The 72,089-nt window shown below is 40.9% G+C and overlaps 1 pseudogene; it reads left to right on the top strand.

The window, feature by feature from the left end:
• The first annotated feature begins 22,421 nt into the window (after positions 1-22,421).
• Positions 22,422-22,493, top strand: LOC114816828 (annotated as a pseudogene).
• Positions 22,494-72,089: the final 49,596 nt, after the last annotated feature.

The raw sequence follows: 72,089 nt of genomic DNA, 5'->3' as shown, positions 1-72,089 counted from the left end.
TACCTCTCTTTATTCCATAAGCCAAAATTAATTTAGATACCTAATCTCTGGGGTTAATGGGGGAGCACTCAATGTAAAACTATTAGAAACCCTAAACAGGATAAGATGGCCAGGGAGGGTAAAATATCCCATTCTCCAGTATAGACTTCATGCAAAGAATTGGAAAATATTTTGAATTTCACATTCAGGGAAGATTAAGAAAATGCCAAGGTTTATGGATTTCCTCTCAGATTAAAGGTTTCACTGAAAAATCTTTATTACAAGTACAATTTTCAAGATCATATTTAAGGAACCTGTGTATTTTTATTTCTAAATCAATATACCTCAATACTTCAGTTACTGCTCTTAAGTCCGTGAAAATAGAATGTTAAGTAAAAGAGCAGTAAATGAAGCCTCAATTCCCATGGGAAAAAGGTAAAGGACATTAATTCTTTCCCCACATCCACAAATTACCAATATAATATCAATATATTCAAGAATTTATTCAAGAGATAAAAAAGAACACAATCAGTATTCATTGCAATTGCTTCAGCTACCAACTCTATGTGGATGACTTCAAAATCAACCTCTGTAGACTGGACTTCTGCCGAGTATTCAGTCTTACATTTCCTCTTACCTTAGGGGTATCTCCAGTTGGATGGCCTGTCAGCACCTCAAACTCAACTTGTCAATATCTGAACTTCTCATCGTCCATCTTCAATTCTCCTCCCCTCTCATCGATCTCATCTTCATCAATAATGCCACCATCCTCCTTATTCCTGAAGACTATTATGGTCCATGTTTACCTTCACTCCAGCTTTCACATCCAATCACCTGCTAAGTCCTATTGATTTATCCTTCAAAATATTTCCTGAATCTGCTCCTTTCCCTTCACCCAAACAGCCACTGATCAGGATAAAGCACTGAAAGTCAATTGTATCAGCTTCCTCACAGAACTCTTTGCCTCAGTCTCTTTCCCCATCAATTCACACACCAGGAAGCTGCCCTGGCCATCTTTTCTGAAAAGTTGCTCAGCACATACTTCTCTCCTCCCCAAAAACCTTCGATGACTGCCTTTCTCACTTTGCATTAAACAAAAATTCATTGCCAATGGCTACAAGGCTCTCCTCTCGTTCTACACCTTTGACCAGTTACACCTCAGTATGCACATTACCCTCCTCCCAAGCTAACTTCACTCTATCTTGCTTGACTCTCTTTTTGCTCTCCCCTTCCCCACATCCCCATCTGGCACCAATCTACCAAACCCCTTTCCATCTTCAAGTCCTCCTGAAAATCACTCCCTCCAGAAGACATTCCCCAATTAATTTTCACCACCTCTGGTCATGTCAACTCAAATCTATGTCTAGCAGTGATGGAGTCACCAACAAGAACAATTATGGATGGGCTTCAGACCTGGGACTCTAAGACTGAGAACCCTACCTGAAAGAATCATTTATAAGGCTAGTGGTTTGCACAACTCTGCTGACATACTCTCTTCCCTGAAAGTGACATTCCTAACTGGGTATAGGATGCATTGCCCCAAGTAAGAAGACAGTATTGAATGTATCACTTTAATATATCTCTGCTCCATCATGGGGTAGCTTTCCTTCATCCTTGACCTGTTCCTGAGTCAATCACTCTTCCTCTTTACCATCACTACATCCTAGCTCTCTCCATATGACACAGTCTCTCCTGCTGCTCTCTCCAGAGGGGGCCTCATCTTCTCCCACTCCCCCAGACTAACTGAGAAAAGAGGTGTTGGCTTCCTTCTCATGCTCCAGGGCCACTTTAGTACCATTCTACCTCCTCCATCCCTTTCTTTCCCTTCTTTTGAAACCCATATCATCTGCCTCTATCATTCACTCCAGATTCTAGTAACTGTCATCTACCATCCCCCAGGTCCCACTTCCAACTTCTTGAACCATTTTGATCCCTTTCTCACATCCCTTTTCTCTTCCTCCATGCACACATTGATCCTTGGTGACTTCAATATTTACAGAGATGGTCCTGATGACCCTCCTGGTGACCACCTTCTATCACTCCTCAACTCTGCTAACCCCACCTCATCCACTCACCAACTTGGACACACACTCTATCTCATCATCTCTAACTACTGCCCAGTTTCTGCCCTCACCAACTCTGAAATCCCTCTATCTGATCACAGCCTCCTCACTTGCCTCCTCTCCCACACATCTCCTTCCCATGAATCTATACTATTCCCCCACAGAGACCTCCAATCTACTGACCCCATCCAGTTTTCTCAACTCATCATGCCCCACTTACCTCCATTCTCAAACTGCTCTCCCTTGATTACTAAATAGATGCTCTCCTCATGACTCTTTCTACTGAACTCAACTCACTTGCTCCACTATCCCTTCATTGACCTCGAACCACTAACCCACAGCCCTGGATCACCTGTAAAGTCTGCCTCCTTCACTCTTGGGCTGGAGTGACAGAGCATTGCTGACAAAAATCTAAATATGGGCTTGGGAGTCAGAGGTCATGAGTTCTAATCCAAGCTCCTCCACTTGCCAGCTGTGACTTTGGGTAAGTCACTTCACTTCTCTGTGCCTCAGTTCCCTCATCTGTAAAATGGGGATTAAAACTGTTAGCCCCACGTGGGACAACCTGATCACCTTGCACCCCCCCAGTGCTTAGAACAGTGCTTTGCACATAGTAAGCACTTAACAAATGCCACCGTTATTATGTATCAGGCTGACCTGGTCCACTTCAAGTTTATCCTTGCATGTTTTAGCTCTGCCCTCTCTTCTGCCTGGCAAAATTACTGCTCCACTCTTATTGACACCCATGCTCATCATCCTCACCAGTTATTCCAGACATTTGACTCCTTCCTCAGACTTCCTGTCCCTCCACCACCCCTATATCTTACCCCCAGGGAGCTGGCCACTTACTTTATTAAGAAAATTGACACTATCAGGCATGAGGTCCCTAAAATCTCCCCTGCCCCTCTTCAGTCCCTCCCAGTTCCAGCTCTGCTTGTGTTGGTCAGGGAATGTGTCTGTTTATTGTTGTATTGTACTCTCCCAAGCACTAATACATACAGTGAGTGCTCAATAAATATGATTGAATGAATGAATTAAGTAATGAAATACTATATTTATTCACTTTTCCATACTGCCGTTACTAGTTATATCTGTATGTCCCTCCTCTCCTCAGCCTCTTCCTCCTTCCCCCTCCCACTATATGTATATAATTTATTTCTTTATAATTCAGGGATTTGAAAAGTTCTTGGACCAATATACTAGCATTTTGGACGGAGAGGAAGGAGTGGATTCTGGAGATGCTGTGAAGATAGAATTGGCAAGATTTGGTGACAGAAAATTTGGGGTTAATAAGAGCGATGAGTCTAGATTACTGCTGGGGTGGCAAATTTATGAGACAAGGAAGACGGATGATGAGAAAGTCAGGAGTGAGAGAAGACTGGGGAAGGAAAATGAGGAATTCAGTCTTGGACATTTGTAGTCACACCACTTTTGCTTTCAGGGAAATATCAAGGAGATTTCCACTTGAGTCTTGCAGGGTTTGGCCATCCTTAGAAGGAACCTCATTGCTGACTATAATCTAGCTGTTGTGTTCATGGACTGAGAGGGAAATTTTGAAAAAAAAAATAGAATCTGGATTCTTGTTCAGAGAGAAATTCAGAAGAAGGGAAAGATTTTTCATGTGGCCTTTTGTGCTCCCCATGTGGAGCAGGATCTGATTCTGATCTGGGTGTTTCGTTATCAACTCCCCTTTCCCTCTGCTCCCCCTCTCCTCCCCATCCTCTGCTCCTCCCCCTTCCCACTTCCCCTCCTCTCAGCACTGTGCTCATTTGTATAGATTATTTGTATATATTATTTATTACCTTATTTATTTTGTTAATGAGGTGTACATCCCCTTGATTCTATTTATCTTGATGATGTTGTCTTGTTTTTGTTTTGTTCTATTTTGCTTTGTTGTCTGTCTCCCCCATTTAGACTGTGAGCCCGTCATTGGGCAGGGATTGTCTCTATAACTATTGCTGAATTGTACATTCCAACCACTTAGTACAGTGCTCTGCACATAGTAAGTGCTCAATAAATACTAATGAATAAATGAACTCCCATGTTTTGAAAAATGCTTAGCACAGAGTAAGCACTTAACAAATACCACAGTAGCTATTTTTAATATTTTTATTGTAACTGTGTTTTATGGTAGCAACTAATTAATTTCTCATTGTTGCTTATGATTCTATCTAATATTGCACCTATCATTAGCCTAAGTAAAACTCTTTATCTCTGATCTTAGGTATAAAGGAAAGTCTGACAGTCTTGTGTTTCTGGTAAGCTGCAATATTGAAGGAGGGAACAGAAAATCTCCTTAGAAAACCATTACTACCCATCAATACTGTCCAAATAATGCCTGAAACATAATGTCTGAAATATACTCAGAGCTATATTGAAGATCCACATATGTCCCAGTGCAGGATTCACTTGCCTCTGTGACCCTGAAAGGTTGTGCCCTTTTCGTTCCACACAATTGTTATATATTTTTTTTAAAGTTGTCCAATTGCCAGACCTTTCCACCAACAAATTGACGGCACAGCCCACCACCTAAAAGGAAACACAAGTCTCAGGGTTTTTGAAAATCAAGTATTCCCTAAATATTCAATTACAAAACAAACATCTCATTAAAAAAAGTAATGTCAATTTGCTGTGAGAGTATGATGATCAATTACCCTCTAAATTTCAAATTCCTTTCCTGTAGTGAGATTTTCTAGTGCTCACCCATTGAGCTGTGCACTAAGCATACAGTGAAGGACGGTGATTGAATGCCTGCTGGAGAATCATTTAATGATGTCTGCTAGGTATACAATTCATCTTTTTTTCATTTATCTATTTGTATTTCTTATGTTCTTTAATCTTTAAGAAAAAAAAGGAAGGTATGGCAGAGAAAATTATTGTGTGAAGTATTCACTCTCCCCTTTCATCTTAGTTTCCAATGACCACAATGTATAAACTCTGAAGCTACATCATAGATTGATTGCTGACTCATGCTCAGGATCCATGATACATCCTATATTACATCCAATTACCGCAGAGGAATAATTTCTTTCCCCAGCTCCTTCTCCCTTCTTCCCACCATCACCACTCTGCTATACCATCAGTGACTTGCAGGCTGGGTTTATCACTTATGGCCAGGCTTGGGAGGCAAACAACATAGATGGGGCAGGATTGGAGTGGCAGATGATTATAGGATGTGTTAAGAAACCCCTTTTCTCTCCCCCTGCCCGCACTGATATGGTGATGCCTTTTGTGTGGCTGGAAGAGGGGCATAAGAAGTTTGGGTGGGAATCACTTGGACCTTCTTCTCATACCTCTCTTTGGTTCCAACCATAAATGGATATGCTTCCAAGATGAAGTGACTCCATGGTTTCTATAGTGAAAATCTCTGACAGGCATCTCAGTAGAGACAGAGGTTCATGAAAGAAAGAAGCCAAAGGGATGGCAAGAGAACATAAGAATGAATCATTTGGTGTATGGGTCCAAGAGGAATGTGGTAATGGGCATCTTGAATGGGAGTATATAATTTTTTTTTCTGACTGGTAGTGCCAGCAAATAATGATAGTATTTATGCACTTACTATATAGCAAGTTTCCTCAAATCTTGGGGTAGATACAATAGCATCAGGCCATACACAGTCCCTGTCCTGAATGGGGCTCACCATCTTGATTAGTGGGGAGTGGAGTGCCAATATTTAATCCCTGTTTTGCAGATGAGGAAATTGAGGCATGGAGAAGATAAGTGACTTGACCAAAAGTCACACAACAAGACATACCAGGGCACATTTCTTCAATTGAAACCAGAAATTTGCCAGGCTGCTCCAATTGTATATCTATCTATCTATCCATCTATCTATCTATCTATCTATCTATCTATCTATCTATCTATCTATCTATCATCTATCTATCTATCTATCTATCTATCTATCTATCTATAATAATAATAATGTTGGTATTTGTTAAGCGCTTACTATGTGCCGAGCACTGTTCTAAGCGCTGGGGTAAACATAGGGGAATCAGGTTGTCCCATGTGGGGCTCACAGTCTTAATCCCCATTTTACAGATGAGGAATGAGGCACAGAGAAGTTAAGTGACTTGCCCACAGTCACACAGCCGACAAGTGGCAGAGCTGGGATTCGAACTCATGAGCCCTGACTCCAAAGCCCGTGCTCTTTCCACTGAGCCACGCTGCTTCGTGGATCTATCTATCCCTGTTCATAATACACCCACATTTTCTAGGACCATATGATGGACATATGGACATATATGTACAATCCAGAAATGGTCACTAGTCATACGTAATCTCTAGGAAGTAGCATGGCTTAATGGATAAAGCATGGGCCTGGGAGTCAAAAGATCTGGGTTTTAATCCAGCTCTGCCATATATCTGCTGTGTGACCTGAGGCAGGTCATTTAACTTCTCTTTGTCTCCATTACCTAATCAGTAAAATAGGGGTTAAGAATGTGAGGCCCATTTGGGACATGGCCCCAGCCTGATTGATTTATATCTACCCCACTGCTTAAAAAAGTGCTTGGCACATAGTAAGCACTTAACAAGTACCATAATTATTATTATTATTAAAAGAATTAACTGAGTCAGTGAAATCATCCAAGAGTACAGAACAAAGTTATAGAATAGAATAAACAGAAGAATGCATTCTAAATGATACAGTCTACTATTTTCCTTCTCTTGCTATATTAACCAAACGTTTCTTTGACACTGAAGAATACTGCACAATCTTTCTGCAAAAATAGATTCCACAAATTGAATGTTAATGTCTGCTTCCTTACTCTCCTGAACTTTAAGAAAAGTACTAATAGCTCAGTGTCAGTCAGCTAACTCATGGAATTCGTGTTTGTTTTTCAGTTTATTATTCACTTAACCCCTTGAAAATACAAACATTATGCTTTATCTGTTGGCTTTTAAGGAATTAGTGAGGAAGAAAGAAACAATGTATGACCTTATGGAAAGTGAACAAATTAGTCCTTGAGAATGTGTTTTCTGGGTGATAAAATTGTATGGGATGAGAAGATGGCATAGTGGGAATTTAGTCCAATTTTAAGATTGGATTAATAGAAGATGATTCCCAGAAATCCCTCTTTGGAGATTTCTCAGTAGGGACTATGTTGTGTTTCTTTTCTAGTTGTAAGGGTTTCTAGCCTTTTGGAAACACATTTAAAACTCGAATAATCTTTACCTGAACTGAATTTTCCTTCAATTTTTCAATTTGGTTTATTTTATCTTCACAGATTCAAAGATTTTTTTGGAACAAGAGAAAGAACTTACTCACCTTTCTTTTTCCATCTAGCTCTCACAGCTCTAATTAGGATTAACATCTCTCCTTCATGGAAATGGCAAAGAAAATTGGGACATGCAACTCCTTATAAAAGAAGTATTGTTCAAATGTCAGCTTCAAGATAAAACATTTCAAAAGCATTCAAGTTTCCTTGTCTCAGTTTTGAATCATGTTATTCTTATTCCCCATCCCTAAAGAAACATTTCTAACACTTAGTTTTTATTCATGTTTTAAGTTAAGTAGATGTGAACATAAACTTTGCCATATATTTGAATTTAAATTATTAATATGTACAATATCTGTAAAAGAGAAAATGAGAGAAACATTATTATTATTAGTAGTAGTAGCATATTTGTTAAGAATATATTATGTGGGTTCTATTTTACAGTTAAGAAAACTGAGGCACAAGGAAGTGAAGTGACTTGTCCAAGGTTATAAATATAACAGAGACGTATTTATGCACTAAAAATTAATGTGTAGGATAACTTGAATGTATATATCACATTATCTGTACTATAATAAATCAATAGTGTTGAGTGTCTAAATATGTGCTCGAAAGAGTACAAAACAGTTAGTAGATCCCTGTCCTCAAGTAGTTTGCCATATAGTGGAAGGGACAGACATCTGAATAATTTACAAGCTATATATTTATAGCTTGTATTTTTGTATATTTGTATTTTGTATTTTGTATATTTATATATATTTATAATCTATAGCAGTTTTGGAGTAATAATAATAATAATAATGTTGGTATCTGTTAAGTGCTTAGTATGTGCAGAGCACTGTTCTAAGCACTGGGGTAGATACAAGGTAATCAGATTGTCCCACATGAGGCTCACAGTCAATCCCCATTTTACAGATGAGGTAACTGAGGCACAGAGAAGTTAAGTGACTTGCCCACAGTCACACAGCTGACAAGTGGCAGAGCTGGGATTCGAACCCATGACCTCTGACTCCCAAGCCCAGGCTCTTTCCACTGAGCCATGCTGCTTCTCATATTCAAGTATTCGAGTCCTTAAGTATTTAAGTACTCTCCCTGTAGACTGTAAACTTTTTGTGGGCAGGGATTGAGTCTACAGCTCTGTTACATAGCACTCTCACAAGTCCTTGTATCTGCCAGATTAACTTGTGCCTACCCAGAGTTTAAAACAGTGCTTGACATATACTAAGCCCTTAACAAATACCATAAAAATGTACAGTGCTCTGAACACAGTAAGTGCTCAAAAACACCTTTGACTGATGGAGTAAGCATGTAGGTAGGAAGCATGCAAATTGATAAGAGAAAGCCTCCTGGAGGAAATATGATTTTTATAAGGGCTTTGAAGATGGACTGAAACTGGTCTGAATTAAATGCTTGGAGTTATATACTTAGGAGACAAGAAATATATTTTGTATTTGTCATTTCAGTAAGAGTATACTCTACTTGTAGGTAGGGAATGCAGTCCTTCAGTAGTCTGTATTTACCAAATGCTTAGTACAGTGCACCTAACCAAGAGGGTGCTCAATAAATACTAAATAGTACTTTTACTGCTACTAATTCCACAACTCTACTACTACTACTAGTCCAGCTGCTACTGTTATTACTACAAATTCTGCCCTCAAGGAGCTGCTGATCTAGTGGGAGATTGGCAAAAATAAGAAGACGGTGAACAGATATAGATTCTCATAGGATAATTTTGGGGATAAGCATCTATTTACTTTATAGTATTCTCTCTTTCTCTAGGGGCATCCTACTTTGAGTATTCTTTTTCTGGATGATGATTACAGTCATGTCTCCATGACAGCAGAGAGCCTCTGGGGCACTGGATCTTAGGGGAAATGTTCTTACCCTCTGAACAGCTCTCATCTTTCCTATATATGAAAAGTATGATTCTCTTGACTCTACCTAAGATCTTAGTTCAGTGTTTGGCACATAGTAAGGCCTTACCAAATAACTTACCTGCTGAGAGCTCACCTCCTCCAGGAGACCTTCCCAGACTGAGGCCCCTTTCCCTCTGCTCCCCCTCCTCTCCCTTCCCCCCACCCTCTACTCCTCCCCCTTCCCCTCCCCTCAGCACTGTGCTCATCTGTATATATAATTTATTACCCTATTTATTTTGTTAATAAGGTGTCATCTCCTTGATTCTATTTATCTGATGATGTCTTGTTTTTGTTTTGTTTTGTTTTGCTTTGCTGTCTGTCTCCCCCATTTAGACTGTGAGCCCATCATTGGTCAGGGATTGTCTCTATCTGCTGATGAATTGTACATTCCAAGCACTTAGTACAGTGCTCTGCACATAGTAAGCACTCAATAAATACTATTGAATGAACTTCATCATCATTATTTCTATTTTCATTATTATCATCATATCATTAGTAGTAGTAGTAGTAGGTGGTGTAGTAGTAGTAGTAGTAGTAGTAGTAGTAGTACTAGTAAGAGGATGAGCTGGGAAAGGTTGGGAGAAGAGTGCTGACATTTAAGTTGGAGAATGTTTGGAAGGAGCTTTTTTAAATGTATAGTGTAGATAGATGGGCAGCCTTTGGAGGTCTTAAAGGTGTTTAGAAAATTGGGTCAACTATGAGTGAAAGTAATTGAATCAATCAGTCAATATATTTTCAGTTCTTTTAAGAGATTACTGTGCACAGAACACTCTACTAAGCAGTTGAGATAGTATCATATTGGTTTATTGAGATCTTAGTCTATGCAGAGCACTTTATGAAGCACTTGAGAGAGAACAATATAATAGAGTTGGTAGATACTATCCCTGCCCACAAGAAGCTTACCATCTTATTTTGGAGATGCCTTTTCCATAGGAATACTGACATCTTTCAGAAAAATAATTCCAAATTAACAAATAAAGCAAGTTCTAAAGGAACAGTGAAGCTTTGCTCATTTGAAACAAAAAACAAACAAAAAAAACCTCCAGCAAAAATGAATTCAAAAACCAAAAAACAAATCTCTTTTGGACTTACCTAGCCTTTAACCTTCACGGTAATTCAGTGTGTAATGGGAAGATTGCTGATTAGAAGAAAGATTTCAGTTGGATGAGTGGAAATTTAGCTTTATGGCTTCCATTAATGTTCGGGATGCACATTAATATTAATCATGAAGAAAGCTCCCAATAGATTGGTGAATATGTACCTCATTAGCAAAATGACTGTGGATGAGATGAATGTTAAACTTAAATGGTACATACAATATCTGGTTCAGGAGTACTACTATCTAGGTATTTTTAAAAGGAAAATCAAGCAGTTAAACATATTCAAGAAAGATACATGTTAATGGAAAAAAAAAGACAGTCAGTAGAACCATGAAGAAAAATAGGTTCCAGTGATACGGTCCCCTGAGATAAATTTTCTTGTTATTCAAACTATGGTAAGAAATTATGTGTGATACCTTAATTCCAAGAAATGCAATTTTAGCAGGAACTCAATGAACCTTTTATTTCATTCCAAATTGAAAAATGGATTTCATTTATAGCAGTCCTAAATGAACATTTAGTTCATCTAGGAACTACATTCATAGTGTTCAATATTATTATTGCCAGAAACAATGAGGTAAATTAATATCTTTGGAGTGAGGTAGACATTTTGGAGGTGCATTAAAACTTTCTCTATCAAAGGAATTGCATGCAGGAAATGGGCAAATGGGATGCATTCCAGTTAAGTAGGTGTTGCTCCACTGCTTTCATACTAACTTACAATTGAAAAACAGTAATTCTATAAAATGGGATTCAACATTCAATTTTTTTAAAATAAATCAGGATCATTGTCATCTGTTTTAGACATTAGACATCTGATAGTAAATTCTCTATTCTCATAAATGAAGAGTACCCTTTTAACCATAAACTCTAAAGTGTTCATATTATTATGTGAATTTTTTCTCTATTTTTTGAATGAGGTGGCATCATAACCCTTAGAAATACAGGTCAGGTTGAAAAGGGAAGTATGATTTAGGGGTGTCATATTTACTAAGTAGTCTAAGTAGAAAACATGATCTATTCTCTCAAAGAACTTACAATTTAATTGGAGAGAAGGACTGACATAAACAAGAGTAGACACGTACACAATTTATATATAAGCCAAAAATAAATGTTAATGAATAAAGAAATAGAATAAACAAACCCATGTGTACATAAGAGCTGTTTGATGGTTTGAGGTGACCTGAAGTGTAATGTACATGTGGTCCCTGGCACTTAGTACAGACGCTATACTAAAATCAGTAGGGATTTTATTCCCAAATTCTGTGATAATTTTACTTGGTGTGATGTCCATCACCACAGTAGTAGTAGTAAAGCTATGTTATTGGAGGCCCATAGATCCTGCTGCAAAAAATACATCTTTCTTATAACTAACATATTTACTTTAGATTATTCTCCCTTTCTCTAGGGGCATCCTATTTTGAGTATTCTGTTTATGCATGATGATTACAGTCACGTCTCCACAACACCAGAGAGCCTCTGGAGCATTGGACTTTATGGGAAATGTTCTTACCCTCTGAACAACTCTCAACTTTCCTTTACCACTGGTGCATTCAGTAGATGTGTCTAGGTTTCCTCCTAAAAACTCTGGTTGGTTCAAAATGCACAGATTGCCCCAAGAGCCCTCTCTAAGGCCATTTACTTAAACAATATTTAGTTCAAAGAATAGCATTTTGGTGAATATTGGCTATCTCTTTGTGAAGAGCCTAGACTCTGGCTTTCTTTCTCCTGGCTCTGAACTTTAACCAGTGGCAATGGATTAAACATTAATTATAATAATTAGATTTATTAATCAGCTACTAATATGGCACAAAATTGTATTTTGCAAATGGAGGTCTATACTTCCCATTCTCTGTAAGAAGAAGCATTGAATGAGTAACTGTAGAGTAGAACCTATACTAGTTTTCATGTAGATCTCATTTCATTTTTCAAAATACCAATAAGAGGAGAATCATACTTTATTTTCTTTACTCAAATATATAATGTCACCTTCTGCAGTCTGGTAATAAAACTGTAGATACTCAGAAGTCTGAGCAAGCAATAAAGGTTTCTAAACAGAAGATATACAATTTTAAAACACTATCATTAGGATTACAAAATAAGTTCTTTTCAAAGAGAAATGTCAATCTGAAAAACCATTTGAATAGCACAATGTTCATATTATTTGACTAAAAATGTGTGTCACAGATGAACTGTAATATAACCTGTGTGAGAGACAAGGCTAAATGGAAGATTTTTGAAGTTTCCTTTCTTTTCAAAATAAACTCTTTATTTTGCCTTAAAATGAGAGAGAGGTGGAGAGTAAAACTTCTGTTACTTGCTGCTGTCAATAGTTAATAAAATAACTCTAATCTTTCCTCAAAGCTATAATTTCCTTTGGTTGCCCTGATTTTTCTTCCTTTCGAGAGGGGTCAGTGGATGAATACAATCTCAATCTAAGTTCACCTTGCTGGCCCTGCTGTATCATTAAAGCTCTATTTTGAGACCAAGTTTGGGTCATCCCAAAGACACAGTTTCTGAGTAATCACATCTACAACTTCAATCGCTAATTACAGCCCATCCACTGGGGGGAAAAGCCAAACCATAATTGAAGGAAGAGCTTTGGATTTATTTAGAGTTCATTGGAAACCCAATGATACTTTGGAAACGGTTTGGAAATAGAATATTCTGTCTAAAACTCAACCCTTATTCAGGTACTGTAAATTTTCTTTTCCACCTAGTTTCCTTATTTCTTCTGTCCCCTTCAATCCACAAAAACTGCCCTCTCAAAACTCACCAATGATTTCCTTCTTGCCAAATCCAATGACCCCTTCCTCCATCCTATTCCTCCTCAACCTCTCATTTTCTGCCTTTGACATTGTGGATCAACTCTTTCTCCTGGAAACATTATCCAACCTTAGCTTCACAGACTTTGTCCTCTCCTGGTTCTCCTCATCTCTCTGGCCATTCATTCTCAGTCTCCTTCACCATCTCTTTCTCTGTCTCCCACCCCTAAGTGAGGGGGTCCTTCAAGGTTCAGTTCTGGTCCCCTTCTATTCTCCATCTACACCCACTTCCTTGGAGAACTCATTGACCCCCAAAGCTTCAACCATCACCTCTATGTGGATGAAATGCAAATCTACATCTCCAGCTCTGATCTCTCTCCCTTATTGCAGTCTCGCATTTCCCCCTGTCTTGAAGACATCTCTACTTGGATGTCCTCTCATCACCTTAAGCTTAACATGAGCAAAACAGCACTCCTTATCTTCTCACCCAAACACTGTCCTCTCCACAACTTTCTCATTACTGTAGATTGCATCACCATCCTTCCTGTCACACAATCCCGAAACCTTGGTGTTAACCTTGATTCTTCTCTCTCATTCAATCCACATATTGAATCCACCACTAAATCCTGTTAGTCACATCTTCACAACATTGCTAAAATCCTCCCTTACCTCTCCATCCAAACTGCTACCACACTGATACAATCATTCATCCTATCCAATCTGGACTACTGCATCAGCCTCCTTGCTGACTTCTCTGTCTTCTGTCTCTCCCCACTCCAGTCCATAATTTACTCTCCTGCTTGCATCATTTTTCTATAAAATGTTCAGGACATGTCACCCTGATCCTCAAAAAACTACAGTCGTTGCCCATCTATCTCTACATCAAAAAGAGACTCCTCACCATTGGCTTTAAAGCACTCCACTACCTTGACCCCTCCCATTTCCCCTTTCTATTCTCCCACTATAACCTAGCCCACACACTTCACTCGTCTAATGCTAACCATCTCATTGTGCCTCGATCTCACCTATCTCGCTGTCCACCCCTCCCCACATCCTGCCTCTGGCCTGGAACACCGTCCCTCCTAAATCCCGGCTCTGCCACTTGTCAGCTGTGTGACTCTTGGGCAAGTCACTTAACTTCTCTGTGCCTCAGATCTGTAAAATGGGGATTAAGACTGTGAACCCCAAGTGGGACAACCTGATTACCCTGTATGTACCACAGCGCTTAGAACAGTGCTCTGCACATAGTAAGCACTTAACAAATACCAACATAAAAGAAAAAAGTCCAACAGACAACTACTCTTCCTGCCTGTGAAGCCTTGTTTTAAGGCACATCTCCTCCAGGAGACCTTCCCTGACAGTGAGCACTCAATAAATATGACTGACTGAATGAATGAATGACTAAGTCCCCCCATTCCTCTTATCTCTCTCCCTTCTGCATTTCCCTGACTTGCCCCATTTGTTCTTCCCCCCTCCCCAGCCCCACAGCACTCACATATATATATGTAATTTATTTATTTATTTTAATGCCTGTCTCCCCTCCTGTATATTGTAAGCTAGTTGTGGGTAGGAAATGTGACTGTTTATTGTGGTATTGTACTCCCCCAAGCACTTAGTACAGTGCTCTGCACACAGTAAGTGCTCAATAAATATGATTGAATGAATGAATGATGGATTCCAGGGATGGATCTGTGTTTTAGTAGTTCCCTACTCCACTTTGTAATCTTCAACTCAAGTATCCTTAGAGTCATTGCCTGCTTGGCCAGGCCTAGGATGAGACTAAGGTGAGCAGATTTGTGATATCCTTAAGAGTGATGGGGTTAGGGACCACCAAGGGTTCAGTCAGACATGTGTCTGAGAGCCCCTGGCTTATCCCTGTTGAGTTCTGGGTCTAAGTAGTGAGAGGAACTTCCAGCCTGCATGAACTTCCCAAAATGTGGTAGAGATAAAGGTAATAGTCTTGCTGCTCCACAGGGGCAATATCCTGGGTCAAAGACTCCACTCACCCTCAGTGGGCTTGGCACTCCATGAATTATGGATTACCTGGAAGCCCAACTACTGGTTCCACACAGTGCAGCTGTATTTTTTTCCTGAAGATGTTAGGGACTTTGGGACACTTTGGGAGTGTTTGTTGAACATTCACTGTGTGCGAAGCACACAGTGTTTGGGACAATTCAATACAATAGAGTTGGTAGACAAAATCCTTGTCTTCAAGAAACTTTCAGTCAGGTTGAGGAGATCAATAAGTATGATAGATACCATAAATTCCTATAAATGCCTACCTCTCTAGCTAGTGTCTCATATCATCTATCTGTTTTTTGGGTGATTTATATACCTGCCCAATTTTTGGATGGTTGCAACTTTAAAAGTTCTGAGAGAGATGTAGCTAGCTATTAGAGAAGTGTGTAGTTATTAGGACAAATGGCCAAGATGATAGATTTCTCAGTTCTATGTGGAAAAATTAAAAGTTCTGAGAGAGTTATAAAAAATGGAAAGTTCTGGGAGACACAAATGACCAAGAGGATAGATTTCTCAGTTCTATGTGGATAATGTATGGGGAAAATAAATTTAAAGAGGGTATTTTATTATGGTATTCATTAATCACTTACTATGTGCCAGGCACTGTACTAAGCAGTGGGGCAAATACAAGATAATTGGGTTGGACACAGTCCCTGTCACACATAGAGGTAGCAGTTTTAATCCCCATTTTACAGATGAGGTAACTGAGGCACAGAGAAGTTAAGTGACTTGCCCAAGGTCACACAGCTGACAAGAAGCAGAGTCAGAATTAGAATTCAGGTCCTTTGACAATCCAGTTCCATGCTTCATCCATTAGGCCATGCTGTTTCTCAGAACATTCACTTATTTTATTTTAATGTATAAACATGGAAATAAAAACTAACCACTTGACTGTTGTCCATTTTCTTTAGATGGATTTAGCAACTATTGTCTCCAGTTTCCATATTTTTCCTTAAAATAGTCTGTGAATTTAATGAAGCCCATACTGATTATTATAAGTGAAGAAACAGCAGGGGGCTGGAAAAAAATTTTCCACAGTGCAGGAAACAAGGGTATTAGTTGCATTATTTTTCCTTTCCAGGACCTCATTCAAGAAGGGCCAATTTGTGCCCCTTTGAATTACATACCGTCCCTCATCCCTGCAGTATCAGTGATGGTGGCAGTGGGCTGCACTGTCATAATTGTCTTCAGTGACCAGTCTTCTTATGTAATTATTCACGTTTTCTTCTGTAAAACCAATATACAGGAATTTCTGGATGACCATCTCGAAGGGTACCATTGCTAAAATCCTCCTTTTCCTCTCCCTCCAAACTAGTACCTGCCTCCACACTGACCTCCCATTCTCCAGTCTCTCCCCACTCCAGTCCATACTTCACTCTGCTGCATGGATAATTTATCAACCATAAAAGTTCAATCCATGTCTCCCCACTCCTCAAGAACCTCCAATGGCTGCCAAACCTCCTCCACTTCAAACAGAAACTCCTTACCATTGAATTCAAAGCACTCTTAAACATTTCACCACATTCTATCTCACTTTACTGATCTTCAGCCCTTTCTTCACACTCTGCTCCTTTAGTACCAGCATACTCACTGTGCCCTGATCTCACCTAACTCACCACTGTCCCCTTTACCATGTCATCCTCTTAGCTTGGAACTCTCTCTCCCTCAATATACACCAGGCCACCACTCTCTCCACTTTAAAGAATTATTAAAGTCACATCTCCTCCAAGAGGCTTTTTTCCGATTAAGCCCAGTTTCCTCTGGCTCGCTCTCCCTTCTAATGGTAATAATTATGGTATTTGTTAAGCATTTACTATGTGCCAAGCACTGTTCTAAGCACTGGGGTAGACACCAGGTAGTCAAGTTGTACCATGTGGGGCTCACAGTCTTAATCCCCATTTTACAGATGAGGTAACTGAGGCACAGAGAAGTTAAGTGACTTGCCCAAAGTTCAATTATTCGGAACAACTACAACTCTGACTCCAGTGACCAAATTACCATGCAGAAACTTTAGACTCTGCTGAACATCTTGCTGCTTTCCACTGATATAAAATGTGTGTCTGACCAAAATCTACAGGCAACTCTCTCCCATTTCTTCTTGAAGATGATGGTAGCATCTTTCTGGGGAACTTTGTTTTATCTCTCTTCCCTCTTTTCCATCCCCTTTATCTTAATTCATGATTTACATACTTCTCTAGGTAGTACATATCTAATACACACACAAAAACACAGTATGAGAAGCCACTAAACCATGTGGAGAGGCAGTTTGGCTTAGGGGAAAGAGCACAGGTTTGGGAGGCAGAAGATGTGGGTTCTCATCCTAACTTCCCCACTTGTCTGCTGTGTGACTTTGGGTAAGCCATTTAACTTCTCTGTGTCTCAGTTACCTCATCTGGAAAATGGAGATTAAGACTGTGAGCTTCACTTGGGACAACCTGATTACCTTGTATCTACCCCAGTGGTAAGAAAAGTGGTGGCACATAGTAAGTGCTTAACAAATCCCATAATAATAATAACACACAAAGAAGAGACTATTATTTGTCCAAGCCCAAGTCCCTAAAAGGGATTGTCAAACTCTTTCAAACTGAAAAGATATCTTTGTGCCTCTAAAAAGTAACTGTAGCTGAAGCTTCTAGAAATTTTCTGTGATTGCTCATGGGTTTTGTTCTTACCCTTGTTTTGTTGAATTAGCGATTGAAAGCTGTCATGGCAAATTTCACAGGTTAATTTTAGATATAACCTAACATGCAACACTTTTTGAGCAGTAATTGGTGCATTACAGTTCATGAATCCCAATTAAATGTAAGCAGCATTTAATTAAAAAAATATACATAAAGTTTAAAAAATTAATTATAAGTGCGTGAATTTGATTAGCTCACTTGTGAGGAAGAGTTCTTGATATCACAAGGTCAGTATTTGCCCTGATACTGAATAACTTGCACTGTTGATTTATGGGTAAAATTGAATGTTTTGTTTCTGAAATATTAGCAGGTTTTTTTGTTTTATTTTGTTTTTTGCTGTGTCCATTGAAAGTCCAGGAAACTGAGCCCTTACTTATCCTACTCTGTGTCACTGGGCTTTTTCTACTCTTTTGTCCCCTAAAGAATGAAAAATAAATCCTATGCTCTTGGCATGGTTAGGGAGTATTTGTCTTACTTCCCTACCCATCCCCAAATGATCGAAAGACAAGCAATTCCTCCAAAATGTGACTGTCTATCACATTATATGATGCAAATAACCAAATCATCACCTGTGTCACCAGGACCCAAGACATTCTAAAGGGTTTATTTACATTAATTAACTTATTATTATTACTAAAATGTATTATATTGTTTGGCTATAACTGTAATTAATTCATTCCTATTCATTTATGCCTCCAATAACTCAATCAGTGAATGATAATAACTGAGCACATACTGGGTATGGAACACTGTAGTAAGTTTTCAGGAAAGTGCAATTCAACAGAATTGGTAGACATTTTCCACGGACACAAGGATCCTCCCCCATAGATTGTAAACTCCCTCTGGGCAGGGAACATGTCTACCAACTCTGTTGTAGTGTACTCTCCCAAGTGATAACTATTGGGTTTTGCACACAGTAAGCACTCAATAAATATCATTGACTGATTGATATGGGCCAGCTGAAATAATAAATGCTGGGGCAAAAATAAATTATAATAAAGTTCCTGGCAAAGGATTTTATTTTCAGTGTGAGAGAACAAGTACCTTGAAGTAAAATTCAGATTAAAATACATAAACAAAAATATTTAGGAGCACATTTTGTAATGAGCATTATATTAAGTACATGGGCAATAGAAGACAATCTCCTTCCTCAAGAAGTTTGAAATGTTTTGGAACAGGCAATTAAACCAGTTAAAATACTAAATAGGGAAAAAATTGCCCCTCAGCTGGTACTTGAAGGTGGGTGTTCTAAGTGTCCTCGCCCCTCCTCGGTTACCAACATTTCTTCCTTCCCCAAATCGCAGTGGTTTCTACAGGCTTCATTGCCCATCCAGGCTCTGGGAGGGTCTTCATAGATCCCAAAGCCTTGCTTGTATGGGATTCCAGGCTGTAGGAGTCCCTACCTCTCTAACAAATGTGAGCTCTCCTCTCTCTCTCCAGGCAGCTGCCATCCTACCTCTCCCTTCATCCCCTACACCTGCATCCCAGGGCTCTGCACCCAACATACCCTGTGCACAGCAGGCCATGAGGATCTAGTGAGTTGTAAGAGCACTCTCTGGGCATCTCTCTCCACAAGATAGACAATCAAATCTACCACCACTGCTGCCTTCCCATTACACTATCTAAGCCCCTCAGCATCCTCCTTTACTGGTCTGTATCCCTGCCTCCCCAGAAACCTGCACTGATTCTCCTACACTTCATCAAAGAAGCTCCATCCTGGCTTGCCTTGTAACACTTGGATATGGAAAAGAGAATCAGCCACACTGTGGCACCTACTCCACGAAACCTTGGGAAGATTAGGCAACTGCTGCTGGAGAGGTCATTATGGGTGCAGCTTTAACTGTAAACCCTGAACATCTTGGAGCTTCAAATTCTGCTTCTCTTAATATTTTGTTCCATCTCTATTTGTCGGTCACCATTTCCCTCTGCCGATAGACCATGTCTAAATAATAATAATAATGATGGCATTTGTTAAGCCCTTACTATGTGCAACGCATTCTTCTAAGTACTGGGCAATGTTCTAAACTCTAAATCCCATCTGTGTTCTCTTTCCCAGCACTTAATACAGTGTTATCAAAGTCACACAGCAGGTAGGTGGCGGGGCCAGAATTAGAACCCACAACTTCTGCCTCCCAAACCCATGCTCTTGTCACTAGGCCATGCTGCTTCTCATGCTTCTCATTCTATTCCACTATTACTGCTTTTTGTGGGCAGCAAATGTATCACTTCTTTATTCTGCCCTTCCCAAACACCTAGTTCATTACACTGCTCCGTGTTGATATGTTGTTGATAATACTAATATTACTAAGTTTTAATGTTACTCTTTCTAGATGAAACAGAGAATTATCTTTCCGAAAAAAGGAATGATAATGGTTTTAACAGTGAGATAATTTGGGAAGTAACTAAATGAAAGAGTTCACATTGCTTTTCCATCAAAGGAAAATTGAGATTACCTTATATAATATTGAGCCATAATGAAATTCCCATTATTTTAGTGTATTTTCAATATACACTCTTTAATTTTGCTGACTATGGAATTAGTCAGATATGCCTTTTTAAATGAGTCTTCTATGAGTGCGATTGTCTTGTATTAAAATTGCTGCCAATTAGCTACTATATCAAAAGTGGCTACAATCAGTGACCTGAGCCCAATACTCTGCAGATTATTTGTATACACAATACAGGAAAAGGTCTCTGATAGGAGGCAAAGTTCTGATGGGCGAATAAAATCTGTATCCAACTACTCCAAAGCATTTCCAACTATTTAGCATGGCATGGATGGATATTTTTTCACTCTCAAAATTAGTGACGCATACTATTTTAATCCACAATATTCCTTTCCCTCCTCTAAGTGCAAAAGTGTCAGCAGTCAATCTGAAGGACATTTCTTTCATTGTTTGATGCATAAAAGAATAAACAATTAATCACAGATATTCATTTCCTCTAACTATAGATGAACAGTTGTATAACTGCAATACCATGAATTGATATTCTCTCCTGAAATAGTGCTGCATAAAATTTAAACTACCCATCAGCCAGTCAGTCACTCATGTTTATTGAGCATTTTCTGGATGCAAAGCACTATATTAAGCACTAGGGAGAGTACAATATAACAATATAATGACCACATTCCCTGCCCACAGTGAACTTACAGTCTAGAGGGGGAGAGAGACATTAATAAGAATAAAGGAATTACTGGTATGTACACAAGTGCTGTGGGGTTGGGAGAGAGGATAAATAAGGGGAGCAAGGCAGGGCGACAGAGAAGGGAGTAGGAGAAGAAAGGAGGCCTTAGGGAACACCTCTTCGAGGAGATGTGCCTTAAATAAGGCCCTGAAGGTGGGGAGAGTGTCTATTGGATATGAGGAGGGAGAGCAGTTCAGGCCAGAGGCAGGACATGGGTGAGAGTCAGTATGAGATAGACGAGATTGCGGTACAGTGAGAAAGGTTAGCATTAGAGGAATGGAGTGTGAGGGCTAGGTTGTAGTAAGACATTAGTAGGAGGGGGCAGGGAGATTGAATGCTTTAAAGTCAATGGTGAGGAGTTTCTGTTTGATGCAGAGGTGGATGGGCAACCACAGGAGGTTCTTGAAGAGAGGGGAAACTTGGCATGAATGTTTTCATAGAAAAATGATAAAGGTGGCAGAGTGAAGTGTAGACTGGAGAGGGAAGTCACAGGAGGTGGGGGGGGGCGGTCAGAAAGGAGGGTAATACAGTAATCAAGGTACAATAGGATAAATTATTGGATTAACGTGGTAGCAGTTTGGATGGCAAGGAAAGGGAGGATTTTAGCGACGTTGTGAAGGTCAAACCGACAGGATTTAGTGATTCATTCTTCCAACCCCACCTCACTGTACCTAGATTACATGTATCTAAATGCTGACCCAGCTCCCACATACTGCATCTGGCCTGGGGAAGTTTCTTTCCCTTCATATCCAAAAAATCACCACTCTCCTCACCTACAAACACCACTAAAATTCCATTTCCTTCAATAGGTCTTCCCAGACTAAACCCTCATTTTACCATCCTTTTTGCCCTCCCTTCTGCATTACCTCTCCCTTAGCATCTGTTTCCCTTCAGCACTTTAATACTCATCCCTATCCCAGCCCCACAGCATTTATGGGCATATCCTTACAACCTCTAGCTTCTGCTGGATCTAATTTATTTTAATGTCTGTCTCGTCGCTCCCTCTTGACTGTGAACTCTTGAGGTCTGGGACTCTTTCTACCAATTTCTTCGTATGTGAAGAAGCATGGCCTAGTGGATAGAGCACAGACCTGATAGTCAGAAGGTTAGGGTTCTAATACTGGGTCAGCCACTTGTCTATTGTGTGAACTTGGACAAGTTACTTCACTTCTCTGTGCCTCAGTTACCTCATCTGTAAAATGGAGATTAGGACTGATGTGGTACAGGGACTGAGTCCAACCCGATTTGCTTGTGTTCTCCCCCAGTGCTTAGTACAGTGTTTGGCACAAATACCACAACTATTATTATTACTGTGTTCTTCCCAGCACTTAGTACAGTGTTCTGTAAATAGTAAACATCCAATAAGTACCATTACTAGATCGATTTACTGATGGATCTATTGATCAAGCAGAAGCTGCTTGCCCCTCAGCCAGTCTTCTCACCAGAGGGCAGAGTCAATCCCCCCCAAAAAACCCTGCAGCACCCCAATCCCTTCTATACAGAGAAGATTAGCTTTCCCCCCATGCAAGGATGACACACAGATTTGTAAAGCATTCAATATTTTTCTGATAGACAATTATTCTCCCCACCTTTAAAGCCTTAATGAAGACACATATCCTCCAAGAGGCTTTTCTAAGCCCTCACTTCCTCTTCTACCACTCCCTTCTGTGTCATCTTGACTTGCTCCTTTTTTCACCAGTCCCACATCAGCCCCACAGTACTCATAAAAATAATGGTATTTGTTAAGCTCTATGTGCCAGGCACTGTACTAAGTGCTGGAAATGGATACAAGCAAATCGTGTTGGACACAGTCCCTGTCCCATGTGGAGCTAACAGTCTCAATCCCCATGTTGTATTCTCCCAATCACTTAGCACAATGCTCTGCACACAGTAATTGCTTGATAAATACAATTGACAATCCCAAACGTGCCCCAGGGGCCCTCTATCCTGACATGTCCGGTGCCATGGCAGCTGTTGAGAAGCATTGGTTTACCATTCTATTCCTAGATGGTGAGATCCTGGAAGACCACTTAGTGCTCAATAAATACGATTGACTAAACTGACCAGGAATGCATCTAATTTTGACCTGTGTACTTTTTCCCTAGAACTTAGCATATTTTTTTGATAAAATAGGCAGCACATAAATACTATTATTACAAATACTCCTATTATAACAACTATCACTACTATTCTTAGTAATACTATTATTACTACTCCTTTACTATTACTGTGAATGCTGCTGTTATTAACACTGCTTGAAGATCTGGTTTCTAGCCCTGGTTCTTAAAATGGAGAATGCATTCTAGGGCCATGCCATCAGTGGTGATGTTTTAGGACAGTGCAAGTGCTTAGTACAGTGCTCTGCACAAGGTAAGCACTAAATAACTATCATTGATTGATTTAGGACAAAGAGCCACCTAGGCATTCTGAGAAGTGGACAGGTCTTAAAGGAATCCTGAAAAATAGCTGGCTAACATGGATGGTGAAGATCATGGACACTACCTAGTCAGCTGCCTAGTGATATCTGAGTCTAAGACACAGTTTTGCCTTGATGCCATAAATGCTTCAGCAATCAATGGGTCCTGAATTCAAAACAGACAAACAAACAAAAAGCCTCCACCTGTGCTTCGGATCCCATTCTCTCTTACCTTATAAAAACTCTCACCCCTTCCCTCCTCCCCTCCTTAACTTCCATCTTCAACAACTCACTCTCCATTGCTTCTCCCCATCTGCCTTCAAACATGCCCACGTCTCCCCCATCCTAATAAAACCCTCTCTTGACCCCACTGCCTCCTCCAGTTATCACCCCATCTCCCTCTTACCCTTCCTAACCACACTCCTAGAGCGAGTCGTCTACGCTCACTGCCTCGAATTTCTCAACTCCAGCTATCTCCTGGAACCCCTCCAATCTGCCTTCCATCCCCTCCACTCCATTGAAACTGCCCTCTCAAAGTCAGTAATGACCTCCTTCTTGCCAATTCCAGTGGCTCCTACTCTAACCTAATCCTCCTTGATCTCTCAGCTGCCTTTGACACTGTCGACCAACCCCTTCTCCTCAACACATTATCCATCCTTGGTGTCACTGACTCCGTCCTCTCCTGGTTCTCCTCTTATCCCTCTGGCTGTTCATTCTCAGTCTCCTTCTCGGGTTCCTCCTCCCCCTCCCATCCCCTAATCATAGGGGTGCCTCAAGGCTCATTTCCTGGTCCTCTTCTGTTCCCCATCTACACTCACTCCCTTGGTGAACTCATTTGTTCCCATGGCTTCATCTATCATCTCTATGCAGATGACACCCAAATCTACATTTCCTCCCCTGTTCTCTCCCCCTGCCTCCAGGCTGATATCTCCTCCTGCCTTCAGAACATCTCCACCTGGATGTCCATCTGCCACCTAAAATTCAACATGTCCAAAACTGATTTCTTTATCTTCCTTCCCAAACCTAGTCCTCTCCCTGACTTTCCCATCACTGTGGATGACACTATCATCCTTCCCGTCTCACAAGCCCATAACCTTGGTGTCATCCTTGACTCCACTCTCTCATTCACCCCACACATCCAATCCGTCACCAAAATCTGCCAGTCTCACCTTCACAACACTGCCAAGAACCGCCTTTTCCTCTCCATCCAAACTGCTACCTTGTTGGCACAATCTCTCGTCATAGTCCGACTGGATTACTGCATCAGCATCCTTTCTGATCTCCCAGCCTCCTGTCTCTCCCTGCTTCAGTCTATATCTCACTCTTCTGCCCGGATTATCTTTCTACAGAAGCGCTCTGGGCATGTCACACCCCTCCTCAAAAATCTCCAGGGGTTGCCTATCAAACTTCACATCAAGCAAAAACTCCTCACTCTTGACTTCAAAGCTCTCCATCACTTTGACCACTCCTACCTCACCTCCCTTCTCTCCTTCTACAACCCAGCCCGCACACTCCGCTCCTCTGTTGCCAACCTCCTCACTGTGCCTCGTTCTCGCCCATCTCCCCGTTGACCCCCAGCCCACCTACCTATCTGGAGGCCTGGAATACCCTCCCTCTCCACATCCGCCAAACTAGCTCTCTTCTCCCCTTCAAAGCCCTACTGAGAGCCCACCTCCTCCTGGAGGCCTTGCCTGATTGAGCCCCCCTTTTCCTCTGCTCCTCCCCTCCCTATCGCCCCTACTCCCTTCCTCTGCTCTACTCCCTTACCTGCCCCACAGAACTTGTGTATGTTTGTACATATTTATTATTCTATTTTATTCATGGAGTGTATATATCTATAATTCTCTTTATTTATTTTGATGCTATTGATGCCTGTCTTCTTGCTTGTTTTGTTTTGTTGTCTGTCTCCCCCTTCTAGACTGTGAGCCCACTGTTGGGTAAGGATTGTCTCTACCTTTTGCCGAATTGTACATTCCAAGCTCTTAGTACAGTGCTCTGCACATAGTAAGCACTCAATAAATACAACTGAATGAATGAAAGAATGAATGAATGAAAAGCCTTGCCTGCATTTTCCAATGTCCTACAACCCTCTGCAAACTCACTTGCATTTTGCGCCCCACTAGGGAACCTGATTGGCAGGACTGAGAGATTATCAGCAGCATTGTAAAAAACTACTATCACTATAATCAGTTCCTTTGGGAAGGTTTTCATTACCAAAGCCTCAGGCACAGGGCTCATCTATCACTGTCCATGGGAGGGCTCTATCACCAGCTTAAAAGGTTTTTCTTTTTCTAAATTCAGCTGGATCTCACATTATTTTTTACTATCATAAGGCAATAGGAAATCCTCATGAACAATTATGGATGACCTTTCTATGTATACCATATGGATAGTTCCTGTTGAATATTTCTCAAATAATGCCTGGGAGACAGTGTATGAATATATGAATAAATAATTAGCTAAAAATTCTAAGACCGGATACAAACAATTTAGGAGCTATAAAACAGAATTGCACTTTTAAGAAGCTAATGGTTTCTTTAGTAGTGCTAGGAAGATCAGATTAACTGGGTAATTTAGTCAAATCTCTACCCACTTTGAGTGCAACAAAAGCAGCCACCGAAGAGTTCGCTATTTAATTAATTTTGTCTTCTCTTCAGGACACTGGGGTCAGGTAGATTAAGATTCTAATCTTAACTCTTCAGATTAAGAGTTGCTTCCTTTACCATTCCAAATCTGCATTGAAATAAATCTAAAACAGATCAAAATTACATATCAAATTCCTGGTGACCTGAAATTACAGTGAAATTAAGGACTGTAGGTTAAATACAAACTAACCTATTATTTAAAGCTTGCTGAGTTCAGAATTAACAATTTAACTCTTCTTTCTATCTGGGAGATATCCTTTATTCCAGGAGACTAGAGAAATCTCCTCTACCTTATTCAAAACAGAAAAAAAGCCAAATTGCTGTTTGGTAATTTTGCTCTGGGACTTGGGGCATTAGATGCTCAGAAGAGTATTACTTGGGAGTTTCTTAAGGTAATTGACTATATCAGCAAATAGGAGATTGTAGGCAAGTACAAAACTCACATGAAATCTCAAGACAAATTGGTTTGAAAGTACTGGAAGGAAAAGTGAATCTCAAATGAAATGCATTCAGAAGAAGAAACTTTGTGTATTACAAAAGTTTGGTTTTGGTGCAAGCAACATTTATCTGTTTTTGGATTGAAATTGATTCTCTCCTCCCCGAACTCTCTGAAAGTTTCAGATGTTTTCCTCCATTGATTATTTAGTGACAGTACTTATTTCTACTACTTCATTCACAAGTCTTCCTTATTGTTATTGATCAACAAATGAACTTTGTGAAATTAGTCATCTAAAGTTTTGGAAAGATATTTATCTACCAAATTACACAGTTGAAGGAATCTTCAAATGACTTGTAAATTGCACTTTATCATATTCAAGTTATTGATTAACCAGAGAACAATAGCAATTATGCTTTTCATCATTTTCTCTTCAAAACATATTGATGTTCAGACTTCAGCATCTAAGCAGTTCACCACTTAAAGTTATAAGAAGTGTTAGAGAAGCCCTGTCACCTGGCTGACAAAAATCTCCGATTGCCCCTTTTCTACATGTTGGGAAAAGAGTATATTAATATCAGCTCCCAAACTGTTCAAGCTTTTAATTTAAAACAAAAGGGTACACTGACAAATATTCTTTGAATATAGGACCATGAATATGTGCTATCCAGATCCTCTCATATAATCTATGATCAATACAGAAATAAATGCTAAATTGCTAAATGTACAATTTGTGAATAAAAGTGTAAAATCTCTAGGGCATTAATTTGGGCCACATATCACCTGATTTGGCTGGGTGACACCTGTCCCAATTCCATATCTAATACATTGCCAGACAACGGATGTAATGACATTTCTCCTACATAATTGATATATGAATCAACTTCAGAGTATATAACAGAATACTGGGAGTTGCTCTGCCAATCGGGTTTCCTTCTGGGGAACAAAATACAAGGGAGTAGACAGAGTTACAACACATTAGACAATGCAGGCAAGTTTTTTGTATGTTTATATGTTTGTTTTGAATGCAAGACCCATTGGTAGCTGAAGTATATACATATTCATACTGGGAAACTCCCTAAGATTCTTCTATATACATATATATGTGCATGTAAACATATTTATATACTCAAATACATATTCATACTGTATATGGTATAGAGAGAGAAAGAGAGAGAGAGAGAGAGGTGTTGGAGGAGAAAGACACAGAGTCAGAAGCAGACTAGTTGCCCTTCACTTCAAAATCATTTGTATTATATTCACATTAGACATTGGGGAAAAAATAAAATGATAGAGTCACATCAAAACAAATATGCATTCCCTTCACTGTTTCTCTTTTGGTCATTTTTTTGTTTCCGTATTTGCATGTCTCAATCAATCAGCATTTATTTAGCACCTACCATTTGCAGGTCACTGAACTAAGGGCTTGGGACAGTACACAGAAGTTTTGATCCCTTTCCAAAAGGAATTTATAATTCAAAGATGGCTATAATTCTTTCCTCTAGTCTGTGATGCTTTTTTCCCCAATAATTTCCCTGGTTCTCTACAGATAATGGTATTTCTTAAGCAGTTACTATATGCTAGGCAATGTACTAAGCAGCGCGGCTCAGTGAAAAGAGCATGGGCTGGGGATTCCAGAGTCATGTTGTCAAATCCCAGCTCCACCTCTTGTCATCTGTGTGACTTTGGGCAAGTAACTTAACTTCTCTGTGCCTCAGTTACCTCATCTGTATAATGGAGATTAAGACTGTGAGCGCCACGTGGGATGACCTGATCACCTTGTATCCTCCTCAGTGCTTAGAAAAGTGCTCTGCACATAGTAAGCGCTTAACAAATGCCATCATTATTATTATTATTACTAAGAGGTGGGACAAATACAAGCAAATCAGGTTGGACATGGTCCCTCTCCCACGTGGAGCTCACAGACTCAATACCCATTTTAGAGATGAGGTAATTGAGGCACAGAGAACTGAAGTGACTTGCCCAGTGAACCCCTGACCTTCTGATTTCCAGTCCCGGGATCTATCCACTATGCCAAGCTGCTTCTCTAAGTCTGGTACTTATTAAGTGCTTACTATGTACCAAACTCTGTTGTAAACACTGGAATGGATACAAGTAAATCAGGTTGGACACATTCCCAGTCCCACATGGGGCTCACACTCTTACACTAGAGAAGCAGGGTGGCTTAGTGGAAAGAGCACAGGCTTGGGAGTCAGAGATCGTGGGTTTTAATCCTTGCTCAGCCACTTGTCTGCTAAGTGACCTTGGGAAAGTGACTTCACTTTTCTATGCCTCAGTTAGCTCATGTGTAAAATGGGGACTAAGACTGTGAGCCCCAAATGGGACAACCTGATTACCTTGTATCTAATCCAGGCTTTAGAACAGTGTTTGGCACAGAATAAGTGCTTAACAATTACCTAATTATTAACATTATCCCAATTTTACAGATGAGGTAACTGAGGCACAGAGAAGTGAAGTGACTTGCCCATGATCACACAGCAGACATGAGGCAGAGCAAGGATTAGAACCCAGGTCCTTCTGACTCCCAGGCCCATATCCCATCAACTAAGCCTTGCTGCTTCACATATGTTCTTCATGTTTGTAGGTGTCACTGTGATGGTGCTGTTTTATCAATGTTTGCAGGAGTGGATGACAATTTTTCTGAATTGTGCTCTAGAAAGATTTTCTCTCGCTGCATTGTTGAATTTACGAACAGTTTTTGGTGCTGCTTTTTTGGTTCTGCTTCTTACTGTCGATCTTCTTGCTGTCAAAACCTGCATCACATTTCTGATTGCCACAAAGCAGCTTGATGTCTTCTCGGCTATGATCCAATTTTCCATTTCTATGCCCCACCATTTGAGGCATAGCTAAACACTTATCTTTAATGCATTTCTTCTTTTCATCTCTTCTGCTATTATCCCTTTTTGGCTCCCACAGAAAAGCTGTTTGGCTATCTTTTCTAATCAAAAGAGGATTACTTCAGTGCTGTTGGTCTGAAAACTTTCTAGACTCTCACTGAATGTGACCCTGCCGTACCTGTTTAATATCAAGAACCATGCACAGGTGGGGTTGTAGAACAGCTCTTACGTGGACTAGTGGAAAAAGCATGGACCTGAGAGGAACTGGGCTCTAATCCAGGCTCTGTCACTTTTCTGCTGTGTAACCTTGGGCAAGTAATGTAGCTTCTCTGTGCCTCAGTTACCTCATCTGTAAAATGGGGATTAAAGCTGTAAGCCCCATGTGGACATAGACTGTGTCCAACTTGATGATCTGGTATCTACCCCAGCCTGTAAACCCATCAAAGGGCAGGGACTGTCTCTATCTGTTACCGATTTGTACATTCCAAGCTCTTAGTACAGTGCTCTGCACATAGTAAGCGCTCAGTAAATACTATTGAATGAATGAATGCCTGACCCATAGTAGATGCTTAACTAATACCATAAAAAACAAAAACAAAAAACAAAAGTATCTGTGGTAAGTCCAGATCTCAAAGGCATAAAGAAGTTGAACCCTATAATTCCCAGATATCTTCAGTTTTGTCTGGAAAGCAAGCAAACTCTTCTTCTCCTGAAGTTAGGAACTCCTACTGAAGTCTCCTATTTGAATAGGAGGTCCAGAGCATTAGTTACTTAGCTGCAGTTTGCAACACAGAAATTCAGGCCAAATCATGACCCTGAGATTCTTTTTTATTTCTTATCCCTCTTTTCCTCAATTCTGCAGAAAGTATCTGATTTTTTTCTTTCATATGGTGAAGAGATAAAGAAAAGTTGATTGTCTGAGAAATAATAGAAGGTGGAGTTTCCTGAGAAGGTAAAATGGTTGTTTGAAAAACTTGGGAGGACTTGCCAAGAATGAATTGAATTATTTGTAGAGAGTGCCGAAGAGGTATAGCAAATCTCAGAGGATAGAGATGTGATTATAAAACATCCCTTACTCTTCAAAATGCATAAAAACATAATCATGCTGCAAACCCATATGTATAGTATAATAACTTTGATCCATTACTTGCTATTAGAAGGATTTTCCACTGTCCGCTAAGTTGATCTTCATTTATCTTTCAAGCTGTTTCTGATCTATTTATTGATAACAGAATCATATTTCCTTGTTCAATCAAGCAATTATATTTATTGAGTGCTTACTATGTACAGAGCACTGTACTGTCTGTTTGTAAGAGTACGATACAACAAAATTAGCAGACATGTTTCCTGATCAAAATGAGCTAACAATCTAGAGGGGAAGATGGACACTATTATGAATAAATAATATAATATGTAATTTAAATATATGCCCATAAGTGCTGTGGAGTTGGGTTTGGGGAGACTACCAAGTGTTCAAATGTCACAGATTGACGTGCATGACCATACATAAATGTTGGTGTTATTGGCAATTTCCAGCTCATTCAACCAATCGATCAGAAATTGGCTTTGGAATAAGAAATGTTCCTATGCAGTACAGAATAGGTAGTTTGGCAGAGGGCAGCATAGAGTGTCATACCGACTGTCTTCATCATCTGAAACAGTACACACAGAAGCTCCTGATATTGAAGGTGTTGCAGTTATCAAATACATGGCAGAGGCAGGCATTGATAGAATTTTGAACAGAAATTAATCTTCATTTGTTTCTTGGAATTCCTTTCTTTCAGCACAAAGCTCTTTGAATCAGTGTTCTGCTTTGTATGATGTTCTGAGAAGTGTAGAACCTCAGCCCATTCATTTTATGAGAAAAAAAATGGAGCAGACTCTCTCCAAAATGTGCTTGTCCAAAAGATGCTCCCGTTAAAGTTTTGCCTGATGAGTCTTTATCACTGCCATTGTCAAAGTCTTCTTTCAGGGGCCCTGCCAATCAATGCACAATGATGTTCTCCTTATGGTCAGGATAGGCTTTTTTATAATCTTCAAGTGTGGTCCACAGTGTCAACTTTTGCTTCCCTTCACTAATGGCTTTGGAGGTGAATTCACAATGAAAACTTGCAATGTTGTTGATAATTTTGCCTTCCCCCAAATCAGTGAGGTATGGTGCATTCTCAACATCAGTTGATTTAATACCCTGATCAGTGGTTCCCTGAAAGTAGGATGCCTTGCAAGAAAATCCTGGTTTGTGAATTGCAGACTGAAGGCAGCATTTGGAGGGAGGAAGGTCATTTTAACATACTGAAAACTGGAAAGAAGGGCTGGATAACCTGGGGAAATATCAAAGAACTTGTTGGTCAAGTTGTATTGGGAACAGTACACTCCATTCTGCTATAATATGGGAAATGCATTCCTTTCAAACCTCACATTTAAGAAAAGTCAAATGATAGTACACATGATTTGAAGGATGCTGCTGCTATTGCATATAGACATATGATCATTTCTCATGACATAACACTGTGTTTTTCCAGATAGGTTTGTACTGTTAGAATGTTTGTTATTTACTATGTCCAAAACACATAGTGAAAACCCATGTTATGGAAAGACAGAATACATTATTTGAAAACTGGATGAAAATTAAAGAATGAAGAAGGCCAGTAGGAATCCAGAAAATAGCTGGCTAAAGTGGGCAATGAAGATCACAGTAGCTGCCAAGATAGTTACTCTGACATTTGCCTGCTGGCCTGTGGCAGTCTGGGCCAGTATCAGCATTATGTTCTAGTAATTTTGGCTGTAAATATATCTCAGAAACGAAATTCTCACAGGACCTTTGCAGGCTCGCATCCATGTGCTCGCTTGCTGCATTAATTGCCCTTCCTAGAACACAAATGGCAGAGAAGAAAGTGAAAGTGATGCTTAGCAAGTCCCTGGTATTATAATCAATTTCTCTACACTCTGGACATAGACTTATTACTCATTTGTAATGACAGCAGTCCATCTCCCATTACTGACCTAAATCAAAATCAATCAGTGGCATTTACTGAGCACTTACCATGTGCAGAGCACTGTATTAAGCACTTGGGAGAGTACGATACAGCAAAATTAGTCAACACATTCCCTATGCAAGGTGAGTTTATAATCTAGAGGGGGAGGCAGACGTTGATATGAATAAGTAATTTATAACATAATTTAAATATATGTATATAAGTGTTGGGTTGGGGTGGGGCAAATATCAAATGTCCAAAGGTCACAGATCCAAGTGCAGAGATGATGCAGAAGGGAGAGTGAGTTGGGAAAAGAGAGTTCAGTGAAGAAATGTTACATTAGTGATGTAGGAAGGACCATGAATGTAATTGAAAAAAATTTCTCTCAATCTGTCTCCCCCTTTGTAAGAAATAGCATGGCTTAGAGGAAAGAGAAAAGGTTTGGAGTCAGAGAACATGAGTTCTAATTCTGCTCCACCACTTGTCTGCTGTGTGGGCTTGGACAAGTCACTTAACTTCTCTGTGCCTCAGTTACCTCATCTGTAAAATGGGGATTAAGACTGTGAGCCCCACGTGGGACAATCTGATGACCTTGTATCTGACCTTGTATCTCCCCCAGCACTTAGAACGGTGCTTGGCACATAGTAAGCGCTTAACAAATACCAACATTATTATTATTATTGTTACCCCAACACTCAGAACAGCTCTCAGCACATAGTAAACACTTAAACATCATTATTATTATTATTATTTAGCTTAGAAGAGATAGCATGACCTGGATTCTAATCCTAGCTCTGCTTCTTGCCTGCTTTGCGATTTTGGATGTCACTTGATATCTCTATGCCTTAGCTTCCTGATCTTTAAAATAGAGATTCAATTCCAGTTCTCCATCTATCAGTGGCATTTTTTGAGCAAATACAGTATACAGAGCACTGTACTCAGTGTTTGGAAGAATACAATACAACAAAGTTGATAGTCACATTCTCTGCCCATAATGAGCTTACAGTCTAGTGGGAGAAACAGACATTAATATAAGTAAAAAACTTACAGATGTATATGTAAGTGCTGTGGAGCAGAGGATGGGGTGAATATCAAGTACCCAGTGGGTACAGATCCAAGTGAATAGATGACACAGAAGGAAGAGGAAGTCAGGGAAAAGCCAATTTAATTGGGGAGATGTGACCTAAATAAGGCTGTGAAGATGGGGTTAATGGTTGTCAGGTGATCTGGAGGAGGAGTGAGTTCCAGGCCAAAGAGAAGATGTGGGCAAGGGGTTGGCAGCTTCTGTTCTCCCTCTCTTTTAGATTGTGAGTCCCATGGGGACAGGGACTGTGCCTGACCTGATTAAGTTGTATCTACCCCAGGGCTTAGATCAGAGCCTATCACATAGTAAATACTTTACAATTTTCACAGTTATTACTGGAAAAACAACCCAAGGGCATGTTCTCCCTGTAATAGGGTAAACCCCCATCCCTATCCCAAACCAAAGTCCTGTTTAAGTAGGTCACTCAATTGCTGGCAAAGCAACAATATTATTTGGCAATTCACTGAATGTCTGAGCAGCATAGCTTAAGAAAGTTCCCCAAAAAGTGATCTAAGAGTTGCCTGCCTCACAAAGCTTAAAAATGACTCACCAGGAGACTGTGCCTAGTGAATCTGTATCTTGTGGGAGGATGACAAATAGAAAGGAAATAATAATCAAGTTATGAAACACTAGGATACTACTGGAAAGTGATAACAACCTTCATCCCTAAGGAAAGCTGGCACTGGGTGTTTATAAAAAGCCCAGACACAAACTCTAATAGTGGCACTAAACAACACTAGCGAACTTGAAGAGAGCCAGCTCCCAGGGGCAGGTGCTAGGTATTGAGGCCAGGGTTTGTGTTTACTTACTCTATTGTATTCTCCTAAAAGCTTAGTACAGTGCTTTGCACACAGTAAATCCTCAGGGGATGGACTGATTGACTGAGAGGTCTCCCCTCTTCAGCACAACACTATTCAGGTGTTAGATGTGAATTCAGACAGTCCTAAGGCCCTGTTAGGTGACCAGTTAACTTCCTGTATCTGACTCTAGATCAAAAGAACTTTACTATGATCACTAGCAAGGCCTAATGGAGTCAGAAGGCCCTGAGTTCTAATCACAGCTCTGCCACTGGTCTGTTGTGTGACCTTGGACAAGTCACTTCACCTCTCTGGTCCTCAGTTCCCTCTTCTGTAAAATGGGGATTAAGACTGTGAGCCCCACGTGGGACAACCTGATTACCTGGTATCTACCCCAGAGTTTAGAACAGTGCTTGGCAACAGTAGATCTTTGAAAATGAAATGTGTCCAACATGATTTTCTTGTATTCACTCCAGCGCTTAGTAGAGTGCTTGAGACTATAACAATACCACAATTATTATTAGTAGTAGTAGTACATGAGCCCTGAAGATGGCAAATGATAGTACAGAAACATTCTATAAAACTCTAGAGAGGCTCAGAATATCCACTCCCAGTTCCACCAAGATTAACATCATGGGAGATTTCAATCTACAGGTAAGCAGTCATGCCGAAACAGAAAAAAATAAATTGACCCCAAAGGTTCTGGAAAGATAAATAGTAATGTCTTATTTTTCTACCCAGCAAATGTCCCAAACATCATATCTCAATCACTAAAACCATCTTCTGCCTCTCTAATAGGACGAACACTATGAATCCAATCAAAACTATGGTACCTCAGAGATTATAGCACTGTGTGTCAGTACTCTTGAAAGACACAGGGATAGCTGCACTCCTGCAAGAGGCTGAGAACTGAATGGGTCATCAGCTCTTATATTCCCTTCTCTATCATCCTCAGGATAAGCAGGGCTAGGATCAAGTTCCCGTCCTGCTCAAACATTTTCTATACTGCCATGATTAAAGGTGCAATCAGAGATCTATCAATCAGTGGTATTTATTGAACACTTACTGTGTGTAGAGCACTGTACTAAACACTTGGGAAACAACAGCTGTATCAGCTGTGTGACCTTGGGCAAGTCACTTAACTTCTCTTTGCCTCAGTTACCTCATCTGTAAAATGGAGATTAAGTCTGTGAGCCCCACGTGCAACAACCTGATTACCTTGTATATACCCCAGAGCTTAGAACAATGCTTGGCAATAGTAAGCACTTAACAAATGCCATTATTATTATTATTATTACAAGAGAATTGGCAGATTGATCCTTGCCCATATAGAGCTTACAGTCTACAGGGGGAGATAGACATTCACCTAGACTGTGGGCAGGGGAAATAGGACATTACCAAAGTGTAGTGGGGCTCGGGTGAGGATCAAAGTGCTTAAGGAGTACATAGCCAAGTATATAGTCGGCACAGAAAGGAGGGTGGTTAGAGGAAATAAGGGCTTAATCTGGAAGGAGATGTGATTTTAGGAGGCAATTTGCATGGTGGAGTCAAAATATGCTTCCAGTCCACTGGGAAACTCTTCCAGATCAACAGACTATGAGCATTATCAAAGTGTTTCAAACAGTGGCTCAGGAATTGGTTTATGTGGAAGACTGTGGCCTGGAGGCACTTACACATGGAAATAATTACGAATTGCTTTCCTGTTGCAGTGCAAAGCTGAGCCTGACAGTAAGTCTGAGGGAGCTATGTGGCCTAGTGAGAATCAGTATGTGCCTAAGAAAGAAGTATTCCCTTGACCAAGCCCACGTCCCCCACTCTATACGCCCACCTTACCACATTATTCATGAATACACCCCACCTCAACAGTGCTTATGAATATATCATTCTACTCGGTTACTTCTCTTACCTGTAATTAATTTTAATTAATCAATCCTTTGATCAGTTGTTTTTGTCAAATGTTTACTGTTTGTTGAGCCCTCTATTAAGCATTTGTATACTATATGTAACAGATTAGGTACACAAGTTCCCTGCCCTCAACAAGTCTACAGTCTAGAGGGAGAGACAGACATTAAAATAAAGAATGGATATACAAAAAATGCAGTGGGGCTGCTTAGTACAGTGCTCAAGCACTTAGTACAGTGCTCTGCTACAGAGTAGGCACTCAATAAATATGATTGCCTGAATGAATAAAGTGCAAAAATCTAAGTTCAAGGACAAAACAGAAGGGAGAGAGAGAGAGTAAGGGAATTGAAGAACTAGCCGAGGAAGGCCTCTTGGAAGGGATGTGGTTTCAGTAAGACATTGAAAGCAGAAAGAGTTATTCCTTATCAAATGAAATGGGAGTGAGTTGCAGGCCAGAGACAAGATATGGACAAGGGGTCAGCAGATAGACGAGATCGAGGTCCAGTGAATATGTTGCTATTAGAGGAGCGAAGTATGGGAGCTAGAATGTTAGGAAATTAGAAACCTCTGCCAGGAGGTCAGTAGGGCTAGAAGCAGTGTGGCCTAATGAAAAGAGCAGAGGTCTGGGAGTCAGAAAACCTGGGTTTTGATCCCCAGATCTGCCACTTATCTGCTGTATGACCCTGGGCAAATCACTTACCTGTGCCTCAGTTACCTAGTTTGTAAAGTGGGGATTAAGACTGTGAGCCCTATGAGCAACGGAGACTTTCCATCCTTATTTACCTTGTATCTACCCCAGCACTTACTATAGTGTGAGATACATAGTAAGTGCTTAACAAATACCATAAAAAATTCAGTGAGGTAAGATATTTGAGGGCAAGGTGAGTGAGTGCTTTAAAGCCAATGATAGGGAGTTTCTGTTGGATACAGAAATGGAAGGGCAACCACCTAAGGCTCTCGAGGAGTGGGGAAATATGGGCTGATTTTTTTTTTTAAAAAAAGATCCAGGCAACAAAATGAAGTATGGACTAGAATGGGGAGAGAAGGGAGGCAGGTAGGTCAGCAAGGACACTATTGCAGTAATCAAGGCAGGATAGGCTAAGTGCTTGGATCAGCATGATAGCAGTTTGGATGGAGAGGAAAAGGTGATTTAAGCAATCCTGTGAACAAGCCAGATTTAGTGATAGATTGAATATGTGAATTGATGACGGAGATGAGTTGAGGATAATGCCAAGGTATGGTCTGTAATCATGGGAAACTCAGGAGAAGGACAGGTTTTGGCTGGGAAGGTGAGAAGTTCTGCTTCACATGTCTTAGGTTTGAGGTATTGGTGGGACATCCAAATAGAGGATGTCCTGAAGGCAAAAGGAAATATGAGATTGCAGAGAAGGAGAGAGATTTGAACTGGAGATGTGGATTTGGGAAGCATCTATATAGAGATGGCAGTTGAAGTCATGGAAGTAAATGAGTTCTTCAACGGAATGAGTATAGATGAAGAAGAGAAGTGAACTCAAAACTGAGCCTTGAGGGACTTCCACATTTAGAGGAGCCTAAGAAAGTGTCTGAAAAGGAAAAGCCAAAGAGATAAGAAAATCAGAGAGGACAGTGTCAGTAAAGCCAGTGTTGTATCATGTTTCCTGAAGAAGGCAGGGGCAATCCACAGTATCGGAGAGAATGGAGTGGTCAAGGAGGAGTATGGTGGAGTAGAGGCTATTGGATTTTGCAAAAGAGATCATTGGTGATCTTTAAGAGGGAAGTTCCTGTGGAGTTAAAGCGTGGAAGGCGGGTTAGAGAGGTTCAAGAAAAAAAATTAGAATAGAGGAAGCAAGGCAGAGCCTTTAGAAAACTAGCTCAAGGAGTCTGGAGATGGTAGAAGGAAGATGGAGTGATAACTGGAGTAAGCTGTGGGGTCAAGGAGGGGTTTTTGTCTACCAATTATTTTATACTGTAGTCTGTGCACAGAGGAAGCACTTAATAGATACAACTGATTGAATGATTGATTGCTATGAGTATATTTGAAAGCAGTGGGAAAGAAGCCATTAGAAAGTGAAGACTTAAAGTTGGTGATCAGGGAGGGAGAAAGAGAGGGGAAAAATATTTTGATAAAGTATTCTCACGTGTTTTGATAAGATCATGTCTTTCTCCCACACTAAACTGTATGCTCTTTGAGAGCCGGAATCATGTCCCTCAATTTATTTTACTCTTTTAAGCATTCAGTACAGTGCTTTGAAAAAAATTGATTGAAAAAGTACCAGTTTTGTGTCAGGAGACCTGCGTTCCAATTCTGCATCTGCCACTTGCCTGCTGTGTGACCTTAAGTCACTTATCGTCTCTGTGCCTCAGTTTTCTCTTCTATAGAAATGGGAATGAAAAAACTCTTCTCCTTTCCTTTCATACTGGAAGCACCAAGTGGGACTGGGACTATCTCTTACCTGATGATCTTGTATCTATCTCACAGTGTAGTAAAGTTCTTGGCACATAGTAAGAGTTTAACAAATGATGATGATATCTTTCTCATAGAAAACCCTACTAACAACCAAGAGTTTTCATTGGCATCCCAGAATTCAAATCTGTCACTAAATTCTTCTAACTAGGTTTATTATTGTTCCATAGGTAAATGAATAGGAAAGAAAATCAAATAGGCCTTCATGGTGCAGGATCCAACTCCATACCAAATCTCCAGTAATAATTATGGTATTTGTATGTGCCAAGCACTGTTCTAAGTGCTGAGTTATATACATGGTAATCAGGTTGTCCCACGTGGGGCTCACAGTCTTAATCCCCTTTTTACAGATGAGGTAACTGAGGCACAGAGAAGTTAAGCGGCTTGCACAAGGTCACACAGTAGGTAATTGGCAGAGCTGGGATTAAAACCCACATCCTCTTACTCCCAAGCCTTTGCTCTTGACACTGAGCCATGCCCCTCCTCCAAGCCTTCTCCAAGGCTGATGTTGTGTCTAACTTTTTCTATGACTGTCAGGCCTAGACTTGAAACTCTATAGAGCAGTTTTGCCGAGACCATGATGAACACTACGTGGTAGGACATGACTATCAACGGAGTGTCTGTCCCTCATTATTCATTTCAACCACACTTCCATTTAAGTTCAAGATGTCACCCTCAGTAGTACCAGATTTCAAATCACAGGTCCATATCATCACTGATGATGGAAGTTGCTCATTAATGTGTGTGAACAGACCAATGTGGGACCCCCAGTCCTGGAAAAATTGTGCACACAAAAAAGCTGTTTTGTGGTTGTGGCTAATGTTTGCAGTGCCAGGCACCATTTTCTCTTCTACTTCCTCATCTCTTGTTATTTACAAAGCTTTTGCTTGAAGAGAGATATACCTTTTTTGATGTTAGTGGGCAATTCGGCTCTATCCTCTGAAACTGCTTCGCAGTTTTCAGCTGGGATGCAGCATTTTATGAGACTTTGCTTTACTGTGTCCTTGAAATGCTGTACATTTTCATATATAAGTACATACGCATATACATGTTGTTGGGGTATTTACAATAATGAATGGTAGCCAACAGCTTTGGCTTTAATGACATCTGTAAATTTAGATTGGGAATCCCCTGAGGTACAAGGGCCATGTCTGGTTCTCACCAGTTTATTCTTCCCCGGTCTTAGTACAGTGCTCTCTGCTTAATAAATACTATCACCACTATCCCATAAAACCTTTAGGATTTCTATTCCTGAAATATTATTGGTACAAATATTTACGGCTAATTATAATTTCATGGAAGAATATTAGCACTTACAATGTAGTAAGCACTTATTAAATACTATTTTACTGTTATTATTATCCCTAATAGAAAATTTAAAGAGGCAGCCTGGCCTAGTGGGAAGAGTGCAAGCCTGAGAGTCAGAGGACCTGGGTTCTAATCCTGACTCAGCCACTTGTCTGCTTTGTTATCTATGATAAGTCACTTAACTTCTCTGTACCTCACTTACCTCATCCTTTAAATGAGGATTAAGACTGTGACCCCTATGTGGAAAAGGGACTGTATTTAATCTGATTCTCTGTATCTAAATTATCTGATTAGCTTGTACTTACCCCAGAGCTCAGTATGTGCCTGGTCCATGCTAACAAATAACAGGAAAACAAAGATAATTGTTGATGGACACATATTAATTGTAGGCAACTAAACAAACTACTTGGTAGTTACAACGTGTTCCCTATGACTACATAGTGTTCTGCCCAGTGTAGCACTCAATAAATGTCATCCCAACCTTAGCACATATATTGCATTCCATGTATGTACACAGCTGTGCATGTTTTTGTTTATTAATCTGTATATTTTATTATTCATCAAAAATTGATATTCCACAATTTCATTTTGTCACATATGCACTGCTTCTTTTCCTACCCTTGTTCTTCCTCCTGCACCCAGTCTCTGTAAATCATTTTTGTCTAGTTGATTCCAGCAGAGGGCAGTGATTATGTATCTTGTTTCTAATCAACTCTCCCACATTCTTAGTACAATGCTTCATACTCAGGAGGTGCTCAACAAATAGGGATAATTCTGATGATGCTAATGGTGATGATGATGAAGATGATGATGATGACAACCATGGAAATTAAAAGCAATGTAGGGACTGCCGGTGTAATGGAGATGAAAATGGAGGCAGATTATGAAAATGTATATCTTTAAATGTTATATTGTATATTTATTCATATTTATGTCTGTCTCCCCCTCTGGACTGTAAGCCAGTTATGGGCAGGGAACATATCTGCTAATTCCACTGTAGTATACTTTTCCAAGCACTTAGTACAGTGCTCTGCCCATAGTAAGTGCTCAATAAATATGATTGCTTCCTGAGGAGGACCAGCAATACGCAGCAGCAGCAGAACAGGTGTTTAGGGAGTCAGGGGTGGCCTCACTGCCCAGCTTTCTGGGCCCATAGGAATCATTTTTGTTATATATTGCTTTGCACCTACTGGTACAGATCCAGGCCAAAATGATACCTCCCTTTCAAAGAGTAGAAAACAGTAGTGTGGCCTAGTAGAAAGATGGTGTGTCAGAGAGACAGAGGACCTGATTACTAATCCACAGATCTCCATGTCTTTGGTGTTAACCCAGGGCAAATCAATTCCCTCCATTGTGTCTCCATTTCTTTATATGTAAAATAGGGTTTCAATACCTGTTCTCCTTCCTGCTTAGACTGTGAGACCCTGTGGAACAGAGGCTCTGTCCAACCTTATTACCTTGTTTCTACTTAACTGCTTAGTACAACACTGGGCACATAGTAAGACCTTAATGGATACCACTATCATTATTAAAAGTAATAATATGAGAAGAAGTAGTTCTCCTCTGTCTGTCTCTATCTTATATGAGGGTGATTGAGTGAGAGGGGGAAGGCTTATGAAAGGAAAGAGGGGGAATTTAAGTGGTGAGAGTGCTGGAAAGATTGCTGATATAAAGTTTCTGAGTAGGGCTGAAGAGTCCGGTTTCAGTACATGGTACATGATTTAGGGATCACAAAATGTAAGAGTAATATTTGAAAAGTTGCAAAATTCAATACTACTTGGTGCAAAAATGGTCCTTAGTAAAGGACATACTTTCCAAATTAGAAAAAAAATCCAATAATTTAGGTCAGTTCCAAAGTAAGCTTGTTTTGATGTTGGCTGACCAATTTAATTAAAAATAGCTACCATATAAACTACGTTTCTTGATTTCAAGGATGCCAACTTAACACCTTGAATGGTAGAGCATTCAGGTGGTAGGGAATCAAAGGGTGTGATGTTTAATAATTGAGATCTCTTTGCAGAGTGGCCTCAAACAGGCATGGACCAGCAAAGATCACCCAGGACAGAGACCATTCCTAGGACACTGAGATCTTTCCCCTGAACAGCCTCAAACCAGCACAGACCATCAAACATCACTCGGACAGAGACCTGCCTGAGAACACAGAGATCTCTCTGCCCAGTGGCCTCAAACTGATGCGGACTAAGTCATCGGACACAGGAAACACTACCAGGCCTGTCAAATTTTGTCCTTGAACTGCTGCAGCCGAGAAGTCACCATTTCTTTACCTTCCCTCTCTCTGCAGTCCGGCCCAAATCCACAATAGAGGACACAGAATGTATATGCCTGCCTGACAACAAGGTGACAGTGATCCATATTTTTATATATCTACCACTGCTTTTCTAAGCAGCGTGGCTCAGTGGAAAGAGCACGGGCTTTAGAGTCAGAGGTCATGAGTTCGAATCCCAGCTCCGCCACTTGTCAGCTGTGTGACTGTGGGCAAGTCCCGGCTCTGCCACTTGTCAGCTGTGTGACTGTGGGCAAGTCACTTAACTTCTCTGTGCCTCTACCTCATCTGTAAAATGGGGATTAAGACTGTGAGCCCCACGTGGGATAACCTGATTCCCTGTGTCTACCCCAGCGCTTAGAACAGTGCTGTGCACATAGTAAGCGCTTAACAAATACCAACATTATTCACACCAAGCCAATCCCCTCCCCTCATCTTTACTTATAAAGACTGGCCTATTCACTCTCAAGGACCCAAGGACCTGCATAAAATATAGTGGATTAAGCAATATTAGTCCCTCCTTCCTACCACCCCCTCTTCAACTCTCCCATTTTTCTCAGCAGTATCTCAAGAGGAGATCTCCTGCCTCCTCTCAAAGGCCAACACTTCCACCTGCAAATCTGACCCCATTCCTTTTCATCTTAACCAAACACTTGTTCTCTATCTTCGTCCTTCCTTAACAGTCATCTTATACTGTTTGTTATCCAAAGGCTTCTTCCTCACTGCTTTCAAACATGCCTATGACTCCGCTACCTTAAAAAAACTCTCCCTTGACCCCACAACTTCCTCCACTTAGTGCCCATCTCCCTCCTACCATTCCTCTGTAAAATCCTGGAGCTAGTTGGCTTTCTCAAATTTCTCTCCTCCAATTCTCTCCTTGACTCCCTCCAATCTGGATTCCAAACCCTTCACTCCACAGAAACTGCCCTCTCAAAGGTCACCAATGATCTCCTTCTTGTCAAACCCAATGGCCTCTACTCCATCCTAATCCTCCTCCATGTCTCAGCTGCCTTTGACACTTTTGATCACTCCCTTCTCCAGGAAATATTAGCCAACCTTGGCTTTAATGACACTGTCCTCTCCTAGTTCTTCCCTTATCTCTCTGGCCATTCATTCTCAGTCTCCTTTGCGGGGTCCTCCTCTGCCTCCCACCCCCCAACTGTGAGGATCCCTCAAAGTTCTCTTCTGGATCTCCTTCTATTCTCCATCTAAGCCCATTGCCTTGGAGAACTCATTCAGTCCCATGACTTCAACTACCTCCTCAATGTAGATGATACCCAAATGTACATCTCCTGCCTTGATCTTTCTCCCTCTCTGCAATCTTGCATTTCTTCCTGCCTTCAAGATATCTCTATTTGGATGTCCTCATGGCACCTCAAGATTAACATGTCCAAAACAGAACTCCTTATCTTCCCAATCAAACCCTGCCTTCCCCCTCACTTTTCCATCATTATCCTTGACCCTGCTCACTCATTCAACACACATATTCAATCCATCACTAAATCCTTTTGGTCCCACCTTCACAACATAGCTAAAATCCATCCTTTCCTCTCCATCCAAACTGCTAGTACATTAACACAATCACTCATCCTTTATCCTCTTATCAGCCTCCTTGCTGACCACCCAGCCTCCTGACTCTATCTACTCTCTCCAATCCATACTTAATTCTACTGCCTGGATGATTTTTCAACAAAAAGCTGAGAACATGTTTCCCCACTCCAAAAACTTGAGTGTTTGCCCATCTACCACTGCATCAAACACAAACTCCTCACCACTGGCTTCAAAGCACTCATTCACCTTGGTCTCTCCTACCTCACCATGCTATCACTCTCCTATTACCACTTTTCCGCACACTTTGCTCCTCTAATGCTAACCATCTCACTGTGATTCAAATTAATTTATTCATTCATTCATTCAATAGTATTTATTGAGCACTTATGTGCAGAGCACTGTACTAAGCACTCGGAATGTACAATTCAGCAACAGATAGAGGCAATCCCTGCCCAGTAATGGGCTCACAATCTAAACGAGGGAGACAGCAAAGAAAAACAGAACAAAACAACCCCTCGCCCACATCCTGCTTCTGGCCTGGAATGCCCTCCTTCCTCAAATCTGACAGACAATTAATAATAATAATGTTGGTATTTGTTAAGCACTTACTATGTGCAGAGCACTGTTCTAAGCACTGGGGTAGATACAGGGTAATCAGGTTGTCCCATGTGAGGCTCACAGTCTTAATCCCCATTTTACAGATGAGGTCACTGAGGCACAGAGAAGTTAAGTGTCTTGCCCACAGTCACACAGCTGACAAGTGGCAGAGCTGGGATTCGAACCCATGACTTCTGACTCCCAAGTCCGTGCTCTTTCCACTGAGCCATGCTGCTTCCCAATTACTCTCCTGCTCTTCAAAACCTTACCGAAGACACATCTCCTCCAACAGGCCTTCCCTGACTAAGGTCCTCTTTCCTCTTTTCCCACTCCCTCTGTGATGCCCTGACTGGACCCCTTTGTTCTTCCCTGCCCCAGACCCACAGCACTCATGTACATATCTGTAATTTATTTATGTTACTTTCTGTCTCCCCCTGCCTAGGCTGTAAGCTCATCGGAGGCATGGAATGTTTGTTTATTGTTGTATTGTACTCTACAATGCTCTGCGTACAGTAAGGGCTCAGTAAATATGATGAATGAATACTAAACACTGGCGTGGATTCAGAAATGCAGCTTGGCCTATGGCAAGAGCACAGGCTTGGGAGTAAGAGGTCATGGGTTCTAATCCTGACTCCACTTGTCTGCTGTGTGACTTTGAGCAAGTCACTTAACTTCTCTGTGCCTCAGTTACTTCTTCTTTAAAATGGGGATTGAGACTGTGAGCCCCACGTGGGACAACTTGATTAGCTTGCATCTACCCCAGCACTTAGAACAGTGCTTGGCACATAATAAACACTTAACAAATACCACTATTATTATACAAGCAAACCAAGTTGGCCACAGTCCCTGTCCCACATGGGGCTCACAGTCTTGATCCCCACTTTGCAGATGAGGTAACTGAGACCTAGAGAAGGGAAGTAATAATAATAATAATTATCGTATTTGTTAAGTGCTTACTATGTGCCAGACACTGTACTAAGGACTGGGATGGATACATGCAAATCAGGTTGGATATAGTCCTTGTCCCATGAGGGGCTCACAGTTTCAATCCCCATTTGACAGATGAGGTAACTGAGACATGGGACTCCTGCTCTTCAAAACCTTACCGAAGGGACTCCATGACCTTCTGGCTCCCCGGCACATGCTCTATCCAGTACACTATGCTGCTTCTACCCAGCCAAGTTAACCCAGTAGATAAGTGGCAGAGTTGGGATTAGAACAATCTATCCAGGCTATGCTGCTTCTCTAGTACTCTCCCAAATGCTCTACACACAGTAAGCAGGGAAGATAAAAAGCAGAAGGAAAAGGAAAAGAAGAAGAGAAAGAATATGATGTAGAAGAGGAAAAGCAAAAGGAAGAGGAGAAAGAGGAAGGAATCGAAGAGAAGTTAGAGGAGTAGGAAGAGGATAAGGAAGAGGAAGATAATAAAGATAAGAAAAAGAATAAAGAGCAAGAAGAGGAGAATAGAGGAGAACAGGAAAAGGAAAAGACGTGGAAAAAGAGAAGATAACTGGGCTCTGGAGCAGATTCCTGATCCTGAAATCTTCTGTGAGGCTGAGATTCAACCAATCAATCAATAAATTTTATTTATTGAGCACTTCTTTTATGCAGACCATTGTACTAAACACTTGGGGAAGTATAATCCAATAGATTAAGTAAACGCAACTCATGGCTGCAAGGACCTTACAAGCTGGAATGGAAGGCAGGCGTCAAAATAAATTGCAGATCAGGGAAATGGCAGAGTATGAGGATATGTATGTAGGTAATGTAGGGATGGTGATGGGGTGAATGTTAAAGTGCTTAAGAGGTGTATGGATGATACAGAAGGGAAGGAGATTAGTTGAAATGAGGATTTAACTGAGGAGAGTATCTTGGAGAAGATATGATATTAGGAGGGATTTCAGGGTGGGGAAATATGTGGTTTGTCAGATATGAAGTGGGAGGGAGTCCATGCCAAAGTAAGGATGTGGGCAATGGGTGGGCAGAGAGATGAGATAAAGAAGATAAGCAACACGGCCTAGTGGATAGAGCACGGGCCTGGGTTTCAGAAAGACCTGATTAAAATCTTGCTCTGCCACTTATCTACTGTGTGACCTTGGGCAAGTCACTATTTCTTGGTGTCTCAGGTCCCTCATCTGTAGAATGGGAATTAAGACTGTGAGCCCCACGTGGGGCAGGGGCTACATCCGGCTTCATAACTTGTACCTACCCCAGTTCTTAGAATAGTGCTTGACACATAGTAAGCTCTTAACAAATACCATCAGTGTGGTCTAGTGGAAAGAGCAGGGTCCTGGTAGTCAGGAAACCAACTTCTCCCATCTTTTCCAGGAAGCCTTGGAGAGTGGGAGAAGATGAGGCTCCATTGAGAGAGAATGGTGGATGAAGCAATTTTGTCTGAGGAGAGTCAGGTTTCAGTGATGGCAAGGAGAAGCAGTAACTGGCTTAAGAACATGCCAAGGATGAAAGGAAGCTTTCCCATGATGGAAAAGGCATTCCACAAGGTGTACTTGGCTGGGGCTATAGGATCAGGGAGGAATGAGGGTATGCTATGAGAATTAGGAAGGAGTTGGATGGGAGTGAGCTGAGGGTGACAGCACGGGGAAAGGGGAAGGTGGGTTGGCAATGGGAAAGAAGGACAAAATGGGTTGATCAGAGGGAGGGGATTGAGGGGACATGGTGAGGTCCGGGAAGTTTAAGAGATAATGTTTGGAGCAGAAGCAGCTTGATCTGGTGTTTCCAGTAATTATTTGCAGAAATGAATGACAGGTTTTTCAGGTGAGTGGGAGGGAACAGACCAAGAAGCTCCAAGAGTGGAGGAGAGTGGAAGGGGGAGGGAAAGATTTCAGAATTAGTAGACAAACACTGATATGTAATTAGGTGACTCTGTTGATGTGTCATTAGGTGGCTCTGTTGATGTGTCAGTAGTCAATTTTCACTGCTATGGCAGGCAGCCTTTTCTGGGCTGGGTTTTCAGTTTGGTATTTAGACAGGGTGAGATCAGACCTGATGAAGGAGTGGCTAATTTCCAGTTTTCCAATAGGCAGCTGATGAAGGTTCCAGTGTCTGCTCACAGCTGCCCATCCACAGTGCTGCTCAGTTACTCACAGCTCGGGGTCCAAAGCTTTCTGCAGTCACAGATGTCCTGTTGGCTTGGGTTCGAGACTGGGCCTCTGCTGCTCACAACTCTCAGTTGGAGGGATCAGAATCCTCACTGATGTTCTGTTAGCATGCTCTCAAAGCTGACCTCTGCTCAGGCTAAACTCCAGGCCTGGCTTCCAGCAGAAAATGCACTAAGGGGTTAAGAGACAATTTACTGCCCTGTGGATTTCTGGGTAGAGGCTGAGGCCCCAGGCCTGGACCTTTAACACCCTGGTGTGTCATCAGCAGGGATAACTGCCAGCATGGCTGCAGGTTGTTCTCCATCCTCATGGCCTGTTATAAATGTTCATTCCCTGCTTTTAACTGGAGAAACTGTCATCATCAACCAAATCATCACGCTCATCTGGGAAGCAGCATGGCCAGTGGAAAGAGCATGGGCCTGGGAGTCAGAGGACGTGGGTTCTAATCTTGGCTCAACCACATTTCTGCTGTTACTTTGGGCAAATCACTTAACTTCTCTATGCCTTAATTATCTCATCAGTGAAATGGGATGAAGACCATGAACCCCATGTTGGACAGGGACTGTGTCCAACTTGTTTATCTTATAATAATAATAATAATTATGATATTTGTGAAGCGCTTACTATGTGCAAAGCACTATTCTAAGTGCTGGGGTAGATACAAGGTAAGCAGGTTGTCCCGTGAGGGGCTCACAGTCGTCATCCCCATTCTACAGATGAGGTAACTGAAGCACAGAGATGTGAAGTGGCTTGCTCAAGGTCACCCAGCAGATAAGTGGCAGAGCCAGGTTTAGAATCCACAACCTCTGACTCCCAAGTCCAGGCTCTTTTCACTAAGACACTCTGCTTCTTGTATTTACACCAGTGCTTTGAACAGTGCTTGGCACATAGCAAGTGCTTAACAAATACTACAGTTGTTATTATTATTATTATTATTATTATTATTGTTAGACATCACTGCCATCACCATCACCACTCCATCATTAGCATCTTCATACAACATTCTGTACTCAGGAGGCAACCTGGGATTAGTTCATTTTCTCTATTACATTATTGGCACCTCTTCCTCTTTATTTTCTTCATCCTCCTCTTCCTCCTCCTCCTCCTCCTCCTCTTCTTTCTCCTCCTCTTCCTTCTCCTCACCATATATCCACTGGTAACAGAATGTGCTTGGAACTCATTTCAGAATCCATTCCACAAAATCTCTTTGGGGATTATTTAATTGATCCTCAAATATCACAGGCTACATTCAGCCCATAAATAAAATTCATCTGTCCAAATTCAAGGTCCACAAAACTATCATTATCTATCTATCTATCTATCTATCTATCTATCTATCTATCTATCTATATCTACCTAGTTACCTATCTATTCTATTTATAAATAATGGCTTGCCTGATTTTTTTCTATCATGTTGAGCATAATCCAGATTTTGTTGGAAGCAGCGCAAATTCCTATGAGTGAAAAAGTGAATTTTAGAGCTAGAGACAGTGGCCAGTATATTTCTAAGATTAATTAACCTTGGGATCATTACCAGAAAAGAACCAGCTATTGATGCCCTCATTAAAGGCAGCCTGAAAGTTTTGTCTATGACAGAAGACTAGTCCAGATGGCTGACAGATGAAATATCAATGGACCCAGTGCTAACTGTTTATTAATTGTGCTATGAGTTGTCTCACTACTGCAGCCAAGACACTGAAGAGAGGCTTATGGGAGTACAGGAACATTAGGATATTTATCAGAATAGAGGATGGTGTTTACTATTCCTGGAAAATCTAAGTAAAAGGCAAAATGCATCCTGGGTATTTGAGCTCTTGAGACTATGACAGAAGAGTCCATGATGTAACCTACTGACACGCAAAAGAGACAATTGCATAAAAAACAGTTTCATGTCTGGTGTACCTGGTACAGCCCAAAAAACATGAATAAAAAGACATCAAGAACTGTCAGTTATTGTCCTGAAGCACTCAAGACTGAGGGTTCTATTATAGCTATTTTCATCAACAGACACAAGGGGTGTAAGAGAAGAGCACTAAATGAAGTCAATGTTAATGAGTATGAAAACATTCGTGTAGAAGTCGCTATCCTTTTAAGAGTGTAACCAATTATTGTGATGCATGCTGAACTCATTTTAAACTATAATCGAATGAAATGGGGGAAAATACTTGCATATATCTAAAATGCTAATTTTACATCTTTTCCTGAAAAAGTCCAGTGATACAGCAAGGTGTCAGAGGTATATAAGATATAGTGTTATATTGTATCCTTATATAACATATAACACGATAATAAGGGACATATATAATATATAAACACAAACACATACACATAAATGAAGCATTGGCAGGAACTGGATTCTGCTTCCACTGGGAAGGCCTCAATTATGGTAATCACTGTGGCTAACACTATTAGACTCTGACAAATGAGAATCCTGAAATGCTTCAGCTCTCCTAGCCACAGTTCCCTATGGATTTTATTTTACTTTATTTTATATTTACTGCATTTTGTTGTTGTTTTATTTTCTTCTAATAAAATAATGATGATTATGGTATCTGTTTACTTCGTGCCAAGGACTGCACTAAATGCCAGGGTCGGTACTAGAGAATCAGGTCAGATACAGGTCCTGTCCCACAGAGGGCTGGTGGTCTAAAGATGGAGAACAGGTGTCCTTTAACAACAGGTTTACAGGTTTAAAGGTATCCTTTAACAGGTTTATTAGGTGTCCTTAACTACCCCCCTTCGCCTGTTCTTCTTACACTGTGAGCCCCTTGAGGTCCCAGATCCCTGTGTAATCCTCACCTATGTAATCCTTCACTTAGTGGTATTTATTGAACATTTACTATGTGCAGAGAATTTCACTAAGTACTTTCCCAGTGCTTTCTACTTAATTTCACACTGTAACCATACTATTACTATGCTGATATCTGCTCAAGCATTTATCCATATCAAATATTTAACAGATATAATTATCATTGCTACAATTATCATCGATTATTATTATAATCATTGAGATACAAGCCTGGTGCACATTCAACTAAAAGTAACATCATTATTCTCAAACCTTGGACAACCATATATACCTTAAAGAGACATACTCATAAACCATTTTGCAGAGACTGGACAACCAGCACTCTTGACTAACAATAAGCCTGATGAACACTGAGGTTATTAATGAACCCATCCCTGACAATTAAACATTTCCAGTGGAACCATTTCCCTGTTCAGGATAATGTTGACAGTGAATTCTGCCCCTTAGGAAGGGTAATATTTAGGTTGGCAGAGGAGGAGAAAGTCATTGAAATTGTCAGGTAGCTTGGAAGACTGATAAACAGATTATGGAATAGAGAGACATTAAGCCTTATATTAAATTATGGTCTAAAAAATGGTGGAAACCTTTACATAAACCTGCCTGGACTTATCCCAAAACACATCCAGATTCTCAAGTGGTTTCATAGGCATCATCTATGAGCCGTATCCAAAATCAAATGGCAGATCAGACCCGACATTGATGTCTTAGAACGCAGCTAGCTCATCAACACAGAAGCAATATTCATTGCAATACAATATGTCTGGCAGGACGTGACAGGAGTACTGTAGGATAGAATGATATCCGAGTAGTTTTGTAGAGGTGAAATCAAATGAGCCATTGTGAACCCCTTGAGGATCAGGGACTGTCTACCCTGTGTCCCACCCATATCCAACCAGACTGATTAGCTTGTACCTCCATAGTACTTAGTAGAGTGCCAGACATATACTAAGTGCTTAAAAATACTATAAAAATTGTTATTTTAATTCCTACATCAAAGCTCAGGATGCGATCTAGGGAGCAGAATTCAGAGGTAACATTCAGCTCTGTGTCTCTAAGACAGATGTTTAGCTGTGCTATGTTTGCCATATGCATGTGCAGGTCGTGTAACGTGTACTATTCAGACTTCCTAAGACCACTGCCAATGAATAGTAATTTACAGATTCTGAAAAGCAGCTCATAGTCATCTGCATATCCTGGTTTTATGCATCCAGAACACCATCATCAGCAAATAGGAGGTTCTGTATGAGTCATTCAAAGGTGAAGGTGTTCAACAATTGACTCAGTCTTTCAAGTGAAAGAGTTTCCCAGGTGATTGCTGTTGCATACTGATTCCAGATTCCTACTTGCTCCCTCAAGCATCATTACCTAGAATAGGTTGAAAAGGGTTGGATTTTAGTCCCTCATTACTTGATTGATCATAGAGAAAAAAGGTCAGTCAATTAATTAATCAAACAATGGTATTTATTGAACACTTACTGTATGCAGATCACTGTACAAAGTAAGCACTTGGGAGAGTAAAATACAATAGAGTTGATAGATGTGTTTCCTGCTCACAAGACGTTTACAGTCCGAAGGGGGATCCCATCAATTCCAAGATGACTGGGCATATCACTGAGAGGTGATTTTAAGATTTTGATAGTCTTCTTGATATATTTCAAATGGTTTTAGCAATAATCAGAGCAATCTCTCCTGGTATTATTCAACCTACATTCAGAAAGAAAAATAGCATATATGATTGTGTGAAGAGTTTCCCTGGAACAGGCTGATACCTCATCCTTCTTCTCCACCTCCCTCCCTTCCTCTCCCCAATCACTTATATACATATTTTTAGAGTGTTTCTTCCCCTACTCATAATATATTTTATTTCTCACCACCCCAGCTAGATTGTGAGCTCCTTAAATGCAGGGCTAGTGTTTACTAACTTTAATATGCTTTCTCAAGAACTTAGCACTGTGCTCTGCACAGAGTAAGTGCTCAATAAATACTACAGGTTAGTTGACTAATTCCCTACTTTGATTTTCATCAAGTTTATCAGCAATCCACAGCTCCTGGGTGACTCTGCAACATAGCTCCCCTACCTTGAGTTTATACATCTGGGGCTCAGTTATCTGCATTCAGCAACTCCCAAAAGGCTGCCTCTGGGACTGTCAGTGGTTCTTGAGGCCCTTTAAAGGGCTTGTGGCCCTTTTAGTTGAAAATGTCCTTGGAAGATCAAAAGCTCATCCTTGTACTAGAGTCCAAGTTGCCTGTATCCCCTTCAGCATTTCTAAATAGAATGGAGTGGGACTGAGTGAGCTACGCATTTCTCATTTACCCCACTGGCAATGAAAAGTAGTGTCACTTAGAGGATAGGACATGGGTGCAGGAGGCAGAAGGACCTAGATTCTAGTCTTAGCTCTCCCACTTGTCTGCTGTGTGACCTTGGACAAGTCACTTTACCTTTTCGTGCCTCATCTGTACCTCATCTGTAAAATGTGATTAATACTGTTTTCCCTAGGTGGGACATGGACTGTGTCCAACCTGATTAGCTTGTATCTACCCGGGCAACTTAGTATATGCCCGGCAGACAGTAAGCACTTAACAAATGCCATGAAAAAAAATTGAAGAATGGATCAGACAGAGTCATCTTGGTTCAGACAATCCTGGAGCAATATCAGGCTCTTTATAACTTTCAAAGGCAGCCAAATCGAGTAAATGAAGATTTACTGATTGTACAGAATATATGCACATACTTATACACTCCCACTCACATATAGTATAATGGATGTGCTCTCTGCCTCTTTGGTTTTTTTGAGTCATTGTATTAAAATATTAAGGATGAAGCCTCTCTGCAGTATGAGATGATTCTTTATCAAACACCTTTTTTATACAATCCCAATAGCCAAACTCGGCAGAAATACTTCCAGGAACTTGCCTCACAAATGGTACCTAAATTGTATTTGGACATCCAAATCAATCTCTTGGGAATTGACTGTAATTTGGAACATATCTACCTATAAAAAGTTTAAGGTATTAGATAGAAGTATTATTAGGGAGAGTAGGCATTCAGGTTGAAGCCTTCTGTGGCTGATATATTGTGATACTCAAAATGTATGTATGGGGAATATTAAAAGAAGCAGGAGATTACAGTAGGTGGGAAGTTTTGGTTTTTTTTATGGTATTTGTTAAGTGTTTACTATGTGCCAGGCAGAGTACTAATCAGGTTGGGCACAATCCATGTCTCACACTCACAATATTAATCCTCATTTTGCAGATGATGTAACTGAGGCACAGAGAACCTAAGTCCTTCTGACTCCCAGGACCAAGCTCTAGTCATTAGGCCTTTATGCTTTCTGACAATAACACAAAAAGGCAGATATCAGTACCACCCAATGTTAAATTAAACATCAAAAGGATGATGGGATCAGGACAGTTACAAGCACAATGGAAAAGAGAGGGTAGGGCTTCACTAAAGAATAGAAAATCCCATCATTACCAGGAAAACTGTTGATAATGGCAGTTTGAAGGTGCAAGAAACTTTCCCTGGACAATAATCAGCCCAAGAAGGTCATACTAACTCAACCAACCATGACCCTTTCATAAGAACTGTGCAGGCTCACCACCAGGGGACTCCCTGGAATATACGGACACACCTCTGGTTTGCTCTAGACCACCCAGATTGATGTCAGAGGCAAGGATGCCAACCTTCAAGGAAGACCTGAGGAGGGGCAAGGAGTTTTGGAGGGTATGCTAGGGGTACCAGGGCAAGTGGTCTTTGCTCTGTTGTCCAAAGTCCACTGGTTCCTTCACCAGTGTAAAGTTGAGCCAGCAAACAGCATTGTTATGAACATGTCATCTTGTTCTTGGATCGGTAATTATACCAGGGTGGCAGGTGGGTTCTTATTCTTTTTTGGGGGTTCTGTTATAGAAACCACTGTACTTTGCTGATGGTAAGCTGTTGTCAGGATCAAGTAGGATAATAGCCTTCAAAACCTGATCTATACCTCATTGTATTCTGGAGGGTGTAGCAACTATTAGTGGCCAAGCTTTCACAGAAAGAACCACGCTCGGCATCCCCCATGGAGGACAAGTATGGCAGGAATCTTGAAAAATAGCTCACTAATGTGACTGGTGATGACCTGTGAATGCTGGCTCATGGAGCTATGGGCCTGTGTAAATCTAATGCTGTGGTCATCTAGGGAACAAATAAATTTGCGTGTAAATCTCTTGCATTCAGTGAGAAATGAATGGAGAAGGAGCATGGCATAGTGGATAGAGCATGGGGCTGGGGGGCAGAAGGTCAAGAGTTCTAATTCCGGCTCCGCCACTTGTCTGCTGGATGACTTTGGGCAAGTCACTTCATTTCTCTGGGCCTCCATTACGTCATCTGTAAAATGGAGATTGAGACTGTGAGCCTCAGGTGGGAGAGGGACTGTGTCCAACCTGATTTTCTTGTATCCACCCGAGCACTTAGTACAGTGCCTGGCACATAGTAAATGCTTAACAAATACCACAATTCTTCTTATTATTATTATCATTATTAATGAATTGATCCCTTGTGAGCCTACCTCTGATCAATGCATTCATGCAGATTTTCAATCCTGAAGTTTCTTAACAAAAGCCCGATTGCAATGGGGCTCTGGTGATGTGGACAGGTAGAGGATCCTGCAGAAGATCTTTAAGCCTGAACTTGGTTGCAGATGCCAGGACAGGAATGGACATTCATTGCTGACCAAAAGCAATAGTGCTGACTGTATCCTTCCTGCCAGGGAGACTGATATTCCTTTCCAGAAATTCAGCTACTCTCCCCAGTGTAGGGAAGAGAAAATAATCCCTAATATTGCCACTTCATCTCAGACTTGTTGATTAGCCACAGCCAACTGGCTGCCAACTCAGAGGTAGGAAATCAGTAAGGAAATCACTTTTTCTTGCTTCTTGGAGAGTCTGTACAATGTCAGACCATGACAATTGTTTTGAACAGCCACAATGATCATCACCCCAGAGTTGGTCTGGCATTAAATCTTCACAGTGGCACTTAGTCAGACAAGGCTGCCCAATCAATCAAACTTGGAAATTGGTAGTGGATACCTTTTATTTGGATTGGCAAATTTTTGTGTTGGCACTACAATCAAAACATCTCTTGGCAAGAATTTTATTCAATCTCCAGATGAATTAACAGTCACTTGATGGTATTTCATTTGGATCTAACAGTCATATCACGCTAACAGTGAGTCAATCATATTTACTGAGGATTTATTGTGTGCAGAGCACCGTACTAAGCACTTGGGAGAGTACCATATGGCAATAAACGGACACATTCCCTGCCCACAACGAGCTTACAATCTAGAGGGAGCATAGTCCTTCAATATTTTTTTTTTCTTATCCCTCTGGCTGCCTCATCTCTAGAATTTGATGCAAGCTTTCAAAAAGAGAGTGTCTTGAGAATCATTTCATCATTCATTCATAGCAGATGACTAAAGCACCAAAAGTGAGCCATGATGGTCATTGTTCTAGGACCTGTAATCTGCATCACTCTTGCTTTTAGATTTGGACCCTCTATTGACCCCATGCTCTGCCCCAGTGCATTTAATAATGCTGGTATTTGTTAAGCGCTTACTATGTGCAGAACACTGTTCTAAGTGCTGGGGTAGATACAGGGTAATCAGGTTGACCCTCGTGAGGCTCAGAGTCTTCATCCCCATTTTACAGATGTGGTAACTGAGGCACAGAGAAGTTAAGTGACTTGCCCACAGTCACAAAGCTGATAAGTGGCAGAGTGGGGATTCGAACCCATGACCTCTGACTCCCAAGCCCGTGCTCTTTCCACTGAGCCACGCTGCTTCTCATATTTATGTATATATCTGTAATTTGTTTATAATATATATGTCTCCCCCTATACTGTGTAAGCTCCTTGTGGACAGGTCACTTGCCTTCTAACTGCTATATTGTACTGTCCCAAGCCCTTAGTTCAGTGCTCTGCACACAGTGTTCTCACTAAATATGATTGATTGATGTTGCTCAGGTAGCAGAATCATCTGACAGCTTTAAGATACACTTTACTCTTTTGGATATCATTGGAGTGGACACTTTGAGCTTGGCTTTGGGTGGGGCTCCTATAGATTGAATATCAGGTCAAACATTTTGTAGTCTATAATGCCACCATGCCCATGCAGAGCATTCACGTTAATTGCCATATTTCCTCCCACCACCGAGGACTCCTGGTCTTGACCTGATCTTTATGTGCCAAGTTGAGTATAAAAGATGCTACCACACCCTCTAGGCATCTTCCTCATGGGATAACCAGCCACATCATCTCTTTGAGAATCAGCTCTCCTCTATGCCATCAAGAAGACTCCATCCAATCATGCTTTCCACCAGACCAGATTGGAAAGAGAACTGAATCTACCAAATGAGACCTTCATAAAACCCAGGAAACATTGGTGGCTTTACATTCTGCTCATCTAGTCACCACATCTTGCTGATTTTCATTTATATTTTCTGTAATTTTCTTGTTTTAGCACATTTGCAGTGGATGGAGAATAGTGAAATAGTTGACAATTTTTCTCTCCTGGGATTGATAATCAATAATAAAGGAATTAGTAGTGAAGAAATACGCCCAAGATTAATCTTAGGAAGACTTGCTATGAAGAGGCTGGAAAAAGTCATGAAGTGTGCTGATGGAACAATTGCCACAAAAATACAAACTGTCAACCCTGTGGTGTTTCCAGTGACAATGTATGGACCTGAAAGCTGGACAGTGAAAAAACAGGATAGAATTGATACTTTTGAAATGTGGTCTTGGAGCAGGCTTTTGCAAATACCATGAACTGCCCAAAAAACAAACAAATGGATTTTAGAACAAATTAAACTAAAGTGGTCTTCGGAAGACCAAATGACTCGACTTAGTTTAGCATATTTGGGACACATAATCTGGAGGACTAAGTATCCTGATTAGAAGACACTAATGCTAGACAAAGCCCAGGGAAAATGTGTAAGAGGCAGACCAGCAGCTAGATGGATAGAGACCACAACAACAATAATGGAAGAACCATTAGAAAGGTTGCGAATTATGGCGGAGGACAGGACATTCTGGAGAAAATATATCCATGAAGTTGCTATGAATCAGAAATGACTTGATGGCACTTAATAATAATAATAATAATAATAACAATTTTCTGATTGTGTTATAATGTCTCATGCTAAATGTGTCTGCCCCCAGTCCCTTCTGCCCATTTTCACTGTTAGATTGTGAGCCCTGCAAGGTAAAGAGACCAATTCTAATTCCCACCTGTGCATTCTCTTCCAGGGCTTAGTACAGTGCTCTGCACACAGTAAAAACTTAATTTATATGACTACTACTATTTACTGAGTGCTTACTTTGTGCAGAACACTGTACTAAGCACTTGTGAAAGTGCAATGCAACAGAATTAGTGAACACATTCCCTGCCCATAATGAACTTACTACTATTATTATTATTGCAGCTACTACAAAATCATCTTCAAATAATATGATAGCAGTAGATCCTATATTTGAACCCTTTTAACACATAATAATAATTATGGTATTTGGTAAGTGCTTACTATGTGCCAAGCACTGTTCTAAGCGCTGGAGTAGATCCAAGGTAATCAGGTTGTCCCATGTGGGGCTCACGGTCTTAATCCCCATTTTACAGATGAAGTAGCTGAGGCACAGAGAAGTTAAGTGGCTTGCCTAAGGTCACACGAGCAGACAAGTAGTGGAATCGGGATTAGAATCCATATCCTCTGAGTCTCAAGCCCGTACTCTTTCCACTAAGCCAAGCTGCTTCGATGTCCTTCCATCAGACAACGTCTGCAAACATAATCATGAAAAGCAAGGTCTTGTTTGATATCATTTGTGATAGCAAAGAGTGTCATGAATCAATCCTAATCCAGATCTCAGGCTGCTATTCCAATGTAAAGCAATTTCATGATGTTAACAAACTCTTCTGGACAGCCAAAATGGTGAAGAATGACCACCAGGCTTTCACAATTTATGGCGTTGAAAACCTTTAAGAAGCTGATAAAGTCCATATGGTATTTATTAAGCACTTACTGTGTTCCAGGCACTGTACTAAGCACGTAGTAGATACATGCTAATCCGGTTGGACACAGTCCATGTCCTACATAGGGCTAACAGTCTGCAACCCCATTTTACGGATGATGGAACTGAGGCACAGAGAAGTTAAGTGACTTGCCCGAGGTCATTCAGCAGACAAGTGGCAGATCTAGAATTAGAACACAGGTCCTCTGACTCCCAGGTCCGTGCTCTTTCCACTAGGCCATGCTTCTTCTCATTTATCTGATAGTTTTTCTGTCTGCAGCTTGATTTACAGCGTCACCTCTTCTCACAGGGTTGACAGGAATGTAAGATGCTTAAGTGCTCCATATCACTTATAACAGTATCCAAGACTAGTGATGGGCGATTGAAAGCTTTGTTGAAGTGTTCAGCTCACCTGTCTAGGTTTGCAGTGTGATAGGTTTGCAGTGCTGACTTGCCAGCATTTTGAATGAGATTATCACTACTGGAATTTAGGCCTGTAGACCATAAGAAGACCTTAGAAAAACTTCTCTCTGCCTTGGTGCAATCAGCTTGTTTCATCTGTTGTAATAGAGCTTGCATCTGCTGTTTTCAACATGCTGGGAGACCACTTATTTTGCAGCAGGGTTCTTGTCATTGATTCATGCTCAATCTCAGATATGTACGATCACCAGCAACTGCTTGGCCTTGTAATTTTCATCCAAGTAATTTGGTGTTTTCTCTTGGCAAACCAAAAACATTTGCAGATGAGTCGTACGCAGTGTCCTTGAATACAGTCCATGATGTCTCAAGTTCTATGCCCTTATACTGTGAAAATAAATCTAGAGACTGGACCATTCTGTGGACTGGCTTGCAGCATTTGGGAGCCAAGACCAAAGCATTCACATTGAGGTCTTTTGGGGATACTTCGCTATCCCGATGCCACAATGGAGCCCGGTCAATATTCATTTTGGTGGCTACAAGCTGATGGTCAGTCAGGACAGATGTTTCTGTAATTGAAATTGTGACTGTTATACCCTGTCAGGTTGTTTCATAATAAGATCATATATTAGATGCCAGTGATGGAAGACAATGCATCTGTGTGATTTTGTGCTTGACTACCATTTAGAACATAACATTTGAAATGACCAGCTGATTATTCACACGGCATATTCAGAAGGAGAGGGCTACTTCTGAGGGCTTTGAAATCTCAACCAATTCTGGCAGTGAGGTCACCCAAAGTAATGTTCATATCGTTCCATGCAGAGTAATGGCAATGTCTAGGTCATTCATTTATTCACTGAATTGTATTTATTGAGTGCTTACTGTCTGCAGAGCACCCTACTAAGTGATTGGAAAGTACAATTCAGCATCAAATAGAGACAATCCTTGCCCACGGTGGACTCACAGTCTAGAAGGTCCTCATAGCAGCACTCCCTATCATAATAAGAGTGGGTCAAAGGAGTAGCTATCGCCTCAGTGGTACAAATGCATTCCACTGACACTAGTTCTTGGGCGGTTATAGCCTGAGACAGGTTTTCCTGAAGACAGTTCTGCCATTTGGCTATTCAGCCTTCAGAGCACAAAAGCAACATTTTAAGTGTGATGTCTGGGGATTCCCAAGCCCTCCTTCCAGCTGAGAAAACCTCAAAAACCCAAGGTCGAAAGCTCTGGGGCAGGAGGTCATTCCCTCGGTACCCAAGAACCCTCACAATTTCTCCTTCCTGTGACATGCCTGAGGTTTTGGCGGGACACAACACCCAGCAAGTTAATAATAATAAAGAGTGAATCCAAAACCTGAACTACAAAACTCATCTCACTGCCACCACCACTTGGCTTGGACAAATTATTAGTAGATGATGATGATGTTGATGATGATGATGACAGAATTTGTTAAGTGCTTACTGTGTGCCAGACACTGTACTAAGACCTGGGGTAGATACAAGCAAATCAGGTTGGCCAGAGTGAATAAAGAGATAGAGTAATAGAGCTTGGAGATTCCCGTCCCTCTTTTTCAACCTTCTGATGGTTGGAGGAGCCTGTTGACATAGTCATAGAATAAATAGTAGTATTTATTGAGTGTGCACTTGTTACACGGTGCTCTGAATTAGGCTCTTACAGTCCACTCTATTGTCAGCTCCTTGAGGACAAGTACCATATCTACCACTTTCAACACAGTGCCCTGCATACGTTAGGTGCTCATAAATGTCGCTGATTGACTGACTGATCTTGAGACCTCCAGAATAAAGAAGTTATATCTCTCCTGCCCAATGGGAGTTTGTCTTCTAAATAAGATCCCCTTAAGTGAGTGACTCAAGATGGGTGCTGCCAGCCCACCCAATTCCATAAGTTATGTGCATGGAGAATAAGTAATTATAATTTCTTGGTCTTTTTACTTGCAGAACACAAAATTGATCTAGATTAAGCTCGATGTGAACTGTATCTATTATTTGTTATATTATACTCTTCCAAGTGCTTAGCATGGTGTTCTGTAAAGAGTAAGCACTCAATAAATATGATTGATCGATTGATTGATTAAACAGGTAATAAGACATTAAACTAAAACCAAAGAATTTCATTCTTCTTCCTCTACTGTTATATAATTTCAAAACCTCTTCTACTGCTGCTTGACCCATACCTTCTTACTCTTGATTATCCAGAAAAAATACTTGATTTTCCTAGGGGCAGGAACCATCTCTGATTCCCATATCTGATGTTTTCTTTACCAGCACTTAGTTCAGTGTTCTGCACATAGTAAACACTTAATAAATGATGTTACTTCTACTATTACTACCTCATTTTCTCCTTTCCTCTGCTAATTGTTTTAGCTGGACTATGTTAATTAAATTGGAAAGAATAATGAGACCTTCCTGGGTCCACTGTCTTGGTGAGGGGAAAGAGTTTTACAGTGATGCCTTTAGATCAAATAAGGATCTGCTTGTTCACACAGAACTTGGCTTTTGGGGGTGTCTCATACCTCGCTTTTAAAATTCTCTCAATCAATGTCTGGTTTCCTGCTTTCCAGAGACTTCAATCAATATCAACTTTCTCAGCTGGTTCCCTCACTCCATGGTCAAAATCAAACCATGGACAAGCTTGGGACAGGTTGTCTCATCAGTCAATCAATTAATGGGATTCTTTGAACCCTGTACTAAGTATTTGGGAGAGTATTATGTGATATTGTTGGTAGAGATGATTCATGCCCATAAGGAAGTTACAATCACATGCAGCAATCACATGCAGCAAAGGAGAACCAACATACTAATCTAAAGGTGGTTTCGGATGCTCTGATACAATCAATGCTGACCGTCACATGACAGGTTCTAAGGTGAGTCTTGGGCTAACCACCCTGGTCTCTACACACTGCCATTAGCACACTGGGAGTGACAGGATATAAGCTCATCTGTCATTTTTTTATGGGAAACATCACCCAGGAGGTTAATATCTTGTATCTACCCCAGCATTTAGACAGTGCACGGCACATAGTAAACATTTAAGAAGCACCATATTTTTTATAAGAACTAGTCAAGCGTATAGTAGCTGAAGTGTGAGAAGCAAGGTTCCCAATAGTATTTACCTCAATTTAAGGGCTGCAATGCCAGTAGATAATGCATAATATTGAGTTTGAGTTTTATTGGATAGAAAGTCAGATGTTTTTGAACACCTTCTGCAATTTTCAAATGGCATCAAGGAAAATTATTTTCATGATGAATCAAGATGTCAGAAGGGGGTTTAAGTCTAATAAGTGAGAGGGAGCTAAATTCATTATAACCTCCAGCTTGAATTCATGGCCACGATCCATCAGCCTCCACTTGGTTGCTCGTGCTCCATATTGCTGGAAACTATGAATGCCTAGCAGTATTAAGATGTTGGTTGGTATTTGTTAAGCACTTACTTTGTGCAGAGCACTGTTCTAAGCACTGGGGGAGACACAGGGGAATCAGGTTGTCCCACATGGGGCTCACAGTCTTAATCCCCATTTTACAGATGAGGTAACAGAGGCCCAGAGAAGTGAAGTGACTTGCCCACAGTCACAGAGCTGACAAGTGGCAGAGCCGGAGTTCGAACTCATGACCTCTGACTCCAAAGCCCGGGCTCTTTCCACTGAGCCACGCTGCTTCTCCAATAATGATGGTATTCATTAAGCTCTTACTATGTGCCGAGCACTGTTCTAAGCGCTGGGGTAGACACAGGGAAATCAGGATGTCCCACGTGGGGCTAATAGTCTTAATCCCCATTTTACAGATGAGGTAACTGAGGCACAGAGAAGTTAAGTGACTTGCCCACAGTCACACAGCTGACAAGTGGCAGAGCTGGGACTCGAACTCATGACCTCTGACTCCCAAGGCCCGTGCTCAATCCACTAAGTCACGCTGCTTCTCTAATATGAATCCTAGTAAACTCCAAAATCAAGCAGTGGTATTTAGTGAGCACTTACCATGTAAGAATACTGTACTAAGCACTTAGGAGTATATGGTACAATTGCTGCCCATAAGGAGTTTACAGACTAGATTTTCATGTCTTAATAGACAAATAGAGAAGCAGCATGGCCTAGTGGATTGAGCACGGGCCTGGGAGTCAAAGGGTCCTGGGTTTAAATCCTCACCTTGCCACTTGTATGCTGTGTGACCTTGGGCAAGTCACTTCACTTCTCTGTGCCTCAGTTCCCTCATCTGTAAAATGGGGATTAAGACTGTGAGCCCCATGTGGGAGAGGGACTGTGTCCAACCCAATTATCTTGTACCTACCCCAGCACTTAGAACAGTGCCTGGCACAAAGTAAGTGTTTAACAAGTACCATAATTGTTATTATTATGATTATGATTATTATTATTAATTGTCTGCAGAACAATGAGGTGAGATAGATCAACCTGCTGGAGCAGGAGGAAAGAGGGGGAAAGCAGGAATCAGGCAGTGCCCAGCCTGAACTGGTCTGTGACCCAAGCCTGATGATGGATGGCAGCAGTAATGATAATAATATTGGCATTTGTTAAGTGCTTACTATGTGCTTAGCACTGTTGTAAGCGCTGGGGTGGATACAGAGTAATCAGGTTGTCCCACGTGAGGCTCACAGCTTTAATCCCCATTTTACAGATGAAGTGACTGAGGCACCGAAAAGTGAAGTGACTTGCTCAAACTCAAACAGCTGACAGGTAGCAAAGCCAGGATTAGAACCCAAGACCCCTGACTCCTAAGCCCGTGCTCCTTCCTCTGAGCCATGCTGTTTGTCTGCCAGTGTCCTACCCCTTGGGACAAGGAGCCCTGCCAGCAGAGGGACCGTATGTGAAAGGAAGCTTCAGTAACAGTTACTGCTTCCTCAAGCTGCTATTCCTTATGGGAAGAGAATCCAGAGAACTGCTCAGAACAGAGAGTTGGGAAGATGGCAGGAACTATATTAAGCACTGGGTTGAATCAAGCTAATCAAGTTGGACCCAATCCATGTCCTACATTGGAAAAACAGTATGATTCACCATTTTACAGATGAGGTAACTGAGGAACAGAGAGGTTGTGACTTTTCCAAGGTCACACAGCAGACAAGTGTCAGAGTCAGGATTAGAACTCAGGTCCTTCTGACTTCCAGGCCCAGGCCCTATCCATTAGGCCAGATTAATACATTTCACTGCACCAAAGGGGCATCCAATAAACACTCCTGGGCTATTGAGGCTACCATTATTCCTCCTCTTTCTCTTTTTCTTCCTTCTCCTGCAATTATGCCTATCCTTAATTTGAGCAGAGTCTCCCAAAATGATATATGGACTTGCCTGCCAATAATGGATCAAATTTCTCCTGACTACAGGATTGTTTGTTTCAGTACCCTACAATGTATCCAGAAATTACTCTGGCATAAACTGACTGAAAATAGTGCCCAGTTGTATGCCAATCTGGGTCCCCTGGAAGCCTCTGGTTAAACAGAAACTAACAACACTAGAAACTGCAAACTGAAGTTACAATTATTTATTTATAAATGTCTTGTTAAAACATAGTTTTTCATTGTACTAGGGGATTCCTATTTGATGTACAACACAGATCTTTCCTCCATAATGTCACTGACCCATATCTAGTGTTAAGAAGAGGAACTTTCAAACCATATTAACTGTTTAAAATCATACTTCTTGGTGGTAATGAAGGAACAATGTTTATTTCACTTCATTTTCCATTAAGAGCTTTGAAAGAAACCAGGGTGGAATGGTAAACATAGAACTTCATACTAGCAGAGTGCTTTTTTCTCCAAACTTTACCTTTAAAACCCAGTCTCCCCATCTTGATTTGGGAAGGAGAAGGAATCAGAGAGTAAGAAGTATTAAAATCCAGATTAACAATCACAGCACAATAGAATGAAAGTTCTTGTTGCCCACCAACTTTTCCAAGAGAAGTTTATCATATATTTTCAGATTTCAAAGATGATAAGTTTTCATTATACTTTGACTTTTTGTCTTCCTTGATATACTTAATAAAGTTCCTCAAACTGTGCAGAACAAAGGATACCCACAACAAAATGAATGTAATGATTTATGTGTCATTACTCTCCCAAAATGCTGTACTTTGAAGTGTGTAAGAATGGACAAGAGGGCAGGAAAAGCTGGAATTAGAGCCATTTTCAAGGCGGCTTTGAGCTGCTTATTAGCAGCTTCTTATTAACCACCCCTCTTTAGTAGTTTTTCTGTCAGTTCTGACTGATTTTAAGATAATGCTTTGGTTTCACCGAAGCCATAATGCCTACTTTAATCTGCAAAGTATTCTATGTTTAGAAGAAAGGGTTTTAAAGTGGTACAGTAGTCAACATTGCCCAGTGCTTGGCCAATACACACTTGGAAAAATTAAGAAATACATTCACCTGGACAAAGTTTCAATGAGGTTGAAACAAGCATGGAGCAAGTACAGTTTGTTTTCATATTAACAACTTCCATGAGGATGAAAGTTAGTAACTTAACCCTTAGGTTTAGCACACCATATTTTCACAGAGTGTTTTAGAGATAATTAATACTTTCTGAAAGTGTCTTGATCATTTCATAATTTTCATAATAAATATGATTATCAATTCATCCTGATTGCATAGGTTAGTTCACTGGGTATGTAGCCTTCAGAAAGCATCATGATGAATACATACAAATGCACCCCACGAGAAAACACACTCACATGCACACACAAACACACACACACACACATACATAATTCTAAACTAACTAGTCAGACCAAGTAAACTGATGTAGACTTTTTAGTTGGTTAAACAACTAAATTTTTTCAGAATCTGTGCTGTCAGTCATATTCTAATTGCATATGGAAGGAAAAACTGTACCATCATCAATGCTAGGATCAGGTGACAATCTAGTGACCTGAATTTGAGGTCTTGGGGCATTCTAAGTAGGTCACAGCAGCTTCACAGTAGCTTTCTTTAGTTGTAATAAGAAAGTGACTGCATCAGGCAACTTGGTGACAATTTAAAGCACTGAATTTAAAGCAATTAAAAGTACTCAATCCCCTTGCCCCCTCCTACGTCACCTCGATATTCTCCTACTATAACCCACCCTGCACAATTCGCTCCTCTAATGCTAACTTTTTTACTGTACCTTGATCGCGTTTTTCTCACCACCAATCTATCTCCCATATCCCACCTCTGGTCTGCAATGACCTCCTGCCTCATAACCAAGAGACATTTACTCTCCCACCCTTCAAAGCCTTATTGAAAGCCCATCTCCTCCAAGAGGCCTTCCCTGACTAAGGTCTCCATTCCTCTTTTCCCACTCCCTTCTGTTTTTCCCACTCCCTTTTCTCCCTATATTCATCCCCCCTCCCATCCCCATAGCACTTATGTAATTTATATAATTATCTGTAATGTATTTATTTATTTATTCATATCAATATCTGTATCTCCATCTAGACTTTAAGCTTGTTGTGGGAAGGGAAAGTGTCTGCTTATTGTTGTATTGTACTCTCTCAAGTGCTTAGTACAGTGTTTTGAAAATAGTAAGCTCTCACTCTCAATAAATATGAATGAATGAATGAATGAATGAATGAATGAATTGGGCTGCTTTTATTGATTGGTAGAGGGGTGCTTGCAGGGCTTTATGGTTCCCAGGACTTTTTTCCCTACTGAATAGTTCCCTGAGTCTTCCTCTGTCTCTCCTTCCCTAACTGTGGTTATCCCTTGGGTCCATGAAACTGATGCAAATTGACTAAGATACTTCTGATTGGATTAGGGGCATGCCTGGGTATCTCTATTTCATCATCCTCCACTCAGTTGATTGATGAGTTGCTAATGAGCCATGTTCTCTGATTGGTTCTTAAAGGCAGGATATGACTGATTGGAAGCCCTGCCAAACTTCTGAAGCAATGCAATCATAAGAGACACAAAGACTCAGAGAGGGTGTTTCTGAAAAAACAAAATCTGTGTCCTTCCTGTCTCTGCTGCTGCCACCTCTGGAGGACAAAGAAGAGGCCTGCAATAGTGACAGTGTCAATGAAGAGGGACAGAAGCCACTCAGAGAGGTGCAGAAGCCAGTCTGACTGGACTATCCCCCTCCCCCTTCTCTCGTCTGTGCCTCTGTTGCTAGGCGGGTGACAAACATAATTTAAACAATTTAGAAGATGGAGGAGGCCATGAAAATACTAATACTGAGCACGATAATAATAATAATAATAATCGTTAAAATGATTACTATGTGTCAAGCACCATACTAAGCACTGGGGTAAATACAAGTTGATCAGATCTTACATGGGGTTCAGAGAGAACAGGTACTGAATCTACCATTTTGCAGATGAGAAAAATGAGGCACAGAAAAATTAAGTGACTTGCCCGAGGTCACACAACAGGTACACAGTGGGATGGGATTAGAATCCTGTCAGTTCTACTGTCACAATATTCCTAGAATCCTCCCTTTCCTCTCCATCCAAACTGCTATCATGTTGATCCAAACACTTATCTTATCCTTCCTTGAACACTGCATCTGCTGCTTCACTGACCTCCTGGTCTCCTGTCTCACCACACTGCAATCCCCACTTCATTCTGCTGCATGAATCATTTTTTAACAAACATGTTCAGTACATGTTTTCCTGCTCCCCCAAAACCTCCAGTGGCTGCCTATCCACAGGATCTCTTTACCATTGACTTCAAAGGACTAAATTTTACCTCAACTCACTAATCTCCTATTACAGTCCAGCCCGCACAGTCAGCTTCTCTAGTGTCAGTTTACTCACTGAGTTCTGATCTCATCTATCTTGCTGCCAACCCCTTTCTCACATCCTCCCCCTAGCCCGGAACTCCTCCCCCTCTATGTACTCCACCTTCAAAGCATTATAATGTCACATTTTCTCCAAGAGGCCTTCCCTGATTAAGCCCTCTTTTTAATGCCTCACTCTCCTTGCTGCTTTATCTAAGTACTTGGATCTGTGGCGTTTGGATATTGGATATTCACTCCACTCCCAACCCTACAGCACTTAATTACATAGCCTTAAATTAAATATTGTAAATCATTTATTCATATTGTCTATATCCTCCTCTAGACAATAAATTATAGTTCTGTAGTATTTGTACTCTCCCCAGTGCTTAGTGTTCTGTACAAAGTAAGCATTTATTAAATACCATTGACTGATTGATTGGTAGATTGAACCCACTTCCGACTCCCAGGTCCCTGTTCTTTCCACTGGGTCATGTTGTTTCCCCTCTGAGATACTGTGGCCACTTAACCATTCATCCTGAAGAACTCTGCCTGATAAACAGTTCAGAGTACCAAATGATGAAAATCCTTCATGGGACCATGGCTTCAGCTACTAAACCTCTGCTCATGAATCTAAAATCTACCTCACTAGCTCCAAATGCTGTTGTCCTCAGTGATTTCTCATCTCCTCCTACCTGCCTCCAGGACATGTCTAATGGATAGCCTTCTGGCACTTCAAGCTCAACATGCTTGAAACCAAACTTCTCATCTTCTTTCCCAAATCCTCTCCTCCACCTAACTTTTCCATTGCTGTTGAAAATACCACCATTCTTCCCATCTCCCAAGCTTGTCTTGTCTCCCTACTTCTCAAAAAACTTCCAATACTTTCTGACTCCTCTCCACATCAAGGAGAAACTCCTGACAATTGGCTTTAAGTATCTAACTTTCTATCATGAATCTAATGCGGTAGCAGTTTGAATGGTGAGGAAAGAGCAGATTTTAGCAATGTTGTGAAGGCACGATGGACAGGATTTAGTGATGGATAGAATATGCGGGTTGAGTGAGAGAAAGGAAGAGAGAGGAGTCAAGGATATCACCAAGGTTATGGGCTTGTGGAAAGATAAGGGAGTTCTGTTTTGGAAATGTTAAGCTGAAAGTGATGGGAGGGCATCCAAGTAGAGACACACACTGAAGGCAACAGGAAACACAAGACTGCAGAGAGGGAGAGAAATCAGGGCTGGAGATGTAGATTTGTGTGTCATCTGCATAGAGGTAGTAGTTGAAGGTATGGGAGCGATTGAGTTCTCCAAGAGAGGGGGACAAAACATTACAATGGCATAATGACAGAAACACAAAATAAAAAAGGAAGAGCTGTACAATCAATCAATCAATTAATCAATGGTATTAATTGAACAGAGCTACCTACAGGGCTATGTGCAGAGTCCTGTACTAAGCTCCAGGGAGAGTACATTACAGCAGATTTAGCAGGCTCATTCTCTGCTCACAGCAAGTTTATTATCTAGAGGGGAGAGACAGCTATACTATGTCAGGAAGACAGAATTACAGGGTCCTTGTGGCTCTGAGGACACCATCACAACCACAGACATGTGACTGCTAAAGAAGCAGCCACTACAGCCTTCCCAAGGTTTTGAGGAGTTGATGCCAGTCTGCGGCTGCTTTTCTCTGTCCCACCAGGGTGGTGGAAGGTGGGTCAGGATGGAGATTTCTTGACAACTCAGAAGAGTGCCAGTGTGAGATCTTGGGGAGGCAGCCTAGTGGGCCGGTAGAGGAGGAGGCCAAGAGTCTTGGATGTCTTGGTGGAAAGGCAGAAGTTATGATGGGGAAGGCAGCAGGGTCCAGGAGAATTAATCAACTTTCTGGTGGAGAGACAAGAATGTCAGAAAGCACTCTGCCAATTGTTTGTATCCTTGCGCGTCAACATTCACAAGGCATGGCAGGAGTATTCGCTCACCTTTTAGCTGTACATTGCTCTCAATTCTCCCATCTCTATGTCCTTACTTCTTCTGTTCCACTGGCTCAGAACTCCCTCCTTCTCTCTCCATGTCACAGTGATCAAGGCCCTCCCCATATTGAAATCTCACTTAAAATTCTCCTTCCTCCACCACGCTTTCATTTCCTGATTATTTTACCCGAACTCTAAGTGATATCATTTCCTCAGCTGACTCAAGTATTTATGAATTATATACTTCCTCCTTAACATTCATATCCATGCATTTGTTTATTTTTATCACTTGTGTTGTAACTATTTTTGTGTGTACCTTGTCCATTAGAATGTAAGCTCCTTGCAGGCCGGGAACATCCCATTTCATTATTCCGTATTTCCCAAGAGCCTAGTAGAGTGCATTGCACCAATGGGGTACTCAACAAAAGCTACTAATTATTATTCCCACTACACTACCGGCAACAGAACTACTGATTCACAAAGTGGCTGTTGCAGAAGCTAGGCATTGAGGTTGAGGGGTTCTATGGCCGATTTGGGGATACTCAACCTGTGTGTAGGGGGAATGCTGGAAGGAACCAGAAAATGGAGTGGGGCATACAGCTAATTGCAGTAGCACAGGTGACAGGAACCAGAAGCCAACAAATAGTAAATAGAACACAAAAGGAGGAGGATTGAAAAAGGGGAGTTACAAGGGACAACAAGGCAACAACAAAGAATAAATAATCCCATCACCACCAGGAGAGCTACTGAGATTGGTAATATCTAAAGAGCAGGGAAATATTAATAATAATTATAATAATGATGGTATTTACTATGTGTCAAGCACTGTTCTCAGTGCTGGGGTAGATACAAGGTAATCAAGTTGTCCCACGTGGGGCTCACAGTCTTAATCCCTGTTTTACTGATGAGGTAACTGAAGCACAGAGAAGTTAAGTTACTTGCCCAAAGTCACACAGTTGATAAGTGGCAGAGCAGGATTAGAACCCATGACCTCTTACTCCCAAGCCCATGCTCTTTCCACTAAGCCACACTGCTTCCCCAAACTATGTTCCCCAGACTCTCAGTCCAAGAAGGTCATATTAGATGACCTGACCATTACCCTTTTACAAGAATTGTGCAGTCACCAGGGGAAGCCCTGAAATATGAGAACCCACCTCAGGAATGCGATTGACAGCCCAGCTTCAGGGTGGAACCAAACAGGTACAAAGAGTATTGAAGGGTATCAAAGGGGTCCATGGAACAATAGTCTTTGCTTTGCAGGATGGACTCCACTGGCCCCTGCACCAGTGTAAAAGTAAACACTAAACTACATGGTTGTGGACCTCTTGTCGCATCATCTCGTTCTCGGATTGATAATTATACTGGGGCACTAAGGAGGTATTTTCCCTTTTTGGGGGTGTTCTCGAATCAGAACCCTTGTACTTTGCTGCGAGGAGACAGTTGTCGGCAGCTTTGACCTCGAAGTCCTGAGTTTGGCTCTTTGTTAGACTCCCAGAGAACAAAGACACATTGAAAGAGCACAATAGCAATGTTTTTGCTGTATAACTGAACCTAGAGCTAAGCCAAAAAGCTCCAAAGCAAGTTAATAATGGGAAGCAGCAGCAAGACCTAGTGGAAAGATCATGGGCCTGGAAGTAAAGGCACTGGGTTCTAAACCCAGGTCTACCACTATGGCTTAGTGGAAAAAGCATGGACTTGGGAGTCAGAGTTCGTGGGTTCTAATCCCACCTCCACCACTTCTTAGCTGTGTGACTTTGAGCAAATCACTTAACTTCTCTATTCCTCAGTTACCTCATCTGTAAAATGGGGATTAAGACTGTGAGCCCCACATGGGACAACCTGATTATTATGTATTTACCCCAATGCTTACAGCAGTGCTTGGCATATAGAAAGTGCTTAAAAAATAATAATAATAATAATGGTGGTATTTGTTAAGCACTTACTATGTGCAGAGCACTGTTCTAAGCACTGGGGTAGATACAGGGTAATCAAGTTGTCCCACGTGAGGCTCACAGTTAATCCCCATTTTACAGATGAGGTAACTGAGGCACAGAGAAGTAAAGTGACTTGCCCACAGTCACACAGCTGACAAGTGGCAGAGCCGGGATTCAAACCCATGACCTCTACCAAAAAATACCATCATCATTATCATTATTATTATGTGACCTGGGGCAAATCACTTAACTTCTCTATGCCTCAGTTTCCTCATTTGTAAAATGACGATTAAGACTGTGAACCTAATGTGGGACATAGGCTATGTCCAACCTGACTAGCTTCCATCCTCTCTTGTGCTTAGTACAGTTCCTGGCCCATAAGTACGTATTTCACAAATACCATTAAAAAAATTACCTGTGATACTATTTTCCAGGAAACCAAGAAGACACTGGAATCAGCTAGTCAAAGATACCCAGAGAGGATTCATGGAAATGACTTAGAAATAAAGGGATAACTTGACACATCAAGTTGCAAATGCCAAAACAGAGGAGACAAGACTGGACAAACAACCACCAAGCTAATGATTTCTATACATTACTACGGAAATCCTATGCCACTCAACCTCACAACATCCCTGAATAATGAAGATGGCTCCAGTTGCATTATATTCACAAGTTCATTCATTCAGTAATATTTACTGAGCAACTATTTTGTGCAGGGCATGATCGATACACTAGAAGAAAAAAAAAAACATGGTTTTAGCCTAAAGGAGGTTTACAGTCTAATGATGCAAATAACATTTTAGTATTTCTTCTAACAAGATGACGCCCTAGGAAAGATACTACCATGTGAAAACATGTCCCCCTAT

Source organism: Ornithorhynchus anatinus, chromosome 14 (assembly GCF_004115215.2).
Source record: "Ornithorhynchus anatinus isolate Pmale09 chromosome 14, mOrnAna1.pri.v4, whole genome shotgun sequence".
Classification (NCBI taxonomy): Eukaryota; Metazoa; Chordata; class Mammalia; order Monotremata; family Ornithorhynchidae; genus Ornithorhynchus; species Ornithorhynchus anatinus.
The sequence above is the reverse complement of the archived record's forward strand: the minus strand, read 5'-3'. Positions and strand labels throughout refer to the sequence as shown.